Raw genomic sequence first — 72,089 nt, forward strand, 5'->3', positions numbered from 1 at the left:
CGCTGTTGTTCCACAGACTGTTCCTGTTTCTGGTTCAGACATCAATCAGACCTCTGGTCAGCCGTATACTGAGCAGCCATCCAACTTGCCAAGACATGACTCTGACCATGCCAATGTTCGAAGCAGAGTGGTTACCAGAGCAGGTCGGGTGGTAAAGTCAGTCAACAGGCTGATAGAAAACATGGTCCAGAAGCCTATTACATGGGGCCTGTTACCGCCACGGGAGGCTCGGCCTCTGACATAGACTGTTTTTTTTGGGTCATCCCATTGCGTATTATGAATGTGTTGTACTTGCTTGAGGCATCATGACACCCACCCTGGGCGTTTTTATGGGACCACGTTTGATGAGGTGTAGGCTGCACCTTTGTGTTCTGAAAGGGTTGGAGGCCTGATCAACCTATCCAACTTCTTTTAATCCATTTATGGATAGTTTTTAACTGAACTATGGGATAAGATCCTTGGGTTACCTGTTCCGGAGGTGATGGTAGTTCAGCGTCGTTGTGCCTCTTGGTACTGCAGTACCATTCAGATGTGTAGTGATTTTGGTGAAATTCAGGGGGGGTGAATGTAACATATGTGTTAAACACTTGTGAATTTCACCCAAAATACTTTCTTTTTTGGAATAAATATGTCATTTTTTTGCATTTCACTCTCCTATCTGTGTGTTCGGTCTGTGTGCGTTCATGTGCGTGTGTGCGCTGCGTGGTGACGTAGGCGCGTGCATGTGTGCTCCGGTCACAGCTCCTTTCAGCATGGCCGGAGGTAAGTCACTGCCACGTTGCTCTCTGTTAATCAAAGTTTGTTCGGATCCCAAGCTTCAGTGTGAATACGACCGTACCGCCGCGTTTTTGTTTATCGTTAAGAGACTCATTTGGGATAAGTTTTGTGGAGGACGAGTTCATTAATACACAATTATAATGAGTTATAGCCGAGAACTCGGCTAATATGCTAGCATGCTAAGCTAGTCCGTATCGCTAGCGGCTTGAGAGTTTACTCGCGTCAGTCTCTCCTTTTGTGTAACAGCATGCACCTTTTTCTTTCTTCGTCAGGAGAGGGTTACGAGCAGTCGCGTGACACGCACGGATCGAACATGTGTCTCTGTGTTGCAGGTATGGAGATGTTTTTATGTTTTGGAGATGCAGTCTTTCATTTATTGTTCTTATAAGTTGTTTTGATGTTTTTTAGTGACACATTGTTTATTTTGTGCTTTTTGTTTTTTGAGAGTTTAAGTCAATGGTTTGAAATAATTTGTTGTATTTGGTTCGTTACATTAATGTACATTAAGAGCACAGCTCCTTTCAGCATGGCCGGAGGAGAGGGTTACGGGCAGTCGCGTGACATGCACGGATCGAACATGTGTCTCTGTGTTGCAGATGTGCAGTAAAGAGCCAAAGATTCGACACTGTCTCCTGCCTCTTGCTTCAACACCAAAACACAACGCAGAACAGCAGGCGTAACAAATACACGGGTTACATTGTGTTATTATGTAAATACTTACTTAGGCTATTGTGTATTTCACACGGAGAGATGCCAAACTGACTTCCATTGTTCTTGTAACAGTGACAATAAAGAGCTATTCTATTCTATTCTAATTTCAAAGCATTTCTTGTTCAGTTCTCTGGGCTCACAGAGAGCATAAAAACATCTGTCACAGCCTGGAAGCAAAACATAGCTTATAAATGAACTAAATACCTTACAGGCTGGAAAAAATAAAGTCCCATCAACTTTGCTGTTGCTGCTGGCTTCCAGAATGTCGCCATCATCAACACTGTTGCTGACCTTCTGCGTGGCTACTGGTAGGACTCCAGCTTAGTTGCCGGCCTCCAACACAGATTTACCTGACACTTTCCTGCTGACTTGATGGGCTCAGTCATTTTTCTTTTCTTTTCTTTTTTTGTGGTCACATTGACTAAATGAAGTTTATTTCATACAGTCAAAGGAGCTTGCAAAGAAAAGAGTCTGGACTTCTTTAAGTTGCTTGAAGACGTTTCACCTCTCATCCGAGAAGCTTCTTCAGTTCTAAGGTCAAATGGTGGAGAATCCCAGATATAAACCTAGTGGGAGTATCCCCCCACAGAGGGACAAAAGGACCCCCTGATGATCCTCTAATCGCCTGAGCCAAGGTGTGAAACTGGGTGTGGGTCCCAATCAACCAGAGTTTCGGGTGAGTTCATTGTGAAACCTGGCCCCACCTTATCATGCGAATTCCTGAGATCAGATGGCCCAGGATGTGAGTGGGCGTTAAGGCGTCTGGGAAGGGATCTCAAAACTGGATTATAGATGGCAGAGAGTTGGTGTCGTAAGCCCCGCCTCTGTTCAAAGATGGTCGCTCACAGTGGACATAGATGGCTTCTTTCACTCCTCTTTCAAACCATCTGTCCTCTCTGTCCAAAATGTGAACATTGGCATCCTCGAAAGAGTGACCTTTGCCCTTAAGATGCAGATGGACTGCTGAGTCTTGTCCTGTGGACGTGGCTCTTCTATTTCATACAACTTTGTCATAAAACGTGTAAGAAAGCAGGATTATCAGTGTTAAGCTCATTTGCTAATCAACAAGTCAAGCTCGAGATCTTCTCATCAGGTCTGATTTTTTTGTTTTTTTTGCATCCAGGATGGTGAAGGTGATAATCTTGAAATTTCAAAAAAAGATTTCAGAAACTTGCGGTAGTTACATCGGCTTTCCTTGCTGTCTGTGTTCAGCACAATGGTTTCCTGTCAGTTTTTCATCAGACCAGAGATGTATTCACTATGCATCTGTGCAAAATCTCTCTAAAAACAAAGAAAAAAAAAGCTAGACTATAAACCTGACCAACTTCAACATCCAAACTTCTTTTACAGCCATCTTTAATTCCTTTCTTTAATTCAGCAACCCCCCATAAAGCTAGGACATCTTATTAATTATCACTGAAGAAAATAAGAACAACCCTAGGTTTCTCTTCAGCACTGTAGGCAGGCTGACAAAAAGTCAAAACACTGTTGAGCCAATCCTTTAACGTTAACTAGTAATGATAGATACTAGTAATAATGAAGGAAAAAAAATACTCATAATTGTGTCTCACAGACGTGACATTAAAGACAGCTATTTTCAGTACCATTGCAGTGGTTTTTATCATATCTATCTATTAGATTACAATTTGTTCATGCAAATGGAGAGTCTTCTTTACACTATAAATTTCTAATTATGGAGCGCCACAGGGTTCCAGTTCTACACCATTTTACATTATACATGCTTTCCTTAAGCAGTATCATTCAGAACACAAAGCATACATTTTCACTGCTATGCAGATTACACCCAACTTTATCAACCCATGAAGCCAGATAACACACACCAATAAGTTAAACTGCAGGAATGTTTTAAAGACATAAAGACCTGGATGACGTCTAACTTTCTGCTTCTTAATTAATAGACCTCTCTGCATTGAATCATACATCATTATTTCCACTGGCACGCTTCCACAGCATGTAAAGTAAGTAAGTAAGTAAGTAAGTAAAGTAAGTATGTCTTTTGCCCTGTCTTCCTCCTCTCACCCCAACTGGTCACAGGAGATGACCACCCCTCCCTGAGCCTGGTTGTGCTGGAGGTTTCTTCTATTAAAGGGAATTTTTCCTTCCAATTGTTTCCAAAGTGTTTGCTCACAGGGGGTCTTCTGATTGGTCAGTTTTGTTTGTATGTTGGGGGCGCCTTAGAAGTGCTTTGAGAAGACTGTTGTGATTTGACGCTAATTTAAATAAAATTTAAGTGAATTGAATTGAATCAGTGGTGTGTGGTGACTTTTACAGAAAGACAAGCAGAGAAGGTGGAGTCCTCGCGGATCTCCCTGCACTCTGCACGGACATCTTCACCTTTCTGCTCTCCTTCCTGCAGACCTGTCTAACATTATGTGCACTGTAAAACCTAATAAGTTCACAGAACTCAAAAATTGTTGTGTAACAGATTACACAACATTTTTTTAGTTGTGTTTTCAAAAGTTTTAAGTTTAACTAAAATAAAAATTATAGTTGCAGTTGCCTTAAATTACCTCAATGTTAACTCATAAATGTTGATATTCCTCAACTTATAATTAGGGAGTAGTAAACTCAAAATGTTCAATATTTTTCAACTTAATTAAGGTGGGAAATACACTCAAAATATTTTAGATATTGCAACTCATACGATGTGGGAAATAAACTCAAACTTTTTCATATTTTCTAACTTATAATATGGGAAATAACCCTTAAAATCTTCAATATTTTTAAAATACGGTGTGAAATACACTTACAAATAATTCTAAACTGCCCAGTAAATTATAATCAGCTAAAAGTGTTAGAAAACATGAAATTACACATACTAACAATTTAACAACTTTTTATTAAACACAATGTGCTTTTAAAAAGGCACAAACAACAGAGCTCACTCATAAAAAAGTGCCTCATAAATAAAACAAGAGAAGACTCCAAGGGTCTCCATCTCAATTCTAAAATTCAATAACATTTTCAGTATTAACAGCAATTGCAGCTATTAGAACATTGAGGCATTTAACACTTACTGTACCTTAACAGCTGCAGCTCACTTTCTTTTTTAAAAATACATGAAAACAAACAGTACTGTTTCCACTGCTGTACTTATAGGGAACAAACATCAAGGCAGTGCATTTACGTATTAGGCAACAGAACATTAAACATGAATAGTGCATGAACTGAACAGTCATTCATCTTAAATGTGAGGTAGAAGAGGCAAATGATTAGGAAAAAAACAAACAAAAAAAGCTTCCTCAATACTCAGCTCAACAAGTAGTCCATTCTGAGTGATTCACTCATTGAACAAATCATTCTTCAGCATCAGTAGACTCCCTTTCAGTGGTTTGTTGTCCTCAAGGCACATCACAACCTTCTGGATAAATGTGAATGTAAGCTCAGGTTTCTTTGAGTATTGTAGGTCTAGTGCATAGATGTACCCAAAGAACAGGAGAAATGACTCAGCCAGATTTGTGGGACCATTCACAAGTATTTCATCCTCAACGACAATGCAGATGCTTTCGGGACTGAAGAGGGCCGAATCAGTAGTGTCATCCGTGACAACTGTCAGCAGAGCCACAGGAGTGTCAGTGAGGTCTGGACCATCTGCTGACTGCAAAACAAAAAAAATACAAGAATGAGTTCAGCCCCACAAGGACACAAATCATGCTATTGATTAGAGCTGTGAATCTTCATAAGTCGCACGTTTCTTTTAGGATTATAATGTCAACGATTTAATTTGATATTGCGATACATCATGATGCATTACAATAACCTTAATTTGGGTTTGGTTTCAAAACATATGTTTAAATAAATGTTTTCAATAATAAATATATGCCAAGATATTTGTTTTTGTTATTTACCAAACATTTCTCTGACCACAACATGGCACCTCCAAAAAAATAGAACACTTGAATTTTAAAAGGGAGATAGTTTTTATCTGTGGATTTGTCTTTGTTTAATAATCTTTCAACTATTTTCATGTTTTCTGGTTTATGCGTAACAATCTTCTTGCAATCTTATTCAACAATAGTTGATATATGGGAGAAAACAAGTCAGATGAGGACTGTGTTGAACCTCCTTCCTGATATACACCCTGGTTCTCCTTGAGTTCTGAGTGATGTCATATGTTTGACTGAACAGCTAGGCAAAGGGGTTGATGCTGAGGCCAGTACACTTACATCACAAGTCCTGAATAACGTGGAGGCATCTTCACGCAGGTACACAGGAAGTGCACGAAGGACGAGGGCCCGTCTTGTATTTACATCATGCTGTTCCTAGATGAACATACAATATCTATCAGAATAGTATTTACACAAATGCAGAGTAAAAACAAAGTGTTGGATAGCCATGTTCTGATTGTCATTGTTATAGATCAGGGGTGTCCAAACTTTTTGTGTAATGGGCTAAACTTGTCAATCTAGAAGGGTAACCCAAAAAAATCTAAAAATTTTGAATTTTTAATTCAGGGCAAAATTCTCTAATTTCTTTGTATTTATTTTTTATTTAAATTAGGACAAATTATAAAACTCACCCACTGACAACTGGTGAAATGTTGACTCTGTAGCACTCTTTGCAGTCTGATATCTGTAAACAATATGTGCACAAAGACGACTTATTAATGTTCAAAAACATTTTTTGCACAACACACACACGTAGTCAGCTGATCTCATCTGATGCAGATCTGCTCCTTGATCAAGTGACATTTGTCCGGATTTTTGGCACGAGTGACGTCGAATCAGCATCGCAGCTGGATGGCCCGATTTACATACCCAGCGCAGCTGATACTCACCACAATAATTTACTAAGATTATATGCACTCCTGTTATTAAGTCCAGTTCAGTCTGTAAATGTTAACCATTTCAAACTAATGTTGATAGGTGTGTTGCTAAGCTTAATAACTTAAATAACAAACTTGAAATTTACCCGTCCTATTTTCCCCTTTATTGTTTTTTCTCTGTGCTGTAAATCTTCTGTCTAAGAAGAAATCTGAGGCTGCTGTTCTGAAAATAAGCTACCAAAGCTTTTTCTGAATGAATCAATAAAGATCCAATTATGGAAAGCTGTGATGAAGGCAGTTTTGTCTTTAATTATATTCAACAATATAACATATTCGACCACTTTTAAGTGATTTTGTGATCTTTAATACACTAAAGTTAAGGTTATTTACCTAATTTCTAGTAAGTGGCCCTCAGTGAAAAAAGTTTGGACACCCCTGCCTTACAGGTTAGGGAGTATTTGTGATCCGCACAGTCTGCATCAATGATTCTTTCTTAGCCTGGGAGCAGAACGCGGCTCTTTATTTTCATTTCATTTCAATTTATCTAGCAAAGATCGATAGGGTCTGGCTTAAAGGTGTCAAGGAGGCGCCTCAGTCTGGCTGGTTGAGCCTTGTCGAATTAGCGTGAACAATTTAGGTGAACTTCGTTCGTAGCACCGAGTTCGACCAGTGTGTAATGTTAGGCTGAATCAGGCGATGCATTTTTCCGCAAGCCTTGACTTGTAGAGCTCGCTTAGTGGAATACCCCTCTAAACTGTTAAAAGGATTTCGAGATTATCTCACAACCACACATTTGAGACTACGAAAAAATACAAACATGTGTCTAATTACCATAATGATAACACACTCATGTTGTTTATTATTGTTCGCTTCATGCTAGCACACACAGCTCAACAGCGTAAACTACTGACTGTGTAACACGGACACTTATTGAAATAAGTATACTCACAATACGCACGTGCATTACCGGCGAATACGACAACCGGTAGAAACGGACAGTAGAAAGTTTTAGTAGAAAGTTCAAACGCATGGAGCTAGAACTGCCAACCGTCAACTTCCCGGGCAAGAATACAATGCATTATGGGAAATGTTGTCCCCCACGGAAAACCGCCAAAACGTTACACCATTCTAATTTGAAATAACATTACGTATTTGTCACATTCGAAAACTTTTAAAATTACAATTACTTGGATTCGAATTCATTTATAACAAACATTCACTGTGCACAAAGTACGAATATATTTCCAGTAAAAAATAAAAAAAGAATGTTTATCGAAATTAAATTTAAACAAAACAAAAACACGTTAGACTTACCAAATTTAGGGCAGTTGATGAAAAAAAATAAGGTGGTGGGTTGAAGTTGGGGACTCTTAATCCACACGGGCTGGCCAAATCTTCCCCGCATCAAGGTAAATTCAAGATGGCTGACTCAGCTTTCCTGAGGGAGCGACAAGACTCCACCCACCAGAACGTCACTAAACTAAGCTTCTTAAACTTTTTGAGCTTTCCAAAAAAATTAGCTAAAAAATATTGAGCCCTATTCAATTAAAGCTGCATAAAAGCCAACAGAGCTCACTACTTTATAGTTTGCTCAACTACAAAACGACATTTGAGTGTTATGAGCTTATTAGTTATGAGCTAGGACAACTGTTAGGGATTACAGTGTGAGTAGTAATCATCAAAGTAGTAACTATTAGCATATAGTAATAGGTGTTGGAGGAATGGTTTTTATAACTGTTTCTTTTTTTGTGAAAGCAGAAAAGCCACATTAAGAAAACATCTAAAATTCACAGAAAAAATTTATAATTGCACTTAATTGTATTTAAAGTAGGTTACAGTAACAGACATACTGCTAAACTGTCACGGTGCTGGGTCTGTGACCCAGGGTTTTATGTTTGTTGGTTAATTTATGTTCTTTGATTATTGTTACTTTCATTCTCTTTATTGTGTTCCGCTTGTGTTATTCTTAGTTCCTTAGGTTTCTGTTACTTTGCCTTCCCCGTGTTCCTCGTGTAGTCACTTGTCTGTGCCCTCTGTCCCCCCAGTCAGTTGTCTCAGTGTCAAGTCGGCGTCTTTGTGAATGTCTCTTGTTTCCTCTTTTTCTTTGATAGTCTGTGTCCTGTGTTTTAAGTGTTGCCCCTTTGTCTTGTCATGTTTGATTAGTCCGAGCTGTGCTCTCCTCCTGTTTCCCATCCCCTCGTTATTCCCTGGTATATTTAAGCCCTGTGTTTTCCCCACACCGTACCTCCTCATGTATTGTAAATCTGGCTGTCTTTCTGGTTTCCAAGTGGTTTAGTTTAATTTTCATGTTCAGGGTCTTAGTTTGTTTCTATGAATGATTCTCCCAACAATAAAGCTACCATTTTAAGTTCACTCTTTGTGTTCGAGTCCTGTGTATAATCATCAGTAGCTTTTATTGAATTCAGAAAAACAAGTCTATAAATATAATAACAAAAAGAACGATGAAAGCTGAATTAAAAGGTTAGAGCACATGGTTTGAAGTGAATCTTCAGGAGAATAAATATATTAATGGAAAAATCAAGGTGGTGCTTGTAATTAATTTCCATTCACTTCTGTTTATGTTGTACCAAATCACAACAATAATGTATTGTAATTTAAAACCCCCAAAACCTTTTAAAAAATAGAACCTAATCAATAAACAATCCTTTGGTGACAGTGGGAAGGAAAAACTCCCGGTTAACACGAAGAAACCTCCAGCAGAGCCTGGATGAGGAAGAGCTAATTATTGCTGTGGGCAGCTGAGAGATAAGAAGAAAGTGAAAAGAAAGGGGGGAAGCACAGGGGGATTGGATAATCTGTTTAGCTTACCTGTTTTATTAAAATGGACAAAGCAGGTTTTGACCCTTATTAAAGCTTTCCTCTAAATTTGTTTTTAGGTTTCTTCATTTGTCACTCTAACCCCTCTATGTCCCACATTGTGGTCAAAGTTGTTGGCCTCTAACCCTCCACCTGCCACACAGATGTACCTAACACTTTCCTGCTGAGTGGATGGACTCAGTCACTTTTTTGTGATCACATTGAAAAAAACATGAAGTTTATTTGATAAAATTTTGTCATAAAGTGTATAAGAAAGGAGGATTATCAGTGTTGAGCTCATTGGCATGACTTGTAATTGACAAGTTGAGCAAACTGTTGTTTCCTTTTTTTTTCTTTTTTTTTTTTGCAACCAGTATGGTGACAGTGATCATGTTGAAATTTCAAAAGAAGATTTCAGAAAACTGTGGTAGTTACATCTGCTTTTTATGCCATCTGTTTTACCACAATGGTTCCATGTCAGTTTTTCATCAGGCCAGAGATGTATCCACAATGCATCTGTGCAAAAACCCTAAAAAAAATCCATTCTTAACATCCTTCACAAAAAAAACCCCCAAAACCCCATCCATTCTTAATGTCCTTCACACCCACCTTAAATCAATTTGATGTGGCTCCATGTATAGCAGTATGCATGAAAAAATTTGAACACAGAGAAAATTCACTAGCAAAAACTCTAAATGCCCATTCCCTTTTCCAGCAAAAGTCACTATTTCCACACCCCACTCAAAAAAATAATTCATTGGATGAACGTAATTTTATCTTGCCACTTATATTCCATCGAAACAAATCATGTTCTATTAATCCATCTTGAATGTGTTGTTTCAACACGATATGTTTGTAGGTTTAACATAATAGTAACATTAACATTCAATTAAGTTGACTTTTATTCAATCAACATGTTTGTACCAAGTTAGTCTAATTATTTATTTTTTATTTTATATCACTTTGGCACATCAAAATTCAGTCTTGTTACATGACCTAGTAAAATATTTGTTTGTTACACCAACGATAATCTTCTTGAATGAACAAATGTAACTTACATCTGTAGTACATGTTGTATTCATATTACATAATGTTCAACAAAAATTCAACGGATTTACAGCAACTTCCAATCCACCCATCTTCTTATCTATCTGGGCTCCGGAAGTGATTTGGTAAGAGGGGCAGGTTACATCCTGGAGAGGTCAACAGCACGACCCACCATGGCATTGAGCTGTTAATACAGACTTAACAAATGTAGGAAACCTATGATGCAGAATTTTCTTTATGTTTTTGTCCTTGACAAGTTAAACCATAATAAATAGTAACAGCATACACGTGGTGTGTGTGTGGTTGTCTTCCTGTGGTTTGAAATCTCGTGTGTTTTTGTGAATTTCATGAGTCCAGGCAACTAACCACTCTTCCTAGATTGTGTCATGTCATCTGAACAAGAAGAAAGTTGTTGAATTTCATGCAGATCCAACATGATTTAATTGTGTTCTCCATAGAAACACAAAATTATTTTGTTCAAATGACAAGTTAGACTTTTGTAAATGTAACAACCACCCAATTTCCTTTTTTTGAGTGCAGAAGATACCAGTGAGATCATGTGACCACAACTCCCATTGATCAGTTTGTTCACACTGTTATCATAATGTTTCATGCATCACTCTGTATCTGTGTATGTTTATTAAGTGTCACATTTTGATGCTGATCTGATGCCCGTGTCGATGAGCTCTTGGACCGACATTTTGTCTCTACACTTGATTTAACCAAGGGTCACTGGCAGATTCCCAAGAGTCTTCTTCACAACGTGCAGTGTTTACGAATTTATCACACTTCTGTTCTTGTTCAGAGCACCAGCCACCTTTCAACGCCACATGGAATGGGTGCTGAATGTACACGTGGCATAATGTGCTGCTTTATTAGGAGGATGTTATCATCCACAGCGACACCTGGGTGGGGCATGTCCAGCGAGTGGCCGCACTACTGGAGTCCCTGGGCCATGCTGGACTTAAACCTAATTTGAAAAAGTTCGCAGTTCAACAGAGAGAGGCACTCTATCTGGGATATCTGGTGCTCTCGCAGATGGATACAACAGCAGCCATCATATCCTGCCCACCTCCCATGGCCAAAAAGGAGGTGAGGCGGTACTTGGCGCTGGCTGACCTGAGCAGCCCCTTGACTGATCTCACCCTAACGGGTGCCCCAGATCTGGTCCAGTGGACGGAGCAGTCCCAGGAGGCATTCGTGCAGGTTAAGAAGGCTCTCTGTAGGGAACCCCTTCCCCCTCCCTTTTATTCTGCAGAGAGACTCCTCGAACAGGGGGGCCGTTTTGCCCCTGCAGGTAAGGGGGGCACCACCCTGTGGTGTATATCAGAAGGACCCTGTTGGAGGAGACGCTTGGTTCTGTGCGGTGAAGAAGTAGTTCATGGCCATCCAATGGACAGTCGACTCTCTCTGCTATTAGGATGCCAATGCCTGGATCGCCCAGTGGTACGTGGCTCTCCAGCCTTTTACATTTAAGGTGGTGCATAGGCCGGGGACACAGATGGTCAAGGCTGATTTCATCATCTGCTCACAGAGGTGGGGTGTGGAGTAGGCTAGCCCAGATGGCTCCCTATCCTAAGTTGGGTAATGGGCAGAATGGAGAAAGCAATATTATCAGTTTTAAGCTCATTGACTTACGGCGTGTATTTGACAAGTTTAGCAAACTGTTTCACTGTCAAACTTAGACCTCCTCATCAAGTCTTTTTTGGTTTGTTTATTGTTTATTGTTTAGAAACCAGCATGGTGACAGTGATAGTTTTGAAATTTCCAAAGAAGATTTCAGAAACCTCCAGTAGTTGCAATCACTTTTCATGGTGTCTTTGTTTAGCACAGTTGTTTCCTGTCAGATTTTCATATCCGCAAAAACACTGAAAAACATCAAAAGATTTTTTTTAAATCATTCACAGTCACCTTAAATTAATTTGATGTGGCTACATGTCTAGAGGTGTACATGAAAACTGAGAGAACAGAAGAGAGAACGGTCAACAGCAAAGCCTCTAAATGCCCATTCCCTTTTCCAGCAAATGTCACTATTTACACACCCCACTAATTAGAAGAAACCAATCAGATCATGTGACATTCGAGTGTTATCAGTTTGTTCAAACTGTTTTCATGATGTTTAATGTGCTACTCTGTATATTTACTTATTTTATCATGTCGATCTAATAGACAGTGGGAAGGAAAAACTCCCTTTTAACAAGAAGAATGCTCCAGCACAGCCTGCATCATGGAGGGCCAATTATTAGGTGCCAACAGTAATAGGTGTTGTAAGAATGTTTTTTAGAACTGCTCCTTTTTTGGGAAAGCAGAAAAACCTCAAGAAAGAAACAAGTAAAATTCACAGAATGATTCTCTAATTGTACTTCAAGTAGGTTACAATAATGAATTATATTCTAAAATGGTTTTGTCATGAATCGCTGTGTGGCAGGCAGGAGTTGGACCCAAGATGCAGGCACTCAGACTCGAGGCATGAACTCAAAAAACTCAGCTTTATTTGCTGACAGGGGAAAAGCATACTAAACTAAACTGGGAAAACTATAAACTCACATTTTGCAGCGAGGCACACGAGGAAACACACAGCTTGAGGGTACGACGCGACACTGAGCACAGGAAAACACAGGACTAATATACACAGGGTGGTAATCAGGGAATGGGCAACAGGAGGGAGACACAGCTGGGAGAAATTGGACTAACGAGACAGGGGGAGCAAAGCGGCACACACTAACATAAGACATAGACTTTCACAATAAAACAGGAAATAAGACACAAGGATGCAGACTAAGAAACACAGACTTAACACGGGCAGAACTAAGAATAAACCAGAATAAGCTGGAACATAGAACATCATCATAATCATCACAAGCACTAAGAGAATAAGGAAACAAACACACCAAAGTAACTTGAAAGGCAGATTCATCATAAAACCCAACAAAGCACCAGAGAAACATAAAGAACAATCATTCAAAAATAAACCAAAGCATAACTCAAAATACTGGGTCAACCTGACCCAGAACCGTGACAGGTTTGTTTTTAGTGGCTGACTTGTGCGGACCATATATCCAAAAGCAGCTTTTATTGAGTTCAGAAAAGCAAGTCTACAAATATAATAACAAAAAGAAAGATGAAAGCTGAATTAAGGGGAGCCTGATTGTCTTGGAAGGACATTCCTTGCCAGATACACGATGGACGGGTGGAAAAACTGGAGTGTCGTGTGCCTGGCGGGACTGTCGATCGAGGACATTGAAGATGTCTACCTTTTTGGGATAGATGTGGGCCGAGATGTTTTTGAGCTGGTCGGCACTATTCTGGATTGTCCTGATGCTGGACTGCTCCGCTATATGTCCGCTGAGCTCCTGCGCATTCGCGGACAGCTGTCGCTCCCATTGCCGGCGGCGCTCCACTGCCACCCGGACATCACTTTCCAGCCTCGCCGGAGATACGTCCATCGTGGGTCCCGCAGAATTTTCCTCAACTCCAGTGGAATTAAATCGTTTTGGTCTGCTACTCGCCGCCCTCGCAGGACCTCTGATCGGGCTGTCAACCACCGATCTCTAGCCCACCTGACCAGGACACCCACCGCAATTAGCAAAAAAGAAAATTCTCCACTCAACTTCGGTCTTCTAAATATCAGCTCACTGACAAATAAGGGACCTCTCATCCAAGACCTCCTATCTGACTGTAAGTTTGACTTTTTCTGTTTAACTGAAACCTGGAAACAACCCGATGACTTTTCTCAGCTAAATAAATCCACTCCTCAGGGGTTTGTTTACTTTTTAAACCTCGCTGCTCAGGTCGTGGGGGGGTGCCTCATGATCATTTTTCGCCAGCACTTGAAAGTCCTGCCAGTTAATGTTGATACTTTAAGCTCCCTAGAGTGCCTTGCATATGAGCTCACTGGACCTTCTGCTCACCAGAGACTTTTCCTTCTGTCTCAAGGGCTTTGGATTTAAACAATTTATTGACTTTCCCACTCACTCCAAAGGACACACCTTGGACTTGATCTGCTGTTCTGGTCTTACGCCCTCAAATCTTTCTGCTGATGAAATTCCCATAACTGACCATTTCCTCCTTTCATTTAACCTCACTCTCAGCTGCTCCTCTACCAAGCCAACCCATCTCATCTTGTTCCGCAACATCAAGAACATTGATGTTGACATTCTCGAGCATTGAAGGCCAAAGCTCGGCAGCAAGAGCGTACATACAAGAAATCTGGTTTAACTGTTGATGCAGAAAACTACAAATACCATACTTCAGTATAAAGACTCCATCAACAAGGCCAAACAAAGTTTCTACTCAGGTATTATCAGAGATGGGCAGTAACGCGTTACTTGTAACGCATTACTATAATCTGATTACTTTTTTCGAGTAACGAGTAAAGTAAGGGATTACTATTGCAAAAACGGTAATTAGATTACCGTTACTTTCCCGTAGGAACGCTGCGTTACTGCGTTACTAAAACCGTGATTTTTTGCGAGAATGTCTCACGACACTGACGTAAGCGAGTGCGCCGTTCGTGACAACAGCTGTGTGCAGATCAACAATGGATCACATATCGATTGTGGGAGAGAGTATGAGCGTGCAGCGTTTAAAGCGTGGAAGTACTGATCTTACTTTGAGTTTGATTCCATAAAAAGTGACAAAAACATTAGTGTCCGTTGTGCGTGGGAAGAAAACTTCTTTTTACAGCGAAAAAACCCCTAAACTTCCGAGCAAGCACCGAGTAGCTACGACGTAATGGGAAACTCACAGAGAAACTCGCGGATTCTTCCACTGACCGCGGCACACCTGCACCAGGGTAAACCTCCGCCTGCCCCTGCTTTACAGGTGAAAATAGAGCAACAGGACCGCTGAGTCTTTGACTTTATTTATGTTCTGCTGTGTTTTACTTGCATCTATTTGAAAGACTGAGTGTAAACACAAAAATATTTTATTTTATGTGCTGGAATGTGCAGAAAATAGGTTTAAATGTTAAACTAATTTCTTCCAGTCAGAGAGTGTTGCATATAATTAAATCTTTGCTTGATGCATAAAGTTAAAAGATTAAAACTGATAAAACAAGTTTTAAAAAGAGACTTTTCCATTTGATTACATTTTGTATGATGGATTATGCAGAAAAAGTAGAATTGGGCTGAAAGATCTATCACTTTATCACCTCTTCAGGTTGTAAATCGTGTTTTTAAAAAGTAACTAATTAACTAAGTAACTAAGTAATTAATTACTTTTGAAAATAAGTAATGAGTAAAGTAACGGGATTACTTTTTTGGGGAAGTAATCAGTAATTAGTTACTGATTACTTTTTTCAAGTAACTTGACCAACACTGGGTATTATCAGTTCTTATGAGGGTAACGCAATGATTTTGTTTTTAGTTCTCAACAAACTAATTCAACCCCCCAACGCTTTATCACCAAACTTTTATTCTTCGGAAATCTGTAACTCCTTGATGCTGTTCAGCCACTGCATTGCTGGTGGATGTTATTGATGCTGAATCAATAACATCCACCAGCAACTCAGTTCAAATGTTGTGTCTGTCCCCTCTCCAGAACCTTTTGTCTATTTTGCGCCGTTTTTCACTTTTCATCTTCCTGATTTATCTGATATTTCTGAGTTTATATGTAAATCAAAGCCTGCCACATGTCAATTAGTTAAACTGCAGGAATGTCTTAAAAACATAAAGACCTGGATGGCCGCTAACTTTCTGATTCTTAATTCAGATAAAACTGAGGTTATTTTACTCGACCCTGGAAATCTTAGAAATATGGTATCTAACCAGATTCTTACTCTGGATGGCATTACCTTGGCCTCCAGTAACACTGTGAGTCACCGTGTCCAGGACATGTCCTTCAATGCACATATTAAACAAATATGTAAGACTGCTTTCTTCCATTTGCGCAGCATCTCTAAAATTAGAAATATCCTGTCTCAGAGTGATGCTGAAAAACTAGTTCATGCATTTATTACTTCCAGACTTGACTATGGTAATTCATTATTATCAGGATGTCCTAAAAACTCACTGAAAAGTCTTCAGTTAATCCAAAATGCTGCAGCAAGAGTCCTGACAGGGACTAGAAAGAGAGAGCAGATTTCTCCTGTTTTGGCTTCCTGTTAAATCCAGAATTCAAAATCCTGCTCCTCACATACAAGGTCTTAAATAATCAGGCCTCATCTTATCTTAATGACCTTGTAGTACCATATCACCCTATTAGAGCACTTCGCTCTCGCTCTGCAGGCCTACTTGTTGTTCCTAGAGTATTTAAAAGTAGAATGGGAGGCAGAGCCTTCAGTTTTCAGGCCCCTCTTCTGTGGAACCAGCTTCCAGTTTGGATTCAGGAGACAGACACTATCTCTACTTTTAAGATCAGTCTTCAAACTTTCCTTTTTGCTAAAGCATATAGTTAGGGCTGGACCAGGTGACCCTGAATCCTCCCTTAGTTATGCTGCAATAGACGTAGGCTGCCGGGGGTTTCCCATGATGCATTGAGTTTTCTGGTGTTAATAGACCTCTCTGCTGAATCACACTTGTTATTAATCCCTGTCTCTCTTCCACAGCATGTCTTTTATCCTGTCTTCCTTCTGTCACCCCAACTGGTTGCAGCAGATGGCCCCGTCCCTCCCTGAGCCTGGTTCTGCTGGAGCTTTCTTCCTGTTAAAAGGGAGTTTTTCCTTCCCACTGTCACTTGCTCATAGGGGGTCATATGATTGTTGAGCTTTTCTCTGTATGTATTATTGTAGGGTCTACCTTACAATATAATGCGCCTTGAAGTAACTGTTCTGATTTGGCAAGTAAAATTGAATTGCGTTGGATATGTAACACCCTGTAAGCTAAACATTTTTTTTTTATCGATCTAAATAGTTTACAGGCTAGTTTACAGGCTAGAAAAAAATAAAGTCCCTTAGTTGCTGGCCTCCAACCCTCTGCCTGCCACATGTATTTACCTAACACTTTCCTGCTGAGTGGATGGACTCAGTCCCATTTATCTGATCATATTGAAAAAAACATGAAGTTTATTTGATAAAATTTTGTCATAAAGTGTATAAGAAAGGAGGATCGTCACTGTTGAGCTCATTGGCATGACTTGTAGATTTATTTATTTATTTATTTAGGACAATGCATGTTAATGAACATAAATGTAAAAAAAAATTACATGAATGTAAACATACCAGATTATAGCCAAAGGCTAATTTTAATCTGTTGTCCTTAAGCATAAAAAATAGACATAATAATTCATAAAAATTCATCGTTCATTCATAATAAAAACTCCATCACCAAACTTACACATACACACCATTCTGTTCCCAAATAAAACATTAAAACTATACAACTCATACATGATCACACACTTGATTTGTCCATAACCAGTTTTTAACCTTTGCCTTAAACAAATTGAGTGTAGAGCATTCTCTAATGGGTTGAGGAAGACTGTTCCACAGATGGCCACCCTTGACAGAGAGGACGTTCTGCCCAAATGCTGTCCGTCTGTGGGGTATAAACAAGTCTCCTCGGATTAAAGCTCGAGTGGTCCTGTCTGAGCTTTCTTTATGCCTAATGAACTGCTTTAGTGGTGGTGGAGCAAGGGAGTGTAAGACTTTATATATTAAACTCACTCTTTTAAGTTTCACTAAGTTATTGTAATTGACAAGTTGAGTAAACAGTTTCACTCCTCGTTGCAACCCTTTTTTTTCTTTATTCTTTGTTTTGTTTGCAACCAGTATGGTGACAGTGATCATGTTGAAATTTCAAAAGAAGATTTCAGAAAACTGTGGTAGTTACATCCGCTTTTTATGCCATCTGTTTTACCACAATGGTTCCATGTCAGTTATTCATCAGGCCAGAGATGTATCCACAATGCATCTGTGCAAAAACTCTAAAAAACACATCCATCCTTCACACCCACCTTAAATCAGTTTGATGTGGCTCCATGTATAGCAGTATGCATGAAAACATTTGAACACAGAGAAAATTCACTAGCAAAAACTCTAAATGCCCATTCCCTTTTCCAGCAAAGTCACTATTTCCACACCCCACTTATCAGAAGATACCAGTGAGATCATGTGGCATTCGACTCACATTGATCAGTTTGTTCACACTGTTATCATAATGTTTCATGCACCACTCTGTATCTGTGTATGTTTATTAAGTGTCACAGTTTGATGCCGATCTGATGCCCGTATCGATAAGTAATCGGAAGGTTGCCGGTTCGAGCCCTAGCTCCGACAGTCTCGGTCGTTGTGTCGTTGGGCAAGACACTTCATCCATTGCCTACTGATGTTGGTCAGAGGGCCCAGTGGCGCCAGTGTCCGGCCCAGGGCAGCTGTGGCTGTAGCTTGCCATCACCGGTGTATGAATGTGTGTGAGGATGACTGAATGTAGTGTAAAGTGCTTTGGGGTCCATAGGGACTAAGTAACATGCTATAGTCCTCACAGCTGTGGATGAAAATGACGTTTTTTAAATGTAAGAATAAAACTATTAGGATTCAAATAATATTGATGTGACAGTGTTCAAAAAGTGTTAGGTGACAGTGTTGGGTGTGGTATGTTAGAGTGACAGACTACTGTAATCACATTTCATTTTTCAGTAATTTAATGTGCGGCTGTACTAATTTCAGTAAGTACATTACAGCTATAATTATACCATAATTTACTTTACAAAGGTTCTTCAGTTATTGACATGGCAGAAAAAAAAAAAAGAAAAATTATCACGGAGACACCCTTTTTTCTTCCTGCTCTACAATCAGCTAATTTTAGTTTACGTACTGGAGATGGGTGGTGGATATGTTTCAGGAGAAGACGGAGGAGATATGGACATTCCTTTTATTTTATTACACAAAAGGACAACAGTGGGATGGTAAAGTGGAACCTGCATCCAGGATAGAAACAACTGCATTACGATGCTAAAACAACAAGCATCTGCACAAACAGCATGCTAATGCAAGGCTAGCCAAGAACCCAGACGGATGATAACCTCCTAATACCCAGCAAATCATCTTAGTCCTCTGTTAAGGACATGAGTCTGAGCCCTCTATGTCAAGCACTATATATGCAATTTCTATGACTCCTGCTGTACTGTCAAGGGACATCCTGGGCTTTCTATTGATGCCACATTTATAAGGGCTGGGTTAATTGCAGTTTCTATATTTTATGGCCACAAGGTTATGTGATACATTTATTTTAGTAGACATTGTGATTCTGGCTTAAGAGAGGAGGTGAGTGTGGAGTGGAGAAGCAGCTGGTCCTACCTCGTCTCCTGCGTCTGCCACGCCGCCATCGGGTCCTGCTCGGTTTGCACGTCCACATCCTGTGCCAGCACCTCGCCGGCACTGGCCACTTTCCAGACCATTAGCTGGGCTTCTTCGCCGTCATGGTTGGCCTTCTGAACTGTTTTGCTGCTGCCAGACCCAGAACCTTGAACTTTTCCAGTCAGATTAGATGGACAGCGTTTGTGAACAGCAGTTTTCAGATCTTGCCACAGATTCTGGATTGGATTTAGATCTGGACTTTGACTGGGCCATTCTAACACATGGATATGTTTTGTGTGAAACCATCCCATTGTTGCCCTGGCTTTATGTTTAGGGTTGTTGTCCTGCTGGAAGGTGAACCTCCGCCCCAGTCTCAAGTCTTTTGCAGACTTCAAGAGGTTTTCTTCCAAGATTGCCCTGCATTTTGCTCCATCCATCTCCCCATCAACTCTGACCAGCTTCCCTGTCCCTGCTGAAGAGAAGCCCCCCCAGAGCATGATGCTGCCACCACCATGTCACCGCCTGACTACCGAGGACAGTGACGTCATCAGCGAGAGACCGGTGACCAGCATCGCGGAGCATGACGTCCGAGCGGCACTGAGGAGAGTGAACACAAGGAAAGCGGCGGGGCCAGACGGCATCACCGGCCGTCTGCTGCGCTGCTGTGCTGACCAGCTAGCAGGTGTGTTCACTTACATCTTCAACGAGTCCCTGGCGAAGTCTGTGGTCTCCACATGCTTCAAAAGATCCACCATCATCCCTGTGCCCAAGAACAGCAAACCCTCATCCCTGAACGATTACCGGCCAGTTGCACTGACCTCGGTAGTAATGAAGGTGTTTGAGAGGCTGCTGAAGAACATCATCTCCTCCTCCATCCCAGACACCACAGATCCGCTGCAGTTCGCCTACAGATCCAACAGATCCACAGAGGATGCCATCGCCCACGTCCTACACACCACTCTCAGCCACGTGGACAAGAAACAGGGTAACTATGTGCGAATGCTGTTTGTTGATTACAGTTCAGCGTTTAACACAATAGTGCCCTGCAGACTGTTCACAAAGCTGAGGGATCTGGGACTTAACAGCCGTCTGTGTGCATGGGTGTTGGACTTCCTCACTGGCAGAACTCAGGTGGTGAGGGTGGGCAGGTGCTTCTCCACAACCCGTTCTCACTCCCAAAGCGTAACATTTTACGCTAGGTGACAAATCGTCACCATATTACGTTTTCGGCTACCCACCACGTTCCTAAATGACGACCTCGGAAAAAAGAGGAAATATGAGAACCGTCTGGACTGAATCTACACATGTTCGCTCTTTTTCTTCAAATCGCTTAGAAACACGCTATTTAACATCATTAAAGTCCTGGTTAAGGTCAGGAATAAGGTTATGGTCAGGGCTAGGGATAAGGTTAGGTTTAGGGCTGAAATGCATTTCTTCATTTCAGCGCTCTGCTTGTTCGGCCTGTGAGTTTAGGTGGACGGCCTTGTCTTGGTAGGTTTACAGTTGTGCCATACTCCTTCCATTTCTGAATGATCGCTTGAACAGTGCTCCGTGGGATGTTCAAGGCTTGGGAAACCTTTTTGTAGCCTAAGCCTGCTTTAAATTTCTCAATAACTTTATCCCTGACCTGTCTGGTGTGTTCTTTGGACTTCATGGTGTTGTTGCTCCCAGTATTCTCTTAGACAAACTCTGAGGCATCACAGAGCAGTTGTGGAGCTGTTTTGCAAAGAAGAATGGGCAAGGATTTCAGTGTCTAGATGTGCAAAGCTGGTAGAGACAGACCCTAAAAGACTGGCAGCTGTAATTGCAGCAAAAGGTGGTTCTACAAAGTGCTGATTCATGGGGCTGAATAATTACGCACACCCCACTTTGCAGTTATTTATTTGTAAAAAGATGTTTGGAATCATGTATGATTTTCGTTCCACTTCTCACGTGTGCACCACTTTGTTGGTCTTTCACGTTGAATTCCAATAAAATTGATTCATGTTTGTGGCTGTAATGTGACAAAATGTGGAAAAGTTCAAGGGGGCCGAATACTTTTGCAAGCCACTGTATTACACAAACATCACATTGGTAAGACAGGTCAGAATAGGTAGCAAAACAATGAAAATACACATCCCCTCCTGCTGCCATCCTACAGCGCTGGTCCAGAACTGTCGCCTACGTCAGCTGGGAGAAGCTTTTTTTTTTTGGAAGGGGGGGGGGGGGGTCTGTGTCAATTACATGCATATGTGTGTGTATCCCGTGTTCAGCTGAAAGAAGAGGTCAACAAGTCTCCAGTGAGCCCAGTTGGTCGTGAAGGAGGGACAAGAGCTCCAACAACAGTCTTGTTATCAGAGAACAATTTTTGTTGTTCCAGTCAGCTTCGACCTTGGCAGGTCTCCAGCTGATGCCAGTGGGAGTGCAATGAGTGAAGATGGTGGTTGTTTGGGTTTAGTGCGAATAACTGCAAAATAAAATAAAACAAAAGTGAAAATCCTCAAGTATCTATTTGAGCCCTTCACTTTGATTTTGGTTTTTCTAGTTCCAAGCTAAAGCATCTTGTGCACCCAAAGAAAAGCAAAGGGAGCATTTCTCAGTAAGCAGAAGATTTAGCTGTAGTTTGTTTGAAATTCAATACTGTTAATGAGAAATGGGTGCACATATAACAGATGGTGATAGTGAAGTATTTGCTGTGGAAAATTTCAAAAACATGTTACTCACAGGAAGTGGTTAAAAGTCAGATGTTAGTTGGTACAAACTGCTTAAAAAGGACTGACCCGTCGGCCTCAACATAACAGATCGAGCATTTCACCACCAAGATGTTTGCTCTGCAGTCATTTGTGGTCATTTATGCGCTGACATTCCTCGGGCAAAATGGTAAGTTGCACCATGAATACTTGTGTGGAATATTAATATTTTTTAAATAATTTTTATTAATTTTGTTTCCTCCTAATGCTATTAGTCCTCGGAAGTGAAATTATAAATGGGCAAATAGCCCCAGACAACGAAATGCTGTATATGGCATCAGTGCAGGATTACAGCGGCTACCATATTTGTGGAGGATTTCTTGTGTCTGAGAACCTTGTAATGACTGCTGCACACTGCGATGTGTAAGTAATCTTTCCTCCAAGGAAATTTCTTATTTATTTCTTATATATATAAATTCTCTCTCTACATATATATATAAATTCTCTCTCTACATATATATATAAATTCTCTCTCTACATATATATATATATATATATATATATATATATATATATATTTAGTACTGTATAATGTAATAATAATTATTTAAGTTCTTCCCTTACAAACTAAAACCATAACATTTTTTGAATAAATTCAGTAAATACATAAAATTGAATTTAACTATAAAAATGTATTAATATTTTCATCATGTTGTTTATGTAACTGCAGAAAATCTACTGATGATCTTATTATTATATTTTATTCAGGAATCCTAGGTACGTAGTCCTTGGTAACCACCATCTGAGGAGTGCTGATAAGCTCGTGATACAGATTGCCGACAAATACAAACACCCATATTATCGGAATGTTGGCTCTGGATACGACATCATGCTTTTAAAAGTAAGGTTTTTATCTTTTTGTTTTCTCACACCACACAGGAAGTTTTATATTTTTGAGTGTTTGAATTTACAATGCACTTATTGAAAAACAAATTTCTGATTGAGGGGAAAAGTGCTTACTTAAAAAAAAAGATAATTGATAGGTGTTGCTGTTACATGTTTTCACTTATTTTTAATCTTTACTCTTTAAATTTGTGCCTCTAGCTGTCTAGACCTGTCCAACCAAGCAAGACAATTCAATTCATTCGACTTCCCTTCCGTGAAATGACATTAAATGAAAATGAGAAGTGCCAAGTGGCTGGATGGGGTAAGACAAACACTTACGGTAGAAGTGTTGATGACCTGAGAGTGGTGGATGTGTCTGTCATCGGCCCACAAGTCTGCCAGAATGCTTGGGCTCAAAAGGTTCCTGGATACAAAAGTCCTCCCAATGTTATCTGTGCAGGTGGATACAACACAAATAAAGGATTCTGTCAGGTATGTTTTCTGTCCTTTCCTTAAAAATTCTTGCTAACTGCTCTGTGGTTGAGAAATATATGAGCACTCTGCATTAAGTATCACATGAAAAAAGTAAATACTTCCTCCTTACAGGGTGATTCTGGTGGCCCTCTGGTCTGCAAGGGAATGGCTGTCGGTATTGTTTCTTTCACCAAGGCGATTGGTGAAAACTTGGGACAGTGTGACTATCCGGATGTCCCCAATGTCTATACAGATATCTCAAAATACCTTAACTGGTTCAGAAGGATTCTCCAGGGGGGAAAAAGTTAAATCTTACACAAAGCTTTGCATCAGCACACTGTAAGTGTGCAAGCTATGCCTCTGTCAGTGTTTGCTCTCAATGCAGAATAAAGAAAATGTTTCAAATATTGTTTCTGTGCACGAATAATATTTATTATGACTTTAAAACCTATCCATCCATCTATCCATCTATATATTGAAATTCAGGTTTACCATGGAAAATTAATTCCATGCAATACTAATATCTGTAAACTAATTTTTAATTTCTACAGTACATTCATCCTGATTTTTTGAGTACTATAAATACTAAAGACTAACAGAGGGTGTTTCATTTACCACAGAGAATTACCTGATGTGGTTTTCAGTTAAATCTCTAATAAGTCAAAAAACTGAAGCCATGACAATTTAATACTAGAAACAGCTCTAACTACAGTAACACTACTTTTCTAATTTAATAGTAAGATAAATGCCAGTATAAATATACACAGTATACTGCCATCACTACAATATACATGTTTTACACACTCCTTTTGTTGTTGACATTTACAGGCTGTGTGCAAAAGGCCACACTCTTCAAATTCATGCCAACTAATATTTTTACGTCCAGTAGATGTCCTACTAGAGCAAATGAAGCTTCCAGAAGCTTTGCGCGGGGATGAACCAATTGGATGAAGTGCTTTATGAAGCTTCATCTGCCCATCACTACCTAAAATGCAGGCAAAAGACTGATGATATGAATGAACGTTTATTTACAAAGTGGCAGAATAACAAAAACAGGCAATGAGGCATGAGAAGTTAGTGAAGAAAACTAAAGAGCAAACCTGAAATAATAACGTGACGGCGTGAAGGGCAGAGAGATGCAGCCTAAGGAACAAACACCCCAATGAAACGCAGACGAGCAGAACGCACCCACTATATACACACACACAAGGAAATCAGGTAATGACACACAGGAGGGGAGCACAGCTGATCCCAATTCACAAGATGACAGGAAGAGACAAGCTAACACAGTGGAGTAAAACAGGAAATTCACAAACACAAACTCAGGGACATGAACGAAGCACCAGGAGAATGACACAGGAAATAAACCAAGAACTGGAAACCCTGAGAATGAAACCTACATACTAATAAGATAACCATGAAGAAATTAAACATCAAATCAGTAATAATAATAAACATAATGCCAAACACAAAACGCTGGGTCAACGACCCAGCACCATGACAATTACATATTTGTATGTAATATGAAGAATTACACTATATGGGTAAAGGGATTTTGAAAAAGCTTGCAAATCATTCAAATCATGTCAAAATAATAAGAATTATTAATCAGATGTTAAATGTTTTTGATGAATGTTTTTGTCAACTGCATAAATCTTTGACAGAAACTTAAAGAATCCCACCAGTGATGCAACTTGATCAAAGTGGTTGGTTGAATGAAAGACCAAGAAATAACTGGATCATTAATATTTAGGGTATCAGCATCATTAACATTATTAGCTTTGCATCATTAGACGTACAAAAACTTATGTTCCAAACTTTAAATATGTGTTTGCAGTTTCAGTTATAGTTAAAAATGAAATATATAAGGTAAGTTAACAAGATGTGGTACCTTAAGTTGAGCAGGGTTTTAAGCCGTATGGAAGTAGTGATGTTATGACCTTTCTTTATGTTCACAGACGGTACAACACTACTAACACGGACAGATGACTTGTACGTGTTATTGTTCTTTACTCTGCTTTGGGTTGCACCTCTGTTTGCTTCTGCTTCTTTATTGTTATTTAGTATTTTTAAAACAACATTTGCTTCCTTAACAATGCTCTCAAGACTTTTTTTAAGCAAACACTGTAGCAATCAGACCTGAATTCTTAGCCCCACTCTCGGCTGGAGTACCAGCTTACCTTTGCTGGGCGCCACACCCACCTCCCTGGAGAGGCCTTCACAGAAGTGAAGTCTGAGTGGTGTTCCAGAAACGATGTGGGCTTCATAGATAATTGGCAAACCTTCTGGGGGAAACCTGGTCTTGTTAGGAGAGACGGCATCCATCCCACTTTGGATGGAGAAGCTCTCATTTCTAGAAATATGGACAAATTTATTAAACCCCCCAAAATTTGACTATCCAGAGTTGGGACCAGGAAGCAGAGTTGCAGTCTTACACGCCTCTCTGCAGCTTCTCTCCTCCTGCTACCCCCCCCCCCCCCCCCCCAAAAAAAAAACCCCATCTCCACACAGACTGTGTCAGCTCCCAAACAGACAAAAAACAAACTAAAAACCAGCAACAAACAACTTAAACATAAACAATCACAAAGAAAGAACAATACAGTATCCACATCTGAACCAAAGAGTAAAACAGTGAAATGTGGATTATTAAACATTAGGTCTCTCTCCTCCAAGTCTCTGTTAGTACATGACTTAATAATTGATCAACAAATTGATTTACTCTGCCTTACAGAAACCTGGTTGCAGCAGGATGATTATGTTAGTTTAAATGAATCAACACCCCCGAGTCATTCTAACCAGAAATCTCGAAGCACAGGCCGAGGGGGCGGTGTGGCAGCAATTTTTCACACCAGCCTATTAATTAATGAAAGACCAAGACAGACTTTTAATTCATTTGAAAGCCTGATGCTTAGCCTCAGAAACCAGTCTTACTTGTTATCATCTATCGTCCACCTGGGCCTTACACAGAGTTTCTGTCTGATTTCTCAGACTTTATATCTAATTTAGTTCTGAGCTCAGATAAAATAATTATTGTGGGTGATTTCAACATTCATGTAGATGCTAAAAATGACAGCCTCAACATGGCATTTAATCTGTTATTAGACTCAACTGGCTTCTCTCAAAATGTAAAAGAACCCACCCACCACTTTAATCACACTCTAGATCTTGTTTTAACATATGGCATAGAAACTGAACATTTAACAGTGTTTCCTGAAAACCCTCTCCTGTCTGATCATTTCCTGATAACATTTACATTTACAATAATTGATTACACAGCGGTGGAGAGTAGACTTTATCACAGTAGATGTCTTTCTGAAAGCGCTGTAAGTAAGTTTAAGAATATAATCCACCCACTGTTATCATCTTCAATGCCCTGTACCAACACAGAGCAGAGCAGCTATCTGAACGCTACTCCAACAGAGGTTGATTATCTTGTTAATAATTTTACCTCCTCACTACGTACGACTCTGGATACTGTAGCTCCAAGGAAAACTAAGGCTTCAAATCAGAAGTACCTGACTCCGTGGTATAATTCTCTTTAAACACAAGAACACAAGAAAGTTGCATTTTCATTGCTGTTTTATTTAAAGTGAGTATGTTCAGTAGGGTGTACATATTGTGCAGCACACTCCTGTTAAAAGTGAGTTCTTTTGTCCCACCCTGGCCAAGTGCTACTCATAACATGAAGCAACTTGTGAATTAGGTTCTTTTTATTGAACATATTTTCTGTGAGTGAATGATATCCAAAAACATTACCTTGAGCTAATGGCCAGAAAGGTTCTGAAACTAAGTAATACTACTCAACAAACCGTGAATATTAAAAGCATAAAGCTTTCTTATTGAAGACCAAGCCAAATCATTAAAATAGAGTTAATAAAATTAAACTACTGACTTAAAATGCAAAATCAGAAGTTAAATGGCCTGTATTTGTATAGCGTTTTACTAGTCCCGAAGGACCCCAAAGCGCTTTACACATCCAGTCATCCACCCATCCACACACAGGTGATGGCAGCTACATTGTAGCCACAGCCACCCTGGGGCGCACTGACAGAGGTGAGGCTGCCGGACACTGGCGCCACCGGGCCCTCTGACCACCACCAGTAGGCAACGGGAGAAGTGTCTTGCCCAAGGACACAACAACCGAGACTGTCTAAGCCAGGGCTCGAACCGGCAACCTTCCGATTACAAGGCGAACTCCCAACTCTTGAGCCACGATCGTTAAGTTAAAAGGTTCCTTGAGACATGAAAACAAAATACAACCAACATACAAACACTAAGCTACAAAGAGAGTAAAGAGGATGGAAAACAATGTTTGCGTGTGAGACCAATTTTTTTTCATGTATAAAAATCAAAGCTTCACACACACTACCTTCCTCAACAACGTCCTCAAGAATCATTTTGGCAAACACTGTGACATTACACTGTTTCCTTCCTGTCATATTTTCAAGGGAAGACTGTGCAGCAACAATGGCAACAAAGTGACTCATGACACTTGATTTCTTCCTGGCTTCTGTTTGGCCACAGCAATGTGTGGTACTCATATAAAATGTTGTGATATGGATAGGTAGTGTGAGTATTGTAATTTCACAAAACATATAATCATACGGAAGTGTATTTCTGTCAATACAGTTAACGCTTAAATTTAAAAAACAAAAAACAAACACTAAAATAGAACCAAATCAAACATGCTGATCTACCTGCTATGGTGACCCGTCAGAATAATCCCTCACAAAATATGTGGGTATTCTTAAACTTCAGTAGAAACTCAATTATTCAAGTACAGTCGATTTACAAATAAAGGACTAGTCATAAGTGGCACTCATACATCTGTTTTCTCGAGTACCCCAGCCTGCCCATGGTTATTGTAAAAACTAAAAACAGCAAGAATTGGTTTTGTCATGGCTAGACGGTCCTCACTGATCGTCTTGCCAATTTGTTGTGGTGTTTGTGTGTACTGTGTCGTGTTCTCCTCTCCATCCTGTGCATGTGTTTTTCTGCTGGAACATGTACTTCCGGAAGCCGTGGCACGGAACGGCAGTTGACCGGAGGGGAGTGTCCTGAGCTAGAATCATCGCACCTGTGCAGAATTACCTTGCCAGCGCAGACCTATTTAACGGGGCGGTTGAGTCACAACCAACGCTGGAACGTTGAACTAAACCGGGTAGCTTAGTCATGATTAGCATACCCGGTTTGTGAAGGAGAGGACGTTTTCGTTATTGAGCGTGTGTTTTTTCTCATCTGCCTCCAGGGTTCAGGGATTGGAGGAGGAGCCGGTCAACACCGGCACCAGGAGTTGTTGTGGATTATTACTGCACTGTCACCGTGAGGAGAGGTCGCCGTATCACTGCACTGCCCTTTTTGGATTATAGACTCGAACTGTTAACTCACCTTTTCACTGTAAATAAATCCACTGTCATTCTGCAAGGAGTCTCGCACCTGAGTCCTTTAATCCAATTCACCATGACAGGTTTAATGTAAACAGTCATTTAATTGCATCAAATATGAAAAAACAGTCCATCATTATTCAACTGGTGGAACAAAATATGCTTCAATCCCTCCATTCCTGGTTATTCAGGCAGATTCTCAATTTAACAGCTGAAATGAATCTGCAAATATTTTCCCAAACAAAACATTTATTCACTTATCAGCATGCTCTTCAACAATTTATGGTCATTTCCATTATTAAAAATGTTAATACATTTTATTTCCTGCTAATGCCCTTAGCTCAGAAGTAAAATATTTATACATACGTTCCCACTCTAAATAGCAAAATAGCCCAAGGTAGACCCTGTGGGGTATGCTATCTATACAGTGACCAAGAGAAACCAAAATAAGTTCATGTTTACCATGGAAGGTGTCTGGAAAACATATAATAAAACAACAATTATTTCTTACATAGTCTAACCTAATTTCCATGTAGTACTAATATCTTTACACTCATTTGTCTTTTCCACAGTAAATTCAGTAAAGAAGACAAACAGAGTTATTTTTTTATCACGTTGAACCACCTGATGTGGTTTTCTGTTAAGAAAAACTGAGTTTAAAAATTAACTGGAGTAACCCAAATTTTAAAAATTAATAGCAAGATTGTTAAAGTTTAACACTAAACAGCCCGACGTCCTCTCTTGGTTGGCATGTTGGATGCTTGTCCTTGCTTTCTTTTTTGCTCCTGTCGTCCTGTTGTTAATATTAGAAAGAGGAAATACAATGGGTAAAATAAGTACTGCACATGTCAACAATTTTCTAAGTTAATATATTTCTAAACGTGCTGTTGTCATGAAATTCTCACCAGATGTCAGTAACAACCCATTAAAGTTATGTGTAATAAAGAGAAATGACAAACGAAAAGGTATTGAACACATGAACAAAGGAACAGGCAAAAAGACGCTTTTAGTTTTCTTACTGTCCTTCTTCCCTGCTGTTTTTCTTTCCCTCCCCTTTTCTTGAACTTGTCTACATCTTTCCCTTTTCTATCCCCTAGCCCTGTCTGTTCCAATTGTAATAAGTTGTAAAAGTAAAAAAATAAATAAATAATAAAGCTCAATCAAGTGGACCAGTATGGCAAAGCCACAATGATCCACTTGTTTTGCATTTTAATTGGCCTTCAGACAATAATTCTGATTACTGCAGCGCCAAACGGGACAGGAATGAAAAAAAAAAAGCCATTTAGTGCAAATTAAAATCAGCTGGTTTAGTCTCAACTAATGGCTTATAGAACCATGTTTCATTACTAAGGTGTCACACAGGAAACATCTCATGAAGGATGAAGCCAATGAGCAAACTCTACACCTTTGCAGCCTTGTTGTTGCAAAACATACTGATAACACTGGTTACCGAAGAATTTCTAAACCACTGAAGGTTCCAGTTCAGGATTTGAAGACTGGGTGTCTGAAAGAATGGGACAAAATCACACCTGCACCCAATGCATGTGACTAGTTTCTCCGTGCAGTAGGCATCTTGATGCCGTTATCACCAACAAAGGGTTTTGTTCAAAGCATGAAATAAAATTCAGTGAGCATGTTGAAAACATTTTCCCCGTGTCATTTTAGACATAAATTATGGACATGTATACTTTGATTTCATTGAATGTGTGCATTGGATGGGCTGTTACTGACATCTGGTGAGAATTTTATGTCAATAGCACCTTTAGAAATATATTTCCTTAATTCAGTTTTATTTATACAGGGTCAAATCACAACAACAGTCACTTCAAGGTGCTTTATATTGTAAGGTAGACCCTGTAGGGTACATACAGAGAAAAACCCAACAATCATATGACCCCCTATGAGCAAGCACTTTGGCGAAAGTGGGAAGGAAAAACTTCCTTTTAACAGGAAGAAACCTCCAGCAGAACCAGGCTCAGGGAGGGGCGGGGCCATCTGCTGCGAGCGGTTGGGGTGAGTTTGAAAATCATAAAAAGTGTTCAATAGAGTGATGTTAAAGCTGACTGAATGCCGATCCCAGCCCAATAGCCAGTCCCTGATCTGCCACAGGTAACAAAAGCAGTGATGAGTAGTCAGGATGTAGCTTCCACTTCTCCTGGTTCATGTTCCTACAGTAGACTCACGTGGCGATTGTTTTAAAGTGTCTTTGGTCTGGTTTTCATCTTTGCTTTGTGTTGCAGGCTTTGTGTTCATACCTAAAAAGCAAATACCAGCACTGTATGTGTGTCCTCATTAGGATAGGGATTTATGCTGGTTCGTGGGATTGTAGCCTCGGGTTTATCCTGTTACATTGAGCTTACCACTTCTCAAATATCACTGTGTGTCTCCTATATGATATATTTAACTGACATTTTTTATTGTAACAACCAACGATTTACACAGGAAAATAATGACTATTAACAAGGTTGCCAAACTTTTGCATCCCACTGTATGTGGTATTTATGAGACATTTTGTTTAAGGTAATTTTATAGAAAAAAGAAATGTAATGTGTAGTATAAGTACTTAGTTTCTCCTGGAAGTAATGGTAGTAATGTACTGCATTACTTTTAATAAGAGTGTTCTGTGTAATATGTGTAATATGTTACTCTTTTGAGTTATGACCTCAATGCTGATCATAGCATTGAGGTCAGCATGTAACCTTTGACCACACAGCGTGTAATTAATTTGCACAAATATATTCCTTTAGAGACGGTGGTGACCCTTAAAGCGGAGCCAATGAGAACTCAATGATATCAATAATGGCATCAGAATCACTAAATTCTTATCAATCTCCATTCCTGCTGTCAAATATAAATAAAGTAAGAGTCAGAGATGAAAAAATAACCTTTTTTCTTAGATTGTCCTTCCCCAGACGCATCTTTGGTCTTCAGCTCCACCTCCACAGGGTAATGGTCACTGATGCCCAGGGCCTTAAAAAGTTGAATGACAACACTTATGGTGTCCTTTAAAATGCTAAAACCTGTCAAATCATTTGTATCTTGAGCTTAGAAAAAACTCACCTCCTCATCGGTCAGGTCAAACTCCTGCTGGAAGTTGAAGGACTTGGCCGAGTTGGGTACGATGGCGTTCAGCATGGTCTGTCCATACACAACAATTCTGTTTGACAAAGAGGAGACGCATTTCTTTTAAACAGTTAAGAACTTCATTTCTGTCTGTCTACTTTATAGCGTGAAGCGCCAATAGTTTTATTTCTCCATTTTCTGTCTCAAATTGAAAGTCACTGATGCCAATATTATTTCTTATGTGAGAGGCACTCTGAGAAAAAAATCTTTAAAACATTAAGAGTCTGGGACTACATGCCTCCACTACAGCTATACTGATTTATTTCCTGAATTCCTGCACTTTTTTCACACAAATTTAATGTACACACAGGTAGATTTAATCAGAATTCGTGAGTCATCCAGCCTCATGTGCACGTTCCCAATACAGACAAAACAGACAAACTCTAACAAACAAATAACAACTAACTCTTATTTCCTTTTGGTCATTATGCACAATTTTTCAAAACACCAGAAGCAAAGAAATAGAAATTAGAAATATCCCAAAAGGTCGTGCCATTATATAGTGATTATATAAAAAGTTTTTTAAACTCGGGCATAGAAAGTGCTATATGTGTGTCACCTGTCGTAGGTGTTATCATTTTTGTTGCTAGCTGTGGTGTCGACATTGTCATCAATGAGCCAGTTGTAGGAAGAAGAGCAGATGCGAATCTTTTCCTTCTTCTTCTTGGAGAGATATCGTCCATCAGCATTAAAGTCCCCCAAAAGCATTATATTCTGCCAAAAAATGCCAAAAGAGAGCAGAACTCACTTAGTACAATGACAGATGTTTGTTACAGCCAGTATGTGACACTCTAATGTCTAATGGTATTAATGTATTCTTTAAATAACAGCACAAAGATTTATATGGTAGGATATATTCATTATTATGCGATCCCGTGAAGAGCTGTCATTTATTGAGCATCACTTCACTGTAGGATACAAAGATTTATGCACTTGTGTTTTTAAAGTTTTCTTTTCATTTGTTAATGAGCAAAGCAGCTTGAAGACTTCCTTCCTTATCGGTCTGTCTAAAGGATGACAAAATCAAGTAGTTAAAAATATATTATAATCTGAGTCACTATATGGATTAACAAGGTGAGATATTCAGGATCTGCTTTAAAACAAAGGTCAGATAAAGTTATTTATTAAGATTCTGAATGAAGGGAGTTTGATCTGTGTCCTGTTTTGGAGCTTAGTTCACAGTTTGTTGTTTATTCGCTGCTTGGTTAGGTTTAGAAACTAAAAGTAATTGTTTAGTTTTAGAAAGATATTGTAGTATTTCAGCTTGAAGATTTCTGCTGTAAGAGAAAATATTCAGCTATATTCTACAAATATTCTAAAAGGCAACAAATCCCAGGTAATTTCATGGTCATACGTGTCACACACCAGGCTGCATAGTCAAGAACTTAACCTTGCTATAAGGTATGTAGTCAGTATAATCACTAGCAACACCTGACCAGGTGCAGTGTTGCTTATTTGAAATAAGCCAAACCCTCTCTTTATTGCAGAAACAAACTGTGACACAAGCAGGCTGGGGGAAAGGCAGGGTGGAGTGGGTCATCATGCATTTTTTTTAAATTTACTATAACGCCCCTTGAAACAACTGTTGTGTTGAATTGGCTCTATACAAATACAACTGAATTGGTCTGAATTTTTTAATCAAAACATAAAACTTACATCAGTTTTCCATTTCTTCCTGATGTCTTCAACTACATCATGCAGCTCGTCCAGCTCCTTCAGAGAGTCCTCTGGCTTTGTGTGGACTGGGATCAGGACCAGATCGTCCATAACTGAAATACAGTTTTTTATATTTAGATGAGAAGGTGGAGTGCTACACTATCAGGCATCACTGTCAGGCTCAGGTAACAGGCTCCCTCTGTTTGACTATACTGCCAAGGTTGTTAGCAGGGGCGGAGCCAGACATTTGAAACACCCGGGGCTTAGCCCAAAAGGGTCATATGCATGTGGGATTTTTTTTTTCCCTGTGGGGCGGGTAGAAATGACTGAAAGATTAATTGGCTCTGTTTTGAGTTTTGTTCAAAAAAGAATGACTTCATATAGGGAAAAATATATATCACATGTGCAGGACACCTTAAACTAGTTTTTTAATTAAGCAGCAAGGCAGAACAAAATCAGGGCTGTATCAAGAGATACATGAGGACCTATGATACGGTGATACTTTTGGCAAACGACCATTTGACTAACATGTGTGTCTCACCTGCTCTTGTTCATCTCTGTTCTGTCCTCATTCTCCTCTCTCTCCCTCTCTGTTCCTCTCTCTCTCTCTTTGTGCTGACAATCATCAAATATACAGATATTTACAAACTCTTCAGATAAAAACACAAACACTTTTTTAATTGTAACATCAAATCAGACTAAATGTTTATTTTTTTTAGATTGATAAATATAAAAAACATATTTGTTAACTTTAAGAGTAAAGAGAGAAACTATCTGTATTTCTTAATAGCAAATGGCACCAAATTGTATTCAAATTGAGCCACACTTATGGAGCTCCACAGTTCTGTTTCTGGTGTTTGGTTGACATCTCTTGATGTTCCCATGTCACAGAAACAGGCTCTGTGTTTTGCCTTATATGCATCCACAGCTGTGCCACTAATTTACTGACATGGACTCTACTAACCTATCGGAAGCTTCTTCAGCTCAGAATGGAATCGTCTGGAGTTTCTTATTAATTAACAATAAACTTAGTGTATATGTACTCCTAAATTTGATGAAAGTGATAAAAAACAGAAAGCTCTGTCTCTTTATTCTGACATTTAACTAATTCAAAAGATATTTCAATATTTATCTAAAACAAAAGTTTACTCTAAATTGATGTTGTACAGTAAAATTTTTTATGTTTTATCTCTAAAGTGTATGTAAATATCTGGTTACAGATGTGAATATCCTGCTGTGTAGCCTACTGAAATATATAAAATAACATTTACCTGAGTTTTTTCTTTGAAAGAAGCCTCTAATGTCCATTCTTATATTTCAGTACATAACTGAAACCGATTTAGTCGGGGAGGGTAAGAACTGAAAATATGAAATAAACACACGTAAGCTAAGACTCTCTAAAAAAAATAGCATTTGTTCGGCTTTTCATTTCGCCATTTGTTGATTCACTTGAAGAGCGAGTAACGTAATATTGGTCAAGTGATCATTTTGATATCAATCTTTCGTGATGCACCGTCATATTTACATTATTTGTACGGTACGAATGATTTGCTTTGGTACCTGGTCAAACTTAAGCTCTCCTTAGTATGGCTGGCGGTCCGTCTGTCCAACAGCGCACTCACGGGCAGCAGCTGCCCCGCCCCCTCGCTCAGTCGCTTAGTGCCTGAGCTCGGATCATACCAATATCAGGGGGGATTCACGCACAGTCGTAAATTCCCACAGTGTGCACTATGTGCTTCGAATATTGTGTGTACTTTTTGTTTTATACAGTTGTCAGCCAGGCATCTAACTATGAAAAAATTACACTCCAAAATACCCCGGGCTTCTGACAAAACAACCCGGGCTTAAGCCCAGTAAGCCACCCCCACGCTCCGCCCCTGGTTGTTAGTGTGAAAAATATGAAGTAAGAATCTAAAGGACAGAAATGGCTAATACAGGGTATAACCTGTGTTTATTGGGCACTAAATAAAGTTATAGTTTTTACACAGCTGAACAAACATCAAGCAGACAGCTGATTATCAGAAGTGTGAGATGCTCGAGAATTTACTCCGGTGTCCTGTTATATTTTAGATAGCAAGGAGTTTATTAAACTTCACCGAAACAATCTGCAGATTTCATTAAACTTTAATAAACTATCATCTTGTCTTTATTTTTAGTTAGCACATACCTGAAACACTTCAAGCTGTAAGCTAATGATAGTTATATAAGAGCAGATGCTGCTGGTGCAATAAGCTGTACGTTTTACGTCCAATGGATGATGATCTGATTAGTCGACTAATCGCAAAAATAATCGGTGACTAGTCGACTATCAAAATAATCGTTTGTGGCAGCCCTAGTGGCAGGTAATTTTAAATGCAGCGCTTCTATCTGCTCAACACATCAGCACGTACACAAACTGTTTGTGTGCACTGTGTCGCTAGTTAAAGATCCAGCAGCTCTGTTTCAAAGGGAGAGAAAAGAAAGAGAGCTAACTTCACTCAGAGATGGAGAAAGGTAAGAAAGACAAGACAGGAGAGGAAGAAGAGAGCTTAGATTTAAAGGTAATGATGTTCAGTGGTGCTTGATAAACTGCAAATTTAAAGCTTGCGTGTAATAATAATAATAATGGATTGGATTTATATAGCGCTTTTCAAGGCACCCAAAGCACTTTACAACGCCACTATTCATTCACTCTCACATTCACACACTGGTGGAGGCAGCTACGGTTGTAGCCACAGCTGCCCTGGGGCAGACTGACAGAAGCGAGGCTGCCATATCGCGCCATCGGCCCCTCTGGCCAACACCAGTAGGCGGTAGGGTAAAGTGTCTTGCCCAGGGACACAACGACCAGGACAGAGAGCCCGGGGATGGAACCGGCGACCTTCCGGTTACAGATACGCTTCCCAACCCCCTGAGCCACGGTCGCCCCATGTAATATCATTTTAATCAAATATTGGATTAGTGTATTTTGATACTGGGAAACATCCAGCAAAACAAACTAAGCTATACTAATATTGTGTTATTCAAATGTTACATGAAAATATTAGGTAGTGCTTTGATTCCAAGAAATGTTGTGGTTTGTGATCGCATGCCACCTGTTTTGATGTGTGGCTCCTCCCATTGGTGTGTGTGTTTTTGGCTGTATCCCAATTCAGGGTCTGCAGCCTTAAAGGCCGCATTTTAAGGCCGATTACGTCACATCAACGCGACGAAGGCTGTCCCAATTCAAAGGCTGCTCAAAATGCAGCCTCAAATGTGTCCTTCATTTCCCTGAATTTTAAGGATGGGTCGGCGTATCCTTCATGGCCCAACATATCCCAGACTTCCTAGTGCGGCGGTGGGTGTGGATAATTTTGTCAAAAAAAACGGCGGAAGCGGGGCAGCCAAGGAGTAAACTTTCAAATGTAAGTACTGAATATTATGTAACTTATTTATGTGCAAATGTTTAATAATGAAGAACATTAAAACATTACTGTTGGCCACATGTCGGCAAAGTTTTGTGACATTAGCGATGTTTCAATTCAATTCAATTTTATTCATATGGCGCCAAATCACAACAAAAGTCGCCTCAAGGCGCTTTATATTGTAGATACAGAGAAAAACCCAACAATCATATGACCCCCTATGAGCAAGTTCTACTTACTTGGTTTTAAAGCCTTTAAAATATACGCTGTTCAATAGTTCTTACAGAGAATGTGACGATTTTATGGATAATTAAATTACATAATACACAATGATTGTTGTGTAAAACATGATTACACAACAATCATGTTTTACAGTTCTGTGGTCTCAGCCTCAGATACTTACAAATCACACAAAGCTCGTGTAGAAACAAACAAATGAACAAAATGTTCTCTTTCATTTCTGTATGACATGTTTATTAAAATAATCAAATTACAGCGTTTGCATTTATGTTAGATTACTTTTAATTAACTGCTTTAGCCCACTTACAATGAAAATGTGAAAGAATCTTGTTCACGACCTGTGTAGTATGTTAACACCATTGGAAGTAAAAATAAAGTAAAAGTAAAATAGTTTTTTTTATAAAGCTCTGACTTGTATTATGAGTCTGTGGTCTAGGAGAGAGTCCTGTAACTCTCTGTCTGCAAAATACAGTAAATAATGACCAATGCTGGGCAATTATTTATATAGTTACTTAAAAGTTACTGAGTTTTGCAAACAACAAAGTTTTTTTCAGCTGTTTACCTAATAATGCAGCCAAGGCAGTTTTAAATAAACATTTCAAACTATTTACAGAACAATCAGCTGTTCTGCATCAAATCTGATGCCACACAGATTATTTGTGCCGCTCCAAAAAATAATTTGTCCACTATGAGATAAAGGAGAACAACAGCCTGATACCTGCAGGCCTGACAACAGCAGATGTATCACTGCTGTAACACCTGTAACATTCAGCAGTCGCCTCATTGTTCTGACACACAACAAAACTACTGACTACACTACACACTAACTACACAAGACAACACACTAACTTTAGACTCCAAACACAAAACGTCGCGAATCTCTCACATCTCAAAACACCGCTGTCACTCCTAAAACTAAGGGACGATTGGTGAAAAGTAGCAATAGCTATAAACCTATGTGCGTTACATCAGCTTTATGTTTTGTACTTGGACTAAGTAAAACTGCACTCTCCCTTTTAACCCCCCCCCCCAATAAAACGTATAAAACGCTGATTTTACTGTTTCTTCCTGCAGTAAATATAAACAACGATAGTATTCAGGAAGAAAACCAAACATTGCAAAAAATTTTATCAGAACTCTGGTTTTACGTGACCTATCAACACAATTTAAAAACTGGTATAAAGTCCACACTTTTCCCGTCAGTTGTTCCGTCTGTCCTGCTCACATCTCCAATGGTTGTACACGTTGTCATTCACTCCACATGAGCCACGCCGCTTTGCCAGCTAAAACACCGGCGTCGGCACACAAGGACGCTGTCATAGCCTGTCGACGTTGCTTAGCTGCATATATACGAATGTGAATCGCATCATGGAGCAGTCACCGGTCACTCACTGACTCACACTGCGAAACAACATGAATTTTAACTTATTTATTTACATTTTAGTTCCGGTTAGATTTTTTTGTGCACAACAATTGCGCACGCGTGCAGCTTAGATGGAACGTCGCCCCGAGGCCGGGTCGTAACAGCAGCTTTGTCCAGGATAATAAGGTTAGGTTGAGTTAATGTGGATTCACAGCAAAGCTCTGTGTTGGACTGGTGCACAGTGACTGTAGTGCTCGTGGTCAGATTTAGGTGAAACTTAAACTGATGATGTTTAGATCCATTCACTAAATTCTGACTTTATACCAGCTGTATTCTGTCTAGTGTAAAGATAATAAACAGTGTAGTGTCAATGCAGGGGATAGACATCAGCCATTATAGCTTGTCAAACTGTGTACATCTTATTGAATTCAGTTCTGTAAATCCACAAAGAGCAGCAGGTCAGCTGATCACAGCAAATACACTAAGAAAATTAGAAATGATTGTGAGCTGTGATTCTTTCCCCTTTGCTGAGCCAATACACAGATCTCAGGGTGTTTGGCACTTCCACTTGTTTTGTTTTGTAACTTAAAGCTTTACTGAAACACAGTAAAAAGCACAAACCTGTAGTTGGACAATCAAACCGCAGGATGAAGGGCTCTCTGGCAAAGGCATCTTCATCTCCAGCCTGATTATCTTCATACTGGTGTGAGTCCTTCAGCGTCACTTCATCTGGTCTGAGAGATAAACACAAATAGTCAGACATCAGTGTGTCTGGCCATGAATCTCACAAATTAAAGTCTGATTAATAACCACTGAGATGTTGTATTCGAGTGAACTTAGACTCACACACCTGTAGAAACAGACATACTGCTCCTTGTAGGTGTCTCGTCCCAGTTGTTTGCTGGCAGTTTTTTTGTAGGGGTGTTTTCTGTTAGTGCCGAGGAAAACAGAAGCAACTTAAACATGCAGTTTTCTACATAAAAATGTTGTAAATAAAATAATTAAATACACACACTATCACTGCAGGGAACTCACTCAGTTTTGTTGAGTTCTTGAAGTAACGTTTCCATGGCTTTGCCGCTCTTATCCACCACCTCCAGCAGGACAATCACACTGTACCGAGATATGATCTGGAGGAAACACATCATTTAAGTGTTACACATTTTGTCATTGATGTTGTATTTAAAGCTTTCTGTTGTAAAGGTAAAATTATTATCACCTTGGTGAGGTGTTTGACGACAGACTTGTCATGGACTTTCTTATGTCCCAGGTTCTTGCCATTAAAGGCTGCTATCTTCATTCTGACTTGATTCTGCAAGAGATCAACTCTGTTTTAGACGACCAACACACAGTGTGTGACGTATTGTTCAAACGTCTGCTGAATCAAAACAGAGGAAGAAAATGGAGAAGCGTGGCAGAAAAAAGAAGAAACCAAAGCAAAGGGAAGAAAGAGAAACTAAAACTTAAACACTGAAAAAACTGTGGTTGGTTATTTTGCATCATGAATATACTAAAATAAGTCACTGATGACTTTCAAGCTACAACTTCCCAGGTGAAGGCCTCTACTTAACAGCACAGGAGCAACATTTGGAATTGAAAATGGAGAAGTTCCTGGCACTCCAGTTCCTCTAATGCGGTTTCTCATTACAGTAACATTTTTAAAAGTAATTAAATTCAGAGAGCAGGGATAATATATTTTTAGGTTTTACACTTGTTTTTGAAAAAGAAATTCTACTATCACACAGTATCGTGTCCAATGTAGCTAAAACATGAAAGCCTATTATTATTATATAATATGTGATGACTGTTAAACTGTATTCTCACCGCTATATCTAAAAAACTTCATCTGAACTACCGTTTTCAAACTACAACATTAACTAAAACATAAAATCACTTATTCCAAACTAGTCTGGGCCTTCAAAGCAGTGTGAGGAGGTCGTGTGTGGTTGGGTCCTGCTCAGAATAAATGGATTCTAGTTGGTCTTTCTGTACATTATTTATTAGCTCATGGGTGCAACTATAATGTTGTTACTTTGATGTATTGCTTTTTTCACCTTACTAGTGTTACTGATCTCTCAAAGTGCTTTTAACTACAAGTCACACTCAAAGGCAAATGGAGAACATTCAAACCTCACACTGAAAGGCCCGGCTCGAGTTAGCGCAATGTAGCAAAAGTAAAAATATTGCTTATGCAGCGTGGAACATTTTAATGGTTTTGAATGACAGAAATAGTTTCGTATCAATAATGCATATGCAGTATTCTGAACTACTCTAAACACTTTCAGAAGTGCAGCTCATACTACTTTCAAATAATGGATATCTTATGAGTAAGATCAAATACTTAAAAGTTATTTAGTGCCTTTTATTTCACTTGAATAAAAACTTTTTAACTGAGGGATTCCCTGAATGCACATTAATTAACTGGCAGGATGTAACATCTTCAGCTCTTTGTTCAGCCACAGACACTGTGGGTGTTCGAGCATTACAGCGGCACAAACAGCAGTACTCAGGTTTCATTTTGACTCCCCTTATAATGAAAGCAAAAACGCTGTTACTGATTTTAAAAGCGAGTAATTCTAACTAATGCAGATACGTATTCACTTTATAAAAGTAGTAAAACGAAAAATTTTAAAATAATACTCACGAGTGTGGCTAAAACAGCAGAATGAAAAATGAAAGAAGCGGCTAATCTGCCAGCAAACACACTGACGCTGACTTCTGCAAAGACAAACTGTCTAAGCAGCAGGAAGTTCTCAACCACACACACACACAAACACACACGCACACACATACATACAGCATATGGAAACCACACCACGCCCGTCTGTCTTTTATCAGCAGCTGTGTTTCCTGTGTTTGCATACAGCTGAGGGGTTTATAGTCTTTGTCCTGAGTCTCGTGACCGAGTGCTTATGTTTTTAATTATGTGAATTTTTTGTTTCAGTTAGATTTTGGTGATTTCTAGTTCTTTGGTATTGTTCTTTGCCTAACCTGTGTTAGAAGTTTCTTGTATTTCTGTTACAATGTTCTCCTGAGGGGCTTACTCTCTCTATTTTCAAAATGTTTTTGAACTTATCTAAATTGGTTGCAATTGCATTTTTTCTTAATCAACTTCCTGTCGGTACTGACTGTTCTTCTGCATTTGGGGGCAGTGACGAGTCCATTAACATTTAATGCACTATGCAAAACGAGACAGAATATAGCACTGCTGTTCTTGCGATCATCCTTTAAACCATTACTGGGGAACAAGTTACAGGGAGCCCTTCATCAGAGCCCCTAATCAACAGACTCCAACGTGAAGAAAAGCAAAATTTGTAGCTGCTCCATCCACCACTGTTTGTTTTACACAGAAAACAAAATCAGCAGTAATCAGACGTTGTATTAAAATATACAGATAAACTGTCAACTTAGTCTGATACCATGTTTAAGCCTGCTGAAGTTAATCAAATGCTGCCATCCCATTTCACATGGAGGCGATTGCAGCAAACTGGTGAATCTTAACATTTTTCAGATTAAAAGAAATAAAATAAAATACTGTGTTAATTCAATTATATTAATATTTAAAAGAAACACTTTTTTCACAAACCAATAGACATGTACATGGACCAGTAAACCTCAGAGGCAGAGTGAAGCTCAATTTTTATGCCTTAGTTTAGATTTAGTATATAATTTTATTTATTACTTTTTTGCCTTTGCCTATTGACTGTGTGAGATTATTTGTATGTTTATTTTATAAGGCAATGTTTATTTAATATTGCACGGTCTTCAGAGTGCCCAATGACAGGAGAGAAGAAAAGGAGAGCGACCGTCCTGCCTGACATCACTGACCGCACTTTAGACGCTCCGATTCTCCGACCAGAGTTCGTATCTAAGCCAGTGGCCATCTCTGTCTCTGTGCATCTCTCTGCAGCAGCAACAGGAGGCAGATCCTTCTCCGCCTTCTCTCACCTCACCTGCGTCCTTCTCAGTTCTTTTTTTTGAAAAGGCTTCTTACATGCATTATAGAAGTGTTTTAGGTAACTTAATCCCAACCAGATCCACCTGTTTTATAGCACAGCTGCTGGAGTCCCGCGCACTGTTGAATCCAGTTTGTTGGACCAATCAGCACAGCACTGATGTTAGGCAGGTGTGCACACTAGAGATCAACAGGCGTGAAATCACCGCCCACTCTCCTGTCAGTTCTTTGAAAAAACAAAACAAAACATCACTATTCCTGGAAGATCCCTCAGAGCTGTTTGTGCAGACAGCATTTAAAGTTCTCCAGTAGTTTTCCGTGAGGATTAGTAGGAAATTGTTAGCGGCCACTTTAGTTTGTTTTCTGTGAACTCTAAGCGACAGTTTTTTAAATATAGTATGATATAGTAGCTCTTTCACGGTCTTATAGATCAAAGCGTTTAAATTCAGTGTTGTGGGTAACTGTTGAAACCTCATTAATTTAACTGGAGCAGCTGTGTTGCATTCATTCTGTATTATGCGTGTAACATCTTTGTATTATTTCTATAATTATAGTTTACTCTTCCATCCTTACTCATCCAGTAACTGCTGGTACATCAGTCAGTGTGATTGGTCAGATGTTACCTGCATGTTAGGGTGATGCAGATAAAGGAAAAAATACCCTGGCTTTGTTGAACTGTGTATAGGGTCCTGGATTCATTTGACAGGTTTTAGCTTGACAATTCCTTTTTCGTGTTCAGACATGACCTCTGGAACTGCCGCTGTTCTTATGTAGCCTACTACTCGCTTACAAAAACTACACAACTATGCATCAGGTGTTTACATTCCTCCATCCATTTTCTTATGCTTATCTGGGCCAGCAGCCTAAGAATGGAATTGGAATTGATTAGAATTGAATTACTTTATATTCTAAAATAGTGGATCATTGTCTTAACTTCACCAAATCACAAATTAAGTCATAATAAAATACTGGTAGTTATTATCCCACATTCTTACAAAAACATGCATATGAAAAACATCAATAGAACTATTGTATCTTATTATTTAGTATGCTGTATCATGTAGCTACATGTCCTTTACATAAACAAAATAACAATGATGAAAGAACACACGCTCGAGAGGCTCCAGACTAACAAATGTGGGTTGCATACCACATTATAACTGTTTTAAATGTTGCCATAATATCAGCCAAGAATCCTTGTAGAACGAGTTGGACAGTCAACATATTGTTGTAAGATCAGAAAGTATAAACAGTATGTTGAAGTCTCAAAAAAAAAAAAATCCTGGGTGATCAGTTGATTGTGCCTGCACAGAATTGTATGTGTCCAATATATGAACTTACTGTAGGGACCTGAAGCATACACCACCATGACTGCAAGCTGTCTAAATCCACTGTCTGAAGATTTTTTGTACAGGTCTGCTCGTTGCTGACTTTCCTGTTTATATTTCATCTCTGACAGCTCAGATTAAATGCACACAGTTCCAAAGTCTGATTACAGTTTAGCCACATTTCAGTGAAGCAGATCACGTTGTTGCAACTATAATCCTGTTCGCATTTGATGTGTAGTATTGGCTCATTAATTTAACTCTTGAGAGCTCACATTTGATAGAGTGATTATTGGAAGCGGATGCCCTCTTCCTCATCTCCTTAGCCGGTGTCTGATACTTCATCAAGAGCCTTGCTTTTTTCCTTTTAGTTTCTTCTTGCATTATAATATCTTCCAGTGGAAGACAATGTTCACCTCCATCATTAATCCTGAGGGCAAGCATTCTCTCTTGAGTAAGTAAGCAATCATTTGTGTTGGAAACCAGTTTACTTGGTTTCCACGTGCCACACCATTATGGGCGTTTCCTCTCAGTACCCATATGAAGACGATTTAAAAAAAAAAAAAAAAAACCCCTCCTGAGGCATTTATCATAACAAGAATCTTAAGAATTACATAAGAAGAATTTTTAAATTACTGGCTGTATAGCAGTGCAATTCAAACCTGCATAAAACACACACACACACACACACACACACACACACACACACACACACACACAGAGTCAGTAGCAGACACCCCCAGTAATATTTAGGATCATTACTAGCAGATCTGCACTGGGACAAAAAAACAAAAATCATCAGCATTTTTGGTCCAGGCGGCCCACTGTGCTCATTCAAAGCAGCACACAGTGTAAATATTTGTACAGTTCCACAAAGCAGTGGTAAAGCTGAATAGTACAAGCAAAAAATTGAAATAGAATTTAAAAAAAACTGTCATATAATATTCAAATTCTACTTCGAAAAACTGGCTCGATTAGACAGAAAGAAACAGGACTGATGTCAATTAAATGTTTTATTCCCTGAAAAACAAAAGAAAAAATAGTTAAACCTAATTAACTAATAGTCACTTAATGCTTTATTCTCTCTAATTACACTTTCCGTCTTTTTCTTGCTCTGTTGGTGGAAGTATGTGTTGAATCGTGGGGAAACAAGTGTATCAGCATATCAGGCAAATGACAGATTACCAGTTCAGCCCTGTATGTAAGGCAAGGCAAGGCAAATGTATTTGTATAGCACAATTCAACAACAAGGTGATTCAAAGTGCTTTACAGAGACATTAGAAACAAAAACAAATAAAAAGCATGATTTAAAATTGATTAAAACAAGCAAACAAACTAACTAACTAAACACACACATTTCACACCTGTTCGCGTGATCTGAACCCTTATCGTAAGGGGAGCTACCAGTCCTTCTGTGGACGAGCTACTTTCTATTTTAAATTCCCTGAATACTCTCTAGTATGTAGGCCAGAAAGTACAAATGGGTGCTGTGCTGCTTATTTAAAAATATAAAATTGTTACTCAGATGATAACGTTGCCTCTAAGAATTTCATATTAACCCCCTGGAAAACGCAAAGTATTTTCACGCTAGTGGAAAAACTTCAGACGCTCCTTCTGTCTGCACAAAGAGCTGGAGGGTTTTTCCAGGAATTGTGATGGGGTTTTTTCGGAGAACTGACAGAACAGTGGGCGGTGACTTCATGCCTGTTGATCTTTAATGTGCATAAGATACTGTGGGATGGACCGCGGCAAGAAATGAAACACTTTAGCCGAAAATTTCGAAGTTACCCGGATCCGACGAAATCCTGGTTCCTGGTAGAGGTCTCAGGCGCAGGTGTGCCACAGGATAAACTGGTTGGACTGTCACCGTGTCAAAGAGTAACAACAGACTAACGTCTACTCCAACAGTCCAGCAGATATAAAGTGTATGAATTATTTGTAGGGCTGACCATCCCTAAATCATCTGTAAATATTTACCAAAGCAAGCAAGAGCAAAGAAATGCATTTTAAAGATATCAAATATTGAGCGCGTTTATTTCTATACAGCTGTTTGACCACCAGTTAGGCCAGTTATAAAACGATGTTCAAACCAAAAATGATGAGTTCAGAAGTTACATACCGGTCCGGCGTCTTCACAGAGGAGGCAGTCTCTACAACAGGCGGCTTATACAAAAGGAACATCGTATCAAACGAGACATACCTGTAACAGCTATGCGCAAGGAGGAGAATGTTTTTGTTAGCCGAGAATGCGATTGGCTACCAATCAGGCAGTTAAAGGAAACGCCCAGGTTAAAAAAAAAAAAAAGACATGGACTGTCTGCCACACGGAAAAAGCAGAGAACAGGTCGGCAGGTAAACTGTGACTGACGGGAGAGTTTCTGCATCCCAACAGGAAACTTCTGTGCTAAACAGCGGTGCGCACGGTGGAGCATTTAGCAGATAAATATCTACATATTTCCCCCAGGATCGGTAAAAACAAACAGAGCTGGAAGAGAATAAGAGTTCTTGGCTGTAGCTCAGGTGGTAGCGCAGGTCAGCTACTAACTGGAAGGTTCCTGGTTCGATCCCAGACTCCTCTGGTGTGCTTGCCAAATATCCTTGGGCAAGATACTAACCTCATGTTAGTCTCCGATGCATCCATCGGAGTTTGAATGATAGATAGCAAGCATTTAACAACTTGGAAACGGTGAATGAATTAGTTGTATGAAGCGCTTTGAGTGCTCATATAAGAGTAGAAAAGCGCCATATAAGAACAAGTCCATTTACCATTCTGTAGGTGGAAACAAACTGTTTCTTTTTACTGGATACACACACACACGCATTAACGCGGATCGCCCCGTGCGTGGGGCTGGACGGCGCTAACGTTGACGCCGTGCATTTTTACGGCATCTGGGAAAAATATCCGGACTAAAATCTGAGCCAAATCGAACATGCTGATCTACCTCCATTGGTGACCCCTCAGCTGTGGCTTAGGGTCATTGCATTAACAAGAAGGCCAGGAGTTCGATCCCTGACTCAGCATTACCGAGTGTTCTTGATCAAGATACTAAACTACAAGTTGACCCAGATACATCAAAGGGTGTGAATGTTTAGCAAAAAAGCTATTTATGAATGTGTGTTAATGAATGAGACCTGTAGTAAGAGTATGTTAGTAGAAAAGGACTCTTTTGCCCAGCCATGGTTATTATATAAATGAAAAAAAAGACATTAAAATTGTTTTAATATTAAACAGTTATTTAATTACATCAAACATGAAAAAAAAAATCAATGGATTCTGATTATACACCTGGAGAAAAACGATCGCTCCATTCATGGTTGTTAAGGCAGATTATTCATTTAACAGCTGAAAAGAGTCTGCAAACATTTTACCAAATAAAACATTTATCCACTTATCATTAAATGTAAATCCAAACCAGGCAGTCAAGTCATGTTTTGTTTCACTATGAGAACATGAGAGTTTGTTTTAGGTGTGAAGGTGGGCTCACCTGCTTTGTTTTTATAGTTTTCTTGGTTCACCCAAAGCCAATTTGAGTGAACTAGTAATTAGAATAAAGTGTTGAAAGTCAGGACGACTGCCCCTGAGGATGCTGGGAGCATTAAGGGTGATGGTAATTTTGTTCTCCAGCAGTGGAGGTGGAATATTTCTGGAGCAGAGCAGGAAGAACTAAACTTTGATGAAGCTAAAGACTAAACAAACAAAGTTGTGTCCGGATTTCTAAACGTTAAAGTAAAAATACAGAGAGCGATGATTCTTTGAGTTGTAATGGTTTCTTTCCCTCTAATAAATTCTCCTTGTTGATTTTCAGCAGGCACCCAACTCATGCTGAAGCCTAAAACTCAGATTATAGACCAGGCTTCATCACTGTGGGCGTCTTGTTTTCAGTCCAAATGTCCAGCATGTTTATTCTTTCATCTCTGAAGGCTGAGGGTCATCATCGAAGGGTCAGGGGTCACGGAATGGGTGTGTGTGTTTTAATTCGAGGGTCACTGCTCATTCTGCTGTGTGTCTGTGATGGTGGAGACTGCGCCCTGGCCTTTGCTGACATCACTGATACACGCCCACTGACCATCCATCGACTCCTTCCACAGCGTTACCTGAAAAGTTCATAAATAGTTTAATAAATAAACTATAAATAAAATCAGAGTCAGCGCTCAAATCTAATTCAACTTATTCTTTAGAGTTAAATATTAGCTTTGAGAAACAGCCATAATATCCTGAATCAATAAGGTTAAAAAAAAATAAGGGCAGAGCTCACTGCAGGTTGATAAAACCATATCAATAAAATATATTCTTCCAGACTGTGGCATGTTTAGTTTGCATATAACCAAGTCAGACAGAAGGAAATCAAATGATATCTATAATTTTATGTGGATTTGGTGTAAATGTGTATTTTCTACCTTGTTGTCTCCTCCTGAAACGGCCAGTATATTTCCAGTGATCGACCAGCTGACGTGCCACACCACATCGTTGAACTTGTGGAGCAGTTTGGCCGTCCAGGTGTTGCCTGCAGGGTCGTCACACGTCCAGATAAATACTCGTCCATCCTGGAAGAATGGAAAACAATTTCCCACATAACCCCAGTGGAAGAAAAACAGGAATGGTTTGATTTTATTCAAATACTTTTTTGCAAGCTGCCAATAACACTTGCTTTTATATGATACCACATTTTATGAAGCACTACAGATTAATGTAACCCGCTTATGAACTGGTGGATCTTTAATCTCACACTTGACTGAACCGGAGGCACACTCTGGCTCCATCTAGTGGTGAAAAACTTGTACCTAAGTTATCAAAACTTTATTTATAATGTCTGAATGAACACTTTATGTTTTAGGTGCTGGAAAGCAGAATAAATTGCATGTTCTGCATGTGTAATCACATCAAATCTCACCTGAGAACAGCTGGCAATGGTGCTGGTGGGAAGACCAATAGATGGAGCCCAGCCAACATCTCTCACCCAATCACTGTGAGCCTCCAGCTTCTGATCCTCCTTCCACTGCCCATCCTCCTCTCTGCAGGCAGGAAATATCAATCAGTGACAATTAGGTTTAAGAAAAAAACCAAAAACAAAACAAGAAAATGCTTCAGACCACAAGCCACCCTGAACCACACACTCATGCAGAGCTTTATTGTCTATACTTCAAGCAAGAAATGTATCTTCCTTGGATTCAGCCAATTAGGATAACCAACTAACCCAGTGTGTCTTGTGGTATGTGGGAGGAAGGAGGAGTACCCACAAGGGTACTGAAAGAACATGCAAACTAGGCACAGGAAGGCTCTAGCCACGTTTTTAAACCAGAAGCCTTTCTGCTGCGAGGTTCCACTCACCACTACCACACTTGTCACACAAGGATCACCGTGTTTGTGCTGTGGTGACATTAAATATCAAGATCAGTGAACTTTCCCCAGAGAACCGAAACTTTCTGAAGAGCGAACATCTGATTTATGTTCCACTGAAATATGTTTGTACTCCTCAGGTTTCTTTTGTAGTGTTCAATGCTTCTGATTGGTCAAGTGTTCATGTCTTACACAGCTATGTTATAATAATAATAATAATTTCTTAAATGCTTCTGAAACTTTGAGTGTGTTGCAGGAACACTGCCAGTGCTACCCATCAACCTCCTGGTATGCACCTATAGTATAAATTTGAAAATCCTTTGTGGGTTTCAGAAAAGTTGACCTTTGACCTTTTTACTGAGATTAGAACGTGTCCAAAAGTTTTAGTAGATGCACCTATGGTATGAACTGTAATTTCCTTCAGAGATTTTCAGAAAACATGAGCACTTACTTCCAGAGTTTGACCAGGTTGTCGCAGCCTCCGGAGACGAAGCGCTTGACGTAGTTTGGCTTCTGTCCCGATGGCTGATCAATCAAGCTGCCTGGAACTATAGCGGGAGCCCAGCTTACAGCGTTGCAGCCAATCTGCAGCAGAATCACAACAGTGTGTTACATCCAATGCAGGATGCTGCTAAAGTGACATTTCAAACATTCAGAGCAGTTTGTAAGTCTCACAGTGTGAGCATTGCTGATCTTCTTGACATCCCACTGCTGATCTCCAGTGAACGTGAGAAGGGAAATTGCTCCGTCTGAACTGCCACAGGCCAGGATTAGACCAAACTCATATGGACCCCAGCAGACTGAGTTCACTGTGGAAACACAGGAGGAGGCTCAATGAGACAGAGGCCTGAGGAGTCTATCAAATCTTAATGCAATAAATTGTGCTTCATTATTTTGTGAGCTGACACACCAAACTGATCTGTTAAACTTCTAATTCTACCGAGGACACAATCTACAACACCGGATTTCTGAGGAAGGGACAAAAAGAAACAAATAAAAGAGTACAAGGAGGGGAAAAAACAGCCAGAGGGACTCCAGATCAAAACACACTAACCTACTGAGAAAAATTCTCATAATCACTACAATAAAATTGAGCAATTAAAAAGGAAACATAACATGCAAGATGCCACTATAAGGTAAAGTGGCTGACAGGTAGAGCCACACCCCCCCCAAAACCCACAGTGAGGCATCTGATAAAAGACACTGTGGTGAAGGGCAATTACAAAGTGGAGCTACAGAAATGAGGAACTAGAAAATGATGGTTAAAAACCATAACACTGATACACCACAAATAACAAAAAAGGTCAGTCAATACACAGACAGTGATGGCTGGATCTTCTGTGAAAACACATTGCCCAACCCAGATTTTGTGTTTACACCTAAAGCAAAGTGATTTTCTTTGTGGTGAGAACAATAATGTGAATACAGGAAAATCCACTAAAAGTTAAAAATATTTAAATATATTTCATATATATTCGACAAGTTAGTAAAATTATTACATATACTTCAACTTTGGTGGCATTTTGCTATGAGGTTGGTTAAAAACCTAAAGTTTGAGATTCAGACTTTTTCCTTCTACCATTTAGAAAGACTGTTATCAACCTCTGAGGGCAGGTGGCAGCTGTTTTTTTTTATGTGCATTAAAGTTATATAAAAATTTTACCGTGCAAATGCAAATTCCTTGCTGACAGTTTAACCAAAAGGCATTTCCAGTGGAAACTGGCCGACATATCCTCAGCATAACCATGTATAGATTTCATTTTATTTATCGTTGCCCAACATTATACCGGTATTACCATGAATGGTATGATATGGCCCAGCCCTGTTATACCGACACAAAAATGTGGCAGGTTGAATAAGGAAAATGAATCAGAAGCCTTTTTGGTTAATTTCTGAAAAGCCTTGGACTGAGCACCCTGGATTTATTCTTGTATCCGTGGAGATCCAGTAAATGTCCTAAGTGTTCAATAAAAGATATTAAATGTATAGTGTTTAGGGCTGCCACGATTTGTCGACTAGTCACGATTACGTCGACTATCAAAATCGTCGACGACTGATTTAATAGTCGACGCGTCATTTGAAGCTTTGTAAGATCCCAAAAGACCCAGGAATAAGTAGCAGGATTTAAGAGTGTAATAACGGACTGAAACAGAAGATGGCAGCACTGCATGTACAAGGATGCCAGCTGCCGTTAAACCCCGAAGAAGAAGAAGAAGAAGAAGAAGCAGCTTTGTCCCAGAATTCATAGCGCGGCCCAGCTTAGTTTCCAACAATGGCGGTAGCTAGTTAGTTTTAATATTACTCTTATTATTCTTTCTGGGTCACAAAATAAACGTTTAACATATTTTCAGGCGAGAATGTAGCTGTGTAAACCTCAAATATCGGCTCAGTTTATCAGGACACCGCATATTTTCAAAAGCGCTCCGACGTTTTCGGAGACGTCTGTTACCCACTAGCTCGATAGCTAGCCGGGGGCTAGGTCACTAGCGCTGTGAGAACACCGGACTCCCGGCAAATTGTTTTCAAACCCACCGCCGTCTTTCGCTACTCAGGTTAAATATATATGAGTCACTTAGATAAATTAAAAATGTTGTTGTTTGGCTTTTTTTTTTTCAGTATTTTAGTTGTTCCTGAGTAAATCGGTTTGTCTGAGATTAAAGTTATAGTTTTTACACAGCTGAATAAACGTCAAGCAGACAGCTGATCATCAGAAGTGTGAGATGCTGGAGAATTTACTCCGGTGTCCTGTTATATTTTAGATAGCAAGGAGTTTATTAAACTCCACCGAGACAATCTGCTAATTTCATTAAAATTGAATAAACTATCATCTTGTCTTTATTTTTAGTTAGCACCTTAAAAGCTTAAAGCTGTAAGCTAATGATAGTTATATAAGAGCAGATGCTGCTGGTGCAATAAGCTGTAGTTTTACGTCCAATGGATGATGATCTGATTAGTCGACTAATCGCATAAATAATCGGTGACTAGTCGACTATCAAAATAATCGTTTGTGGCAGCCCTAATAGTGTTGTAATTGTAAATACAAAGAACATGAATTAAATAATCTGTGAGGATCTGATCTTTTCTTGTGTGAAGCCACCTGCATGTATAAGACAAGAATTGAGATTAAACTTGTATCAAACCCACCTGACGACTCGTGTCCGGTGTACTCGTACATCTTGTCCCAGGATCCGTTCTCTTCTTTCCAAATAATGACTTTTCGGTCGTAGGAACAGGAAGCCAGGATGTTGCCGAACATTGGATGAGCCCACGCTACCTGCCACACGGGACCCTCGTGGCTACAAAACACAAGAGATGCAAATTAGTTCTGTTTTTCACTGAGTACCTGGATTTGTCACCTGGCAATTAAATTACAGCAGACAAAAGTGCCAACAAGTTATATTTCATCACCACAAGTGATACAAGTTCATTTTTTAGCTTTAGACTCTTGGTTTGCTCAACAAACTGAGGCTTCATAGTAGAGCAGGGCGATATGACCAAAAATATTTATTACGATATACATTCGAAAATTTCGATAACGATATAACTGACGATATAATTGACACTAGACAAAATATTAAAGCGATATAAAAAATTTTACCGTGCAAATGCAAATTCCTCGCTGACAGTTTAACCAAAAGGCATTTCTAGTGGAAACTGGCCGACATATCCTCAGCATAACCATGTATAATATCCACAAAACTTAAACAGAGGTTAAACACACACAGTATGGTAACATTATGTTGAAGCTCAGCACGTATCACTCCGCGAGGCTCCTGCCTACGATAGCCGTAATGCTCCGACAATCCATCAAGCGGTGCGGCTTCGTAGCTCAGCAAAGTCGTACTAAAACATTTAACAGATTTTCGAGCGCCGTGTACATAAAATCGTTTTGAGGTCAGTAAACACAACCAGAGTTCATACATAAGGCACACGGGATTATAAGGGGCACTGTTGATTGTCAGAAAAATCAAAGAATTGATTTTAAGTGTGCCGTATTTTCCAAAAAACACGGTAATAACGACGACCCGCTAGCATGCTCTGCCAAAAATAGTGCTTTGTTGTGTATCTGAGGGACAAAAGCCAAACCAGTTACACACCAGTGAAGCTGCAGCATTTTTACAAACTAGTTCTGGTTCATCTGTTTCATTCAACGATCAGCTTTCGCCCTTCTCATTCTCTGCCGCCGCCATGCTTTTTCCACCATGTGAATATGAAAACAAAGGCACTGCGCATGCACGTTTATAGAATAGAATAGAATTCAACTTTATTGTCATTGCACATGCACAGGTACAGGGCAACGAAATGCAGTTATCCATAGTCTATAACAATATTTCATTTTCTTATTGTTGCCCAACATTATACCGGTATTACCGTGAATGGTATGATATGGGCCAGCCCTACTTCTTACCCTCTGAGGTCTGCCACAAGGATCTGCCCTCCGTTTCTGACGTCAAAGATCTTGACGGTGCGGTCAGAAGAACAGGTGGCGAGCCGAGTCCCGTAGTAGTCCATCTGGGCATCGTGCTGAAACAGACAGAGCAAAATGTAAAAACCTGAGTGAGAACCTCCACCTCTACCTTTCAATTTAAAGAATATTTTATACATTTTCAGCAACAAGTCAAAGTCAAAAGTAAAATGAACTTAAAAATGCTCATGGTGATTGTTCTGTGATAGTTTAAACATCATCTAACTGAAAATAAAAAGGATAAATGCTGCAACAATGATTTAGTCAAAAGAAAATACTTTATTCTCTTAAAAGGGATAGTTCGGATACTGAGGAGCTTTTGCACATCTTCCTTTGCTGGAGAATCAGCCTTAAATCTAAATAATGTGCTTTCTGTGGCTGTAGTCAGCAGCCAAAAGTAAACACAATAAATCAGTTTGCAACATTAAGAGTATTTTCACAGCTGCCATCAGACTGTTCTTTCCAACAGGGAAATGAAGCCATATCTATGAATGCACTGTATTCAAAACCGGCTTTGACACAAACATTGTCGTTACCTCATTGAACATGTTGGTCTACCACTGCCCTCTTAAGTTAGTTAATGTTATTGTGTCCCTTTCATGTTTTTGAGGGGTTACTTCAGATAAACGTGTAAAACACAAAAGTCCTACAGCAGACGTACAGGTTACAGTTTATAACAAACGTACAGCTAAGTCAAGTTCAAATGTATCTGTGGCAACAGTCACAGGGTATCAGTGGCAAGTTGTTAATGATTTGTTTCTGAAATTATTATTTTAATAGCCTTTGCCAAAGATGGAGCTCAGCTCAATGTGCTTCATCATGTATGACTTAATGATCACAATCAACAGTGAAAATCACTGTTTGTGTGAATTAACACAAAACAGGTTCAGAGTGGGCTGATGATGTTCTGCTGTGTGTCGTCACCCACTGACAATCCTGGTGTTATTGTTAATTTAATCAACTCAAATGTTCTTTTATATGTAATTTAGTTTAGTAGTCTGGACTTTATGAAACATAGTGACATATAGACATGTGAAAAAAGTCAGTTTAAAAAAAACTTTAAGTAGATCTTTGAAATAAACTTAGTACACCCTATTGTTTCTATGAAACGCTACATGTATTGGTCAGTATGTGAAATGCACAAGAGAGTACAACTGAACAAGTCTGGTTTGTTTGGAGAAAGCCTCGTCTCTCCCTAAAGAACATGGTAGCACTTCTGGAATAATGTTCTTTGGACAGACAAGATCAGGTGTAGAAGTCTAGTGAAAACCAAACTCAGCGTACTAGCACAAACATCTCTGACCAACTGTCAGCACAATGGTTAAGAGGTGCTGATTTGGGCTTGCTGTGCAGCCACTGCACATGGAAACCCTGCAGTTACAAGTCGACCATAAACTCCTCTGTATACCAAAGTATTCTATTTATTATTTATTTATTTATAAAGCACATTTAATAACAACAGAGAGTTGACCAAAGCGCTGCACAACGTAATAATTAAACAGTGGCATTAACAGCAACAACAGGTAAGAAAATTAAAAGAAAATTAGGATAAAAAGAATTGGTAACTCTCGTGCAGTATAAAAAGCCAAAGCGAAAATATATGTTTCAAAATGGGATTTAAAAGGATTGACAGTTGGGGCTTTTGTAATGTGGAGAGGTAGATCGTTCCACGTTTTCGGTGCCACAACCGCAAATGCCCAATTCCCTCTATGAACCATCCTAGACTTGTGTAAGGTAAGGAGTAAATGATCACTTGATCAAAGGCCTCTAGAGGACATATAAAGCTGCAAAAGGTCAGACAAATAGTCTGGTGCCTGACAATTTAGCGATTATTAAGTCAAAAGTAAGATTTTAAATTTTATTTTAATTTTGCACTGGAAGCCAATGAAGGGAAGCAAGCACCAGGGTAAAATGTTGGTGTCTCTTCACAGGAGTCAAAAGACGGCTGCAGCATTTTGTACAAGTGTCCTGCCAAACTGGACTGACTGACACCAACATAAAGTGAATTACAGTAATCCAGCTGAAATAAGGCAAACGCATGGATTGCTCGTTCCAAGTTTTTAAAGGATAAAAATAATCTCACCTTGGATATGAGCCTTAATTTAAAACAAGGACCGCTGAACAACTGAATTAATTTGTTTCTCAAATCTAATTTTGTTATCCAAGAAAACCCCCAGATATTTTTTATTCTGGAGTCAAATGTGAAGTCATCAGTCCGACAGCTAAAACTTGACTGAAACAGGGTCATGAATTAGGACAATGATCCTAACAGAACAGTATCAGTCTCTGATGATCAGCTAGCAGTGTCAGATCGCAGCAATATCAGTTTGTTACAACTGGGTTTAAGGACAATGGATAACACGTTACAGTGATAATATTTACTGACGTTTCATTGTACACATGTTTCTATCTCTAGTTATCACGCGTAAAAGCTCACTTACAGGTACTTAAAACAAGAAGGCTAACATCAGCTGTGATTAGCAGCTAGTTTCGGTTAAATGAAAAAGGGAAAAAAATGGAAAACTTACAATCATGTCCTCGTGAGAGGTGTCCACGGTATTAATAACAGAAACCTGAAATGAGCAAACATTATATAATTACAAATACTGCACATGAATTAAAATGTTCATTGATTTTCCTGCTACTACTAGCCACTTTGCTAAGGAGCTACTTGGACTTGGGCACGTCAGCAGCTAACGGTAACCGGGAAAATGCCACAAATGTCAGCGAACAGCTTCACCGGTGGCCTAAATGCAAAGTTATCAAACTCACCATGACCGTGACTGACACAGAAACCCCGAACAACACGAGTAATCCTCCTTTTTTAAAAGAAACCGGCTTCACCGACTACTCCGACGTGGCAACAAGTAAGATAACCGCTTCCCACAGAGTCCAACTGCACTTCATACCGGCGGAAACAACAACCAGTAAACAAGTGTTCCGCATAAGCGTTTAGACGAGATCACCTTAACCTTGTTTAGAAGCTAAATATGAACACATTCTAAATAAATTAAAATCCGATCCCTCCCAGATTAGTGAAAATATTTAAAAAAGCTACATTTTCTCTTTTTGAACTGATTTTTAAACATACAAATATCTCTTTCATTAAATATGGGCAGTTTCTTGTCATAATTTTGTCTTTTTTTGTCAAGTGACTCTGTTTTTGTTTCCACTCAAACCTCACCCAAACTTCGATATAATAATAATAATTTGTTAATTATTATTATTATTATTATTATATTATAATAATTATTATTATTGTTGTTATTGTTATTATTACGTGGTTACATGAAGAACACAGTTAACCCAAACTGTGCTGCATGTGTGAGTTATCAATAAAGTTGAGGAGAAAAAAATCTAAACGGCTACTGTAATTGTTGTTGAATTTGTTTATCAATAAAGTTGGGATAAAACTCCAAACGGTTAATGCTAACCGATAACCGTCGGCATTTTTTTCGGCAAATTAGCGTAAAAATAAGACTTGAAACTCGGTTTATCGGCACATTACCGCCTCCGTATGGCCGGTTGGACTCCGTGTGTCCACACGGCGGCGCCACAAAGCTGAACCACTTTCCCTTGCCGTCTATTTTTGGCCGGGCACGCCGAGTGTCGGGTTCCATCAGGCCGTCAGCTCTCCTCTCTGCCCCCCCTAGCCTCGCCATGTTGTCGGCTTAAATCTGGTGGCCAGTTTTCTGAGTTTACCGTTGGAAAAAAACTTTTTCTCAGCCTGAGTGACAGCCTAAACAGTGGAAAGATGTCGAGTGTGTCCTACCACATCTCCAACCTGTTGGAGAAAATGACCTCCACTGACAAAGACTTCAGGTAAGAAACAGTGAGCAGCTCTCACAGTGAGATGACACTTTTTTAAAACCCCGACTTGTGTGTGCCATTTTACCACAGAGGAGACAATAGTGCCCTCTATACAGTCTTAATTACTTTTATTTAATCGACACATCATTTATTAGTTTTCTCTACCTGAAAACAAAAAATAGATGTAACAATTTTACCTAACCAAGGTTACGTTTTCATAAAAAACTCCAAATATTATATTAATATTATTGACTAATTTAATCATTATCAAAATATGTTTGTAAATATCTGTGTCGGCTGTGATTTTTTTTAAAGTACTCAATTACAGAAATTGGAAGTAGGGATTTTTTGCTAACATGATAAATTCATGATCTAAATAGTTTTATATTTTGATAAAGTGAGTCGTTGTTGTCCAGGTAGATAGCAGTAGGTTCAAGAATGTTGGAGATTTTTGTTATTTTATTTTGTCTTAAAAATCTTTTAATACATTGCAAAATATCTTTGGAGATGTTTTTAACACTGGAGAACACATATTGGGTTTACTGCCATGTATGACCAAGAAAAGTATATTCTGCAACTGTTTTACATGTTTTGATAACTCTTTGAGTGTTATAAACACATCTATAAGCCAACAACAACACAAGTATAGATTTGAATTACTTAATAATACCAACCTCTACCTCTCTCTTTGTTGTCATTGAATTGATGAGCTAAATATTTATTGGACAAGTAATGTGCACATCTTTACTGAAAGACCACAATTGTAACAGAAGTGTCGAAAAAGCATCTAATTAAAGAATAAATAGACATCTAAACAAATCTAGACACTTAATTCATTATTTGACCCTTTTTTGAGGCAGTAATGAAAAGAAGGATTACTGAAAGGATTCACAGATCAGTTTATTAACTTTGGTCTCTATCTGTGTGTGTGTGTGTGTGTGTGTGTGTGTGTGTGTGTGTGTGTGTGTGCAGGTTCATGGCCACCAATGACCTGATGCTGGAGCTGCAGAAGGACAGCATTAAGCTGGACGAGGACAGCGAGAGAAGAGTTGTGACCATGCTGCTCAAACTGCTGGAAGACAAGAATGGGGAGGTGCAGAACCTGGCTGTGAAATGGTAAAAATCTCACTCGTACGCACAGTGTGAACCGGTGCCAGAAGTCAGTGTCCTGGTGTGTTTTCTTTCCTTAACTCCACAGTCTGGTCAGGGGTCAAAGGTTAGCTTCAACCACGGGCCCTTTAGTTCATGTAAACTGTATTTTATTTATCCAGATTTATTTTTGGATTCCTAGAAAGGTGCTCTTTGTAACTATCCTCTGTGGAAGGGTTAACTAGGTTTAACCACCAGAGGGCTGCATTATCCCCAACCCTTGAGTTATAGACTATTTTAAGTTTTACTGTATCATCTACTCCCATTTACTCGAAAGTCTGTTTCTGGAAACTTTTGTCTTTTGAATAAAGGTAATGGAAAGTGACAGCATTATATCAGAGTTCAGCGGGGAGCCTCCCACTGTTACCAAAGTGCTTGCTCATAGGGGGTCATATGATTGTTGGGTTTTTCTCTGTAAGTATTATTGTAGGGTCTACCTTACACTATAAAGCACCTTGAGGTGACTGTTGTTGTGATTTGGCGCTGTATAAATAAAACAGAATTGACCTGAATTGAATTAAATAAGGATAAGAGTGTTAATATGTCTGTGAAGGTTCTCAGTCATCCAGGTCATCGTAGGCTAAGGAGCTTGGAAAGAAAAGCGTCTGGACTTGTTTAAGTTGCTTGAAGACGTTTCACCTCTCATCCGAGAAGCTTCTTCAGTTCTAAGGTCAAATGGTGGAGAGTCCCAGATTTAAACCCAGTGGGAGTTTCCCCCCAAAGAGGGACAAAGGACCCCCTGACGAGCCTCTACCTAATCACATGAGCCAAGGTGTGAAAGCGGGTGTAGGTCCCAATCAGCCAGGGTTTCGGGTGAGCTCATTCTGAAACCTGGCCCCACCCTATCATGTGATTTCCTGAGGTCAGATGGCCCACTTCCTCCATGTAAAGGTTGGCTACAAAAGGTGACACGGGGGAGCCCATGGCGCAGCCATGTTTTTGTCTGTAGAAACCCTCGTTATATTTGAAATATGTAGTGGTGAGGCAGAGGTCTAACAGTGTGCAAATCTGATCGGGTGTGAAGTTGGTCCTGTCTTCCAAGGAGCTGTCTTCTTGTAGTTGTTTTCTGACAGTCTCCACTGCCTCCGTGGTGGGTATGCAAGTGAAGAGGGAGACTACATCAAAGGACACCATGGTTTCATCTGGGTCCAGGGTAAGTTTCTGGACCTTGTCGGTGAAGTCGGTGGAGTTCTTGATGTGATGTGGGGTGTTCCCCACAAGAGGTGCTAGGACAGTAGCAAGGTGTTTCAAGATGTTGTAAGTGGCTGAGTTTATGCTACTGACAATGGGTCTGAGTGGGACAGCTTCCTTTTGGATCTTAGGAAGTCCGTAAATGCAGGGTATGGCATCCCCTGGGTAAAGGCGGTGATATGTAAGGCGGTCAATGATTTTGTCCCTTTCAAGGTCTTGAAGGCAAGCTATAAGAGTGTTAATGCACTAAAATGAGAGTGGTACCTTCATTTCTGCTGGACTTAAAGTATTGATGGTGTCTGTGTAGCAGGCTGTGTGTTAGATAGCCACCTTTTTGTTTTTGCAAAGTGCTTGGTTAGATACTACAGGTCATATTTCTATCACATAATTATTTAAACAAATAGTGGTTTGAAACAAAATTATGACATTTTTTAACTTGGTGTGTTTGTTTTTAAGCCTGGCGCCTCTGGTGAGCAAAGTGAAGGAGCCCCAGGTGGAGACGATGGTGGACGTGCTGTGTTCAAACATGACGTCGGACAAAGAGCAGCTGAGGGACATTTCCAGCATGGGACTGAAGACCGTGATCGCAGAGCTGCCACTCACATCCTCAGGTGAGCGCTCACTGTCCTCCCACCTGTCTCCTCGTCGTGATGATCAGCTTTTAATGGTGGATTTCCATCTCATGTTAAAGGGGCAACTTCGAGAGTATGAAGAGCATCAATAATACATGGCATAGAAGCAAAGCTTACATTGTAGACAGTCATTCATATTTTACTTTAATAAGTTTGTAATTTTCCTGGGACTGCATGTAAAAGTGTCTGAAATTACCTACACAGCTACAACATGCCATATTTGTGTTTTCACTAAATAATAACCAATAATTGTAAATTGTCACTTTTTCACCATTAATTTTTGCACACTTTCGCTGCCATCTGGGCTTAATTGTCACAATTATTCAGCAACTACAGTCCTTAATGTGAGCTGAAATCAGGATGTCTGATCATTTGAAGGCAGTGAAAGCTCAAAGTTCTTTAAACATCCTTGTTTTGGGTTGGATCCACAGGTTTGACTCTGACAGGCAGCGTGTGTAAGAAGATTACCTCCCAGCTGATTGGTGCCATGGGGAAACACGATGATGTGTCTGTGCAGTTAGAGGCCCTGGACATCCTGTCGGACATGTTGGGAAGGTAAAAACAAGATCTCGGTCCAAACGTGATGACTGTCCCACATTAGAAAAGTACCAGCTCAAACACACACACACACACACACACACACACACACACACACACACACACACACACACACACACACACACGGTACACGTTGCTGAACTTTTAAGCTTTTCACTGTTTGCTTTTTTTCCACAGGCTGAGTGGTGCACTGGTCAGTTTCCACAGCTCTCTGCTCTCCAGCCTGCTGCCTCAGGTGAGAAACACTCAGCCGCTCAAATGTTAACTGTGGTTTTACAGTGTAGTGCTACCATGACAACCCAAAAAATCACTGTCATCTGTTTTTAGACATAATTATTAGTATACTTAAGATAGCAGGATATTTTTCATATTATTATAAGAAACCCGTTTTTATAAGAATCGTGCACATCACTCTCTCATTTCACGTTGCTTTCAGTATATTTACTGTATGCTTTAACAGCTTTATGATGACTTTCATTCATTTTGTTGTACAGTTTATTTGATTGTATTTTTACTCATTTGTCCCTTTATCTGCTCGTTAATGTTTCTTCATTCATTCGTCATTTGGATGCTGCAGTTAACCAGCCCCAGAATGGCGGTCAGGAAGCGCTCCATCTTAGCTCTCGGTCACCTGGTGCCCTGCTGCAGCCCTGCCCTCTTCTCCCAGCTGACAGAACACCTGATGAAAGAGCTGGCCAAGGGTCCGCCCACATCAATGACAAGAACATACATCCAGTGCCTGGCAACCATTAGTCGTCAGGGCGGCCATCGAGTCGGTGAGCTGATGCTGTGTTTATGCCGCCTTCAGTGCTGAATGGGGAAACAAACTAGTAGGACAGTGACCGGTCTTCTGAAAGGTTTCAGATGTTGATAGTCCAGCGCTCCTGTATTCTGACTGTTTTTTATAGAATACATCTTCTTAGTTTCACTAATGTAGCAAATGTTCCACACTCAGACATGTAAATGCCTTTCAGATGATCTAGAATTCAATTTAGCACTGATAGCTAAGATGATGACTTTCCTCCAACTTTCCCTGTAGGGGGAAGTCGGCTCTTGGCCCTTCATCTGGTGCCCTTGCACTGTATGAAGCCCCCACATGGCTGCAGACTCGTGGATCTTTTTAAACTTTGGTTCTTCATGCATTTTTTGTGTCATTTAGTGAAGAAAAACATCTAAAGTGTAGATTCTTTTCCCATTCTTTGTGGTTTGTAGGTGAACATTTAGAGAAGTTGATCCCAATGGTGGTAAAGTTCACCGGAGTAGAAGATGATGAGCTGAGAGAGTATTGTTTCCAGGCCTTTGAAGCTTTTATACGCAGGTACAAACAAAGTCATGTTTCCATCACTTTAGGGGACAATATTTTCACGCTGATTTCCCACAGAGTTACACTGACTATAACCAGAAGCTCTACAGACCTAACCCTGTTCTAATTGTTACCTTGAAGCAAGTCTTTATATACATTCACTATAGCAGTGTTTCCCAAACTTTTTTTGCTAAGCCCCCCTTTGCTTTACAAGAAAAATGCCCCCCCCTTCTCATGCACACGCACAAACACATCCTCCAACCACACACGCCCATATTTTGCTCCCTTTCACACCTCAAACATTTAGTAAACAATTAAGGAAATACAAGTAAACTGCAATAAATTACAGGTAGTAATAAAATAAGCTACTAACTCTTTTACACTACATCCACACCTACACGGGTATTTTTGAACACGCAGCTGTTTCGTCCACACGTAAACGGCGTTTGGAATCACCTAAAACGGAGATTTTTTAAAACTCCTTTTTTGCGTTTACGTGTGGACGAGGAATACAGACTTCGTCACGCAATGTCAAAGGTATGAGCCTTTTTTCACGTCACGCTGTGCGCCACGTTATTGTTTACATGAGATGAATTGCAGAATGGCAGATAGAGACAAAATACTGTTAATCTGACTGTCTGCACTTTTTACACACTTACATACACACACGCAGTTACTGTCTCTCTATTTAGAAAGGCAGAGGCGTCACCGTGTGATTATTTTACGTGTAGTTGTTTTTTTTTTTCATGTGTAATAATATTCAACATTGCTATCAATACATTTTTCAAAAAATGCCTCTCTGTGCAAAATGGATTTAAAAGCATTAACAGCTGTGGGATACTGTTAGTCCGTGATTTGAACAGCCCAGCGCTGCTCCCGACGCAGGGAAAACCAACCCTGCAGGGAGACCTACCTCAGCACTTGTGCAGGTGAAGCCAAAGAGCAGATATGCTTCACCATATTTTCAAGTCTTTGGCTTAGAATGAAGTTGGTTTGGAAACATATTCAGCGATGCTTCATCTCCTGCTTTGCGTTTGTGGAGGCGCCCCGTGCTAGCAGTGTCCAAGCGTTTTGTTTTTTTCCCCCCCTTTTCATACGCCCCCCCCTGTAATGGCTCTGCACCCCCCCCCATAGGGGGGCGGGCCCCACACTTTGGTAAGGTCTGCACTATTGGGACCTCTGTTCAGTCCATGTTGTAAACAGGTCATTGTCCCCTCAGCATGACCCACAGGCGTACATACCCACACTCCGTGTCCTTACTGTGGCTCTTTCTGTTACTTCCTGATTGGCAGGTGTCCAAAGGAGATGTCGCCTCACATTGCCACAGTGACTCAACTTTGTCTTAAGTATATGACCTTTGACCCCAACTACAACTATGATGACAACGAGGAGGAGGATGAAGATAGAATGGACATAGATGATGAGCTTGAGGAAGGTGTGTGAGATCTGTGTGTCTGTGAATAGAAATTTAGCAGAAAAACTATTAACAGGAAGCAAATAACAGGAACATACAGAATATGATGGTAATCAATCATCATGTTTTAGGTGTCTAGTTTTGAATTAATCCAGCAATTACGATCTGTACATCCATGGTTACATTCCAAATGGCCAAATGATAACTGATCATTTGTCCGTTTTCAGTGGCGTGAAAATGTGAACAAATGAGAGCTCAGAGAGAACAACAGTCCTTACCTGCAGCTGACACCACAGCAGGACAACCTTTATTCTTTAATGCTGTTTTCTTGGTTCCCAAATAGGCCTCTATGTTGTTGGTGTTTACATTTTCATATGTATTTTAAAACATAAATATCAGTCTTTAAAGCAGGTCTTTATAACTGACATTGAAGCATGAAATGTTCGTATGAACACAGACTACATTAAAAACACTGAAGTTAAAGACATTTAGGCTGCATATGGATGATTTTTGTACCTGTATTCTTTAAGTGAGTTTATCTGATTTAGAAATAACTTTTCAACAAAAGTGGCTGTTTTTGTTCAGATTGAGTCTGTCGATTCTTAAAACTATTACAAACTTCACACAACAAAATGTGAGATCTTTTGAGTTTTGCTGTCTTCCATCCATCACCTGTATGAAGCAAATCGAGTTTATTCTCGTTTCACGACTTCACTCAGAGTCAGACGACGAGTACAGTGATGACGATGACATGAGCTGGAAGGTGCGGCGCTCTTCCATCAAGTGTCTGGAGGCGTTGATCAGCACGCGTCTGGACCTCCTGCTCTCCTTCTACTCCTCCATCTGCCCCGCTCTGCTGGCACGATTCAAGGAGCGCGAGGAGAACGTCAGGGCCGACGTCTTCACTGCTTTTTCAACGTTGCTGAGACAAACACGGGTGGCATCGAGTCGCCACAGCCTCATCGTGTCTGGTTCAGATCCCGGGGTGAGAAGAGAGGAGGAGCCGGCAGTCGCCTTGCTGAAAAAACAGGTGCTGAGAAGTTTTTGGATGGAGTTTAATTGAGTTTCACAAGTAGAGCTGAAAAGTAGATAAATTTAAATTACATTTTTAAAGGTGTCATTGACTTACCTAAAATTCAAAGATGTTTGGTATTTAAATTTAAAAGGCAGGCTACAGAGTCGAGACTACCTAACAGTCCAGGCAAATCAGCTGATCTTTGCTCATTTCTAGCATCATCTTTTTATTCTTGGACTCCATCAGAGTAGCTCTCTATGATTTACAATTCCAAATGCCTGCATGCTTATCCCATATATGAGCCTAAACAGACCCTTCACTTTCTGTCTGAAAAAACCTGCTTGAGCTTCTTCGCCTTTAAACAAACGTGTCCATATCTAAGATGTTGCAGTCTTCCAGTTCTGCTGAGCGTCTCGTAAATATGAATTGCAGAAATAAATTGTGCGGCGATTTGTGTGTCCAGGTGCCGGCGACTGTAAAGGCCCTCCACAGACAGCTGAAGGAGAAGAGCATCAAATCCCGACAGGGTTGCTTCTGTCTCCTCACTGAGCTGGCTCACACTGTACCGGGAGCCCTGGAAGAGCATATACCTGCCCTGATACCTGGTAGGCACACACCTACACACACACACAACCCCATTCAACTATCTTAGTGAGGTCCTTCAGTGACATAATGCTTTCCCTAGCCCCTTACCCTAACCATTAAAAATGATTGCCTAACCCTAACCCTTACCCTAAACCTAACCATAACCTAATTGTAACCCAGACACTAAAACCACATTTTGAGCCCCAAAAATGCCTTTAAATGCCTTCAAATTTGTGAGGACCGGGTTGCGTGTCCTCACAAATGACTGTTGGTTCTCACAAGTATAGTAGAATGCAGATTTCGGTCCTCACAAAGATAGCTAGACAGGAACACACACACACACATGCATTACAAATTAATTCTTAACCGTCAAACTGGTCAGAAACTTTCACTCTCTTTTCAGCAAAGTCACATAGACTTTAAGGGAGATCTTTAAGATCTTTAAGATCTAAAACTCACACATTTCCTACAACCGGCTGTTCCTAAGTCTCCCAGTAGCTTTTCTCTTTCACTTCAGCTGCTGTATTTTGGCTCCTTACTCCCACTCTTTCTTTCTTTTTTTCTTTCTGTTCCTGTCCCCTCCTTCCTGCAGGCATCGTCTTCTCCCTGACAGACAAATCCACCCTGTCCACCATGAGGATCGATGCGCTCTCCTTCTTCAACGTCCTGCTCCTCTCCCACCCTCCTCAGGCCTTTCAGCCACACATGCAGGTTTCAAAAACTTCTTTTAAGGCTTTGTCTTGAAACCTGTACACTGTCTCTCATAATGACTCGGGGGATCTGCAGCTTTAAAAAGTTGAATCACTAAATTTTTCAACAATAATGAGAATGTAAAGACTAACTTGTGCTGTGACCCCTGCAGGTGCTGCTGCCCCCAGTGATTGCATGCATTGAGGACACGTTCTATAAAATCACCTCAGAGGCTCTGCTGGTCATCCAGCACCTGGTCAAAGTGATGAGACCGCAGGGACAAGCAGGAGGATTTGACCCTAAACCGTTCGTTAAAGAGGTGAAATAGCTCAGGACTGTTTTGCTTTCTGGTCTGAGGCGGTTTAATTTAATTGTGCTCCATAGCATCCTGTCTATTTATCATTTTTCATGTGTTGTGGGAGCAAAGAATTAATGAAAAACGACTGTGAATGGCAGGTTAAATACTGTGATTTGTCTAAGGAAAATGAACAAACATGACTTTGCCGGTGCTTTCCTGCTTGCCTGAATCAAAGTATTTCTACAGAATTATAGATTTTAAAAACATCTGAAACAAACTGTGATCAAAAGGTTCTGTGACTGCTCCCTCTTCATGGTCTCTGACATCGCTGGTTCATACTTTGGCACCAGGAATTTTGTGCTGCTGTGCTGGTGCCTTCACAAGGCTTTCCTGATGTGTGGAACAGGTTCTACCTTTTCTTTATAATTTTAATTTATTTATTTTTCCCAAAGGTGTTTTCTGTAACGATGAAGCGGCTCAAAGCAACAGACATCGACCAGGAAGTAAAAGAACGAGCGATTTCCTGTATGGGTCACATTGTTTGTCACCTTGGTGACCACCTGAGGGCAGAAGTTCAGGCAGTCTTGGCGATCTTTCTGGAGAGATTAAAGAATGAGATCACAAGACTAACAGCAGTTAGGACCATCACCCTCATCGCTGCCTCTCCGTTAAAGGTTTATTATGACTTTCGTTTTGTTTTTTTAATTTAATGAACACATTATTTAATTTGAAAGATTTTAGTAACTTCCTGTCCTTTTCTACAGATCGACATGTCACCCATCCTGCCAGAAGCGCTCTCTGTGCTGGGATCTTTCTTGAGGAAGAATCAGCGGGCGTTGAAGCTCGGGACGCTGGCGTGTCTGACGGCGCTGGTCACTCATCACGCTGCCAGCATTAAACCTGCAGCCCTGGAGCCCGTGCTGAGCGAACTTCCTACTCTGGTGGATGAGAGTGACATGCATGTTTCACAGGTACAGGCACTGAACCGAACATGCACATGAATCAGGTCAAGAATTAAATCTATAGAATAAAATTTTTTTTCATAAATGAATCAACGTGCATGTGCATGACATTTGAACTTAGACAGACAGTGACAGGAAGTTTTACTTTTTGAGATTGCCTTTTAGAAAGCAGTAATGTGCCTATTTTATGTCGTATTATGGTAAAAAATGTGTAATTGCAGATTTTTGGAGGTGGTTCTTTTTGTTCCATCATATAGTTCACACCAAGAAAAACATATACATTTAGGAAGTGGGTTAAGGAATATCAAACATAAAGTTTAGGGCTCAGATTACATGTGTTGGTGGAAAGCGGGGATCTTATTCTGCTCATTTTGATTTTTATTTAGATTTTTTCTCCTTGTTCTCTGTTAGCGTAGCTGCATGACTCAAAAGTTCACAGGCCGCTGAGTCAGCTTTCCTTAAAACAGGATGTTGCCTGCAGACATTGTTGGACACATGAAACATGTTGTGGTTGAATCTACCTGTAGTTTGCCTTTGTTTAGGTGTCCATCACCTTGCTCACCGGTATGGCCAAAGCCTACCCCTCGACTCTGGCTAAGATCAGCTCGTCTGTTCTGCCGGGAGTCTTCAGACTCATCCATTCACCGCTCCTGCAGGGTAGCACTCTGGAAGCAATACTCGAGTACTTGCAAGCACTGGTGCTGTCCAAAACCAGTAATCTGAGCTACAGGTGAGATAGGATGTGGTTGTGAATCTCTTTGGGTCATTTATCCTAATAACACTGGACAGATCAACAGTTTTGGAGTGGGAAAGCTGTTTAGTGCTGAGGATTATTGCTAATGGCTTATTTATAATGTTTTCGTTAAACTATAATGAATTTTAATCACTGATATGAATCAAATGTTTTTAAATAGTTGATGGAAAGCCTCTAATTTAGCCCACATTTTTAAAAGAGCAGCAGTGCATCATTCCAGTGTTTCCCTCAGGCATGTAAACAGTAGTTATCTCATCAAATGCCATGAAAACCTTCCAAAAGCCACAGTTCAAATGTGTTTAAGTGATTAGAAGTCATTATTTTATATTATTAGACAGCAAGAATATGAAACAGCGCATTGAAACACCATCAGATTCCCAGGAGTCCACATTAAATCACATCCCCTGGGTGTAGACGTCAGTGTGAGTGTTATCTCCAAGAAATGAATATTCATGTAATTACCATCTGCAGGGGAACTCCAAAGTTTTTACAGATAAATATCAGTTCAGTATTCGGAGGGAGGAATACTCAGTCTGTTGTGTAATGTCTTCTCTGGCTTTGGAGAAGTTTGTCTGGTCTGAGAAAATAAGCATGAGTCAGTTTGTTCTGTGTTGACTTTGAGATAATTAAACCAAACCAGGAGAATGACACAACCTGATAACATCTTCTATTTAAAGTGGCAGTAAAGCAAGTCTTTCCCCTGAAGGTTTGTCAGATAAGAGTCAGACTCTGCACTCACAAGCTGCTAAAGTCTTGTTTAAAACATGTTAATCATGACCACAAGTGACCTGGTTAGCCTCAACTAACCCAACATTGCATCAGCAAGTCATGTTGATGTTCCTGTACTGCCGATTAACATATGAGCAAGATGTATAGTGTGTCTTCCTCCGACTGTGTGTATATTTCAGTCCATGTGACCTTCATCAGATTAATTATATTCTATCATTTGTGTACATACTGTCCATATACCTGAAAATGCTTTTTGTTCAGGCAAAGCTTGATCTTGGATCCAGACCAGACGAACATTCAGTTGGGGTGAAATGCCTCAATCACTGCAGTACACTTATTTTCGTGTATGATATATTTTTTACAGAATAATATAATAATGGTCAGCGCAAATGCTTGGTTGGATTCTACTCTGACAGGTCTACGTTTTCCGTCTGCACTCTTCCTGTTTGCTCAAGATTTTTTATTTCTATCTGTAATTTTTCTTAAAGATCTTTAATTATATTGTTTGATATGAATCAGAACATTTTTCCCAGCACCTTTGTTAAACTATAACTGGAAGATTTAATCAGATCAGTCCATTTAGTGTTAGCAACATATCAACACAAATACTACACCCGGGATTATAATCCTCTCCTCTCCTCTCAGTCAGTTGCTGAAGTCTCTCATGGAGCCGTTTCACAGATCTCAGTCTTCTGCAGATGGCAGCATCGTCCATAGGCAGTCCTACCACTCAGTCGCTCACTGTGTGGCTGCTCTGTCCTCTGCTTCTCCCAAAGAGACTCCTGGCACTGTGGCCGGCTTCATACAGCAGGTGTGAGAGTCTGGCATTTGTACTCTGCTTTAGCTTCAATGGAGGTTTCCTCTAAGAATGTGACACAAACAGACATGAGATATAAATTTGTTAGACAAATTTCGTGTTTGTTTGTTTTATAAAATTTGATCTGAAACTGTCCTCTTAGAAGCCACCTTTGTTTTCTTTGCTGTTATTACTTTAACACTTACCTCATTGAAATTCTGCCCTCTCCTCTCCTCAGGTGAAGAATCCCGGCTCTCCAGAGGCTGCTCGTGTCCTCGCCCTGTTGTGTCTGGGGGAGGTGGGGAGGAAGGGCAGTCTGGGAGGAAGTAAGGAGGTGCAGGGAGTCATCTTGGAGGCTTTCTCTTCCACCAGTGAAGAGGTAGGACACACTATCCACATCTGAATATTTAAATTTTTCATTCACAATGAATAAATTTATCTTTTAGTTAAAAGAAGAGCTTCTCCAAATCCGATTGTTTATTTTCCACAAAGGAAAACTGATTGTTTCCCCCACATCACAGTTACATTTCCTTGATATTGAAACCTAATTAGTCAAAAAGTCCGTTTTGTTTTTTACCCTTTTACTGCTTTGATATCAGTGCCAGTTGTTTGTTTTACTACTTATTAGGTAAGTGCTTCTTCAGTGTCTGATAGTTGTTTCACAACGGCCAGAAACAGGAGGTGTGAAAACAGAGCTTAAAGAAGATTTAGAGATCTGACAATCAGTAAAAAAGATCCTTCAGAATGAGATGTTGCTTTAGCTCTGTGGAGCAAACTGTGTGGAGAGTAGAGTGGGTTAGTTCAGTCGATGAATTAATGCGACAAAGGTTAAATAAGCTCAGACAGCCGACTGTGTGGACATCTTGTTTGTGATTTCAGGTGAAGACGGCAGCCTCCTGCGCTTTAGGCAGCATGGCCGTCGGCTGCCTGAGCGATTACCTGCCCTTCCTCCTGAAGGAGATCTCAGCCCAGCCACGGAGACAGTACCTGCTCCTTCACTCCCTCAAAGAAGTCATCAGGTGTGTGTTCTGTTGAATGTTTGGCTAAATGTGTGTGTGTGCATTTAATTCACCATAATCTGTTGTTGTTCTCTGAAGCAGGTGATCATTGAAAAGCATCATTTATGAGTTCACTGCAGTTTAAGTGTGAATTTTGCAGTAACAGTTTAATATTTAAGCTGATAAAAATGATAGATTTTGCCAAAAAACTTTGCAAAGCTTTGCAACAAAATTTGCATGACATATGTTGAATAAAATAAGTTTAAAGTTTTCTTAAAGTTTCCTTCCTCCTCTCTCTCTTTGTTCAGTGTCTGTCCAGCCTCCAGTCTCTCGCCCCATGTAGAGTCTGTGTGGGCCTTGCTGTTTCAGAACTGCGAGTGTCAGGAGGAGGGCACCAGGAACCTGGTGGCTGAATGTTTGGGAAAACTCACTTTAGTCAATCCGGCAGCACTTCTGCCTCGACTTAAACAACAACTTAAAACTGGTAGGATGATATTTAAGAACTGTTTTATATTTTTGTTTTTTATGTCAGATGCAACAAATAATGCAGAATTAACATCTTCATGGTCAATCTCTGTTTCTGTACATGGTCTTGACATTTTGTATTAATATGGCTTCAATATGAATGAGAAAAAAATATATACAAAAATCTTTATTTTTGTTACATTGTCTCCACAGGTTCTCCTTTAGCTCGCAGCACCGTGGTAACAGCCATCAAGTTCACTATTGTTGACCACCCGGCACCTATAGATTCACTGCTGAAAGACTGCATAGGTAAATGTTTGCATCCCATGTTACATCATTACTCTTCATCTTTTTACAGTAAAGTGGGAACATTTTTCTAAGATTCAGTTTCATGGTGAAACGTTAATGGCTCACATATGCAGATTTGCAGAGGTAGCCGAGCAATTCTGGTGTTTCCCTTTGGAAAAGGCTGTGTGAAAGCAAGTTCTAAACCTAAAACTTTAATTGCTGACCTGGTCCAACGGGTAGACTGGAACACTTGTAGATGGTGATGGTGCGATGAAGCTCCGTGAATGTGTCGAATCTTTCCGAACAATTGCTCATTTTGAAGTAATGACATCTACTGTTCATTCGATGTACAGCAGCCCAGCTGTGATAATACATGTGGGGTGCCTACCAGCGGATATCAGGTTCTGTATTTTATTTTTGCTATACACACAGACACCTCTAACCAACCATCCTCTCTGAGATTGATTTGAGAAGATGTGTGTCATTATTAGGAGATATCATGTCTAAATGCTCCCTAACTGCGGATATTTTTCACCTTGTTGGCTCCATAATGTTCTTATAATCTCCTTGCAAGCTTGTGATGATCCTCAGAGTCACGCCAGATCCAGTTCACACAGAAAATTAAAATTCCTGCATCTTTTCAACAGCTCGAGGCACATCACGAAGCAGTGATCTCATGTCAGAGAAACAAGCCTCATTTTGTCAATGCTGTCAGATGTAACATCACTCATTGTAGATGTATGCTCTCCCTTTCAATTCCTGAAGAATCACACTGCATTGAAATACAGGCTTGTACCGGTAGTATCATTACACATAGTA

General features: G+C 39.9%; 3 protein-coding genes and 1 pseudogene across 3 annotated transcripts in view; 2 read left to right on the forward strand and 2 right to left on the reverse strand.

Annotated features, from left to right (window-relative positions):
- Positions 1-22,174: 22,174 nt before the first annotated feature.
- LOC146632840 (granzyme B-like) lies at positions 22,175-23,744 on the forward strand (annotated as a pseudogene).
- A 5,760-nt stretch (positions 23,745-29,504) lies between these two features.
- Positions 29,505-41,243, reverse strand: LOC146632841 (deoxyribonuclease-1-like). Its single transcript, XM_085354741.1, has 10 exons — positions 41,195-41,243; positions 39,770-39,862; positions 39,586-39,680; positions 39,401-39,478; positions 39,172-39,284; positions 33,565-33,677; positions 32,468-32,622; positions 31,846-31,942; positions 31,671-31,755; positions 29,505-29,578 (listed from the first exon to the last, which is right to left on the reverse strand). Exons 2-10 carry the CDS (start codon positions 39,848-39,850, stop codon positions 29,505-29,507), a joined length of 891 nt encoding a protein of 296 aa, XP_085210867.1. The 5' UTR covers positions 39,851-39,862; positions 41,195-41,243.
- Positions 41,244-47,108: 5,865 nt separating this feature from the next.
- On the reverse strand, positions 47,109-56,518 carry sec13 (SEC13 homolog, nuclear pore and COPII coat complex component). Its single transcript, XM_085354742.1, has 9 exons — positions 56,406-56,518; positions 56,162-56,206; positions 53,577-53,692; positions 52,313-52,464; positions 49,844-49,977; positions 49,620-49,753; positions 48,723-48,843; positions 48,229-48,375; positions 47,109-47,925 (listed from the first exon to the last, which is right to left on the reverse strand). Exons 1-9 carry the CDS (start codon positions 56,406-56,408, stop codon positions 47,815-47,817), a joined length of 963 nt encoding a protein of 320 aa, XP_085210868.1. The 5' UTR covers positions 56,409-56,518; the 3' UTR covers positions 47,109-47,814.
- Positions 56,519-57,284: 766 nt separating this feature from the next.
- cand2 (cullin-associated and neddylation-dissociated 2 (putative)) overlaps positions 57,285-72,089 on the forward strand; it is a 17,385-nt gene continuing 2,580 nt past the window's right edge. Inside the window, exons 1-20 of the mRNA XM_085353600.1 lie at positions 57,285-57,455; positions 58,416-58,559; positions 60,240-60,394; positions 60,847-60,970; positions 61,151-61,208; positions 61,551-61,749; positions 62,186-62,291; positions 63,569-63,711; positions 64,410-64,720; positions 65,169-65,310; positions 65,883-66,001; positions 66,153-66,299; positions 66,731-66,952; positions 67,043-67,249; positions 67,783-67,970; positions 69,369-69,534; positions 69,758-69,898; positions 70,399-70,538; positions 70,826-71,001; positions 71,196-71,291. Coding sequence (XP_085209726.1) covers positions 57,388-57,455; positions 58,416-58,559; positions 60,240-60,394; positions 60,847-60,970; positions 61,151-61,208; positions 61,551-61,749; positions 62,186-62,291; positions 63,569-63,711; positions 64,410-64,720; positions 65,169-65,310; positions 65,883-66,001; positions 66,153-66,299; positions 66,731-66,952; positions 67,043-67,249; positions 67,783-67,970; positions 69,369-69,534; positions 69,758-69,898; positions 70,399-70,538; positions 70,826-71,001; positions 71,196-71,291 — 3,052 coding nt within the window. The 5' untranslated portion in view covers positions 57,285-57,387. The remainder of the gene's footprint in view (positions 57,456-58,415; positions 58,560-60,239; positions 60,395-60,846; positions 60,971-61,150; positions 61,209-61,550; positions 61,750-62,185; positions 62,292-63,568; positions 63,712-64,409; positions 64,721-65,168; positions 65,311-65,882; positions 66,002-66,152; positions 66,300-66,730; positions 66,953-67,042; positions 67,250-67,782; positions 67,971-69,368; positions 69,535-69,757; positions 69,899-70,398; positions 70,539-70,825; positions 71,002-71,195; positions 71,292-72,089) is intronic.

This window comes from Diplotaxodon limnothrissa, linkage group LG5, assembly GCF_057381915.1.
Source record: "Diplotaxodon limnothrissa isolate DT_005_m linkage group LG5, D_limnothrissa_male_GT1.1, whole genome shotgun sequence".
Classification (NCBI taxonomy): domain Eukaryota; kingdom Metazoa; phylum Chordata; class Actinopteri; order Cichliformes; family Cichlidae; genus Diplotaxodon; species Diplotaxodon limnothrissa.

Excerpts from the sequence above, each read along its gene's own strand:
- LOC146632841 (XM_085354741.1), bottom strand. The coding sequence starts at position 39,850 with ATGAAGATAGCAGCCTTTAATGGCAAGAACCTGGGACATAAGAAAGTC. Across the intron at positions 32,623-33,564 it reads GGAAGAAATGGAAAACTGAT|AATATAATGCTTTTGGGGGA; the intron begins GTAAGTTTTATG and ends ATTTTTTGGCAG. Across the intron at positions 29,579-31,670 it reads AGGACAATCTAAGAAAAAAG|GACGACAGGAGCAAAAAAGA; the intron begins GTTATTTTTTCA and ends TATTAACAACAG.
- sec13 (XM_085354742.1), bottom strand. Across the intron at positions 52,465-53,576 it reads CTTGTGGCAGACCTCAGAGG|CCACGAGGGTCCCGTGTGGC; the intron begins GTAAGAAGTAGG and ends TGTGTTTTGTAG. Across the intron at positions 47,926-48,228 it reads TTTCAGGAGGAGACAACAAG|GTAACGCTGTGGAAGGAGTC; the intron begins GTAGAAAATACA and ends TGAACTTTTCAG.